At 50.6% G+C, this 69,846-nt stretch overlaps 2 protein-coding genes and 2 long non-coding RNA genes across 7 annotated transcripts in view; 2 read left to right on the top strand and 2 right to left on the bottom strand.

Moving 5' to 3' along the window:
• RAB7B (RAB7B, member RAS oncogene family) overlaps positions 1–12,494 on the top strand; it is a 25,013-nt gene extending 12,519 nt beyond the window's left edge. For both annotated transcript variants that reach the window (XM_084784985.1, XM_084784986.1), the window contains exons 5-6: positions 5,654–5,779; positions 10,072–12,494. In XM_084784985.1, coding sequence (XP_084641111.1) covers positions 5,654–5,779; positions 10,072–10,152 — 207 coding nt within the window. In that variant the 3' untranslated portion in view covers positions 10,153–12,494. The remainder of the gene's footprint in view (positions 1–5,653; positions 5,780–10,071) is intronic.
• Positions 12,495–30,453: 17,959 nt separating this feature from the next.
• On the bottom strand, positions 30,454–46,688 carry LOC311599268. The gene is made up of 3 exons (XR_014779846.1): positions 46,221–46,688; positions 36,867–36,950; positions 30,454–30,825 (listed from the first exon to the last, which is right to left on the bottom strand). It is a non-coding gene; the product is annotated as an uncharacterized lncRNA (long non-coding RNA).
• A 1,557-nt stretch (positions 46,689–48,245) lies between these two features.
• Positions 48,246–67,934, top strand: SLC26A9 (solute carrier family 26 member 9). Of its 3 annotated transcripts, XM_084784818.1 has the most exons (20): positions 48,246–48,375; positions 50,899–51,038; positions 51,234–51,344; positions 51,922–52,097; positions 53,436–53,600; positions 54,401–54,553; positions 54,843–54,925; positions 55,579–55,726; positions 56,545–56,658; positions 56,845–56,922; positions 57,522–57,617; positions 59,279–59,385; positions 60,088–60,157; positions 60,275–60,367; positions 60,506–60,619; positions 61,076–61,363; positions 62,316–62,370; positions 63,241–63,383; positions 64,473–64,544; positions 65,729–67,934. In XM_084784818.1, the coding sequence occupies exons 1-20, from the start codon at positions 48,251–48,253 to the stop codon at positions 65,774–65,776; spliced, it is 2,379 nt and encodes a 792-aa protein (XP_084640944.1). In that variant the 5' UTR covers positions 48,246–48,250; the 3' UTR covers positions 65,777–67,934. The 3 variants fall into 3 exon arrangements, with proteins under 3 accessions (XP_084640944.1, XP_084640943.1, XP_084640945.1); XM_084784817.1 differs by lacking the exons at positions 64,473–64,544; positions 65,729–67,934 and having other exon boundaries at positions 63,241–64,454; XM_084784819.1 differs by lacking the exons at positions 48,246–48,375; positions 50,899–51,038; positions 64,473–64,544; positions 65,729–67,934 and having other exon boundaries at positions 51,237–51,344; positions 51,969–52,097; positions 63,241–64,454.
• Positions 61,743–63,321, bottom strand: LOC311599261. Its single transcript, XR_014779835.1, has 3 exons — positions 63,231–63,321; positions 62,541–62,671; positions 61,743–62,034 (listed from the first exon to the last, which is right to left on the bottom strand). It is a non-coding gene; the product is annotated as an uncharacterized lncRNA (long non-coding RNA).
• Positions 67,935–69,846: the final 1,912 nt, after the last annotated feature.

The raw sequence follows: 69,846 nt of genomic DNA, 5'->3' as shown, positions 1-69,846 counted from the left end.
CTTTGAGTCGTGGCAGCCTTGTGTTGATGGAGAAAACAAGCCGGTCACGTACGTCCAGTGAATGAGGGATGCCAGGTTAGGTGAAGAGCGGGTGATGGTTCGTAAGACAGAAGTCTGAGCCAAACACCTGGGGGTGAGCGTTGCTTTAGAAAAGAGAAACAAGTAGATGAAAGAAGCAATGGGCACCAGGCACGCCAAAGCCCTGCCTCATCTGTGCAGAAACAGACATGGGAATGACCTCAATGGAATTCCCATTGAGAGGGAGACAGAGACCCAAGGAGAAGCCAGGATTGGCTGAATGGAATGGATAAAAGATGATTTGGGGAAGATAAAGAAAGCACGTCTGTCAGGAAGGTAAGCCCAGAGGAGGGTTTTGGAAGGAGATGGCCTAGTAGGAACCAAAAGTAAGAGGTACTGAGCAATAGTGAAATGAGTTCAGGGAAGCGGGGAAGAGGATGTGGGAAGAGAAAGCAGAGAGACTCAACACAAAGACTCCATATTGTTAAGGCCAAGAAAAATGGCGGTGCAGCTCCTGCCCTCAGACCTCCTTACTGTGGTGCTGACTTAGCAAAGAGATTGTCACCCCCAGTTGGGATGACGAAAGGGAAGACTAGCCAAGTGAGTATAGCTAGGGAGGCTTGCGCTCACTGGCACAGAGCTGAGGGGGCAGGCACCATTCCTTTCAGCACCTTGGCTGAGCAGGCTACCCAAGGTCTGCCATGCTCTCTGCATGCCCTAGGACTCCTCCAACCTCTGCTCTGCCAAGGAAACCAGAAGATAGTTTCCTTAGATTATTTGAGAATTAAAGGAAATGTATTTGTATCCTCCGTGGTTTTTCCAAGGGACAGGCCTGGAAAACATAGCTGTTTTTCCTTCTTAATTAAAGGAAAATAAGTATTTAAAAGTATATTGCTAGATTTGAGGAGGAAGAAATTTTGGACCCAAATAGTGATGGTGGTAGCATACCATTTTTAATGCCCTGAATTATATGCTTAAATATGACTACTAAGTTTTATGTGGTGTATATTTTACTACAATAAATATGCACATACATATGCTAGCACACAATACACCCAGAAATGTTTTAAAGAAATTATGGCTTATCTTTGTTTAAAAAAAACTGCAGCATCCAATAGTGGGAAAAACCTTAGTTCATGAAAAAGGGGGCTGTAATATTTGAGCTGCTGGGTTTGGACTTAATGCTTGGTCCATGCCCAGGGAGGTGAGTTCCGACCTACCACCAATAGGAGCTAGGATGATGTTTTCTAAAATAGTCTTTGTTTTTATTCAAGGTTTACTGACTAATATCAGATATACTAATTCTTTTAAAGTTTTATTTATCTTTATTTTATGAGTATTTAGCTTACATGCATGTAAGTGCACCACATACCTGCAGTGCCTGCAGAGACCAGAAGAGGGCATAGGATCCCATGGAACTGGAGTTACAATCAGGAACTGAGCTGCCCGGTGGGTCCTGGGGACCAAACCCAGGTCCTCTGTAAGAGCAGCAAGGGTTCTTAACTGCCGAGCCACCTCTCCAGCCCCCAGGCATGCTAGTTTTAAATCTATATAACAATAATTTTCAATATATATGATATGGAAAAGCATCAAAACTAAAATGGTGCAAACTGGAGCCAACATGAAGGTTCAGCAGTAAAGACACTTGCCACAGAGCCTGATGACATGAGTGACGCCTGGAACAGACATGATGAAATGAGAGAACTGACTTTTACAACTTGTCTCTGATGGCCATACATGTACACACACACACACACACACACACAGAGAGAGAGAGAGAGAGAGAGAGAGAGAGAGAGAGAGAGAGACAGACAGACAGACAGACAGACAGACAGACAGACAGACATGCATGCATCTTTGCAATCTGGCCTAGTTTTTGTCAAACATTGGTTTCCAATAAATAAGCAGAACCACAGTGTTAAACAGTCCATTGCAACCAAAAGGAAAAGTCATTTAAAGTAACACTATGTCTCCAGGTACGGAGCCTTGTATTTACTTTCAGAGTCCTCTGAGATTAGGCTATAAATAGCTACTATGCTTCACTAATAAAAGACAAGATGATCTTCAAAGTCATGAAATCATAAGTGAAATTAGCAGAGAAAACTAACAGCGCTGCCTGATGGCTTCTTTCCAGCCCAGCCTTCTGTAGGAGGAGGGGCTGGAGGCCCAGAAAGACATGGCTTGGAGCATATAGTCTCAACTGATGCTCTGGAGAGTCTGTTCCGTCATTTTTGAGGCAACTCAGAAGGCAAGATGAATGTGTGGCTTCCGAGGCAGACACCGCAGTCACTGTCTGCTTAGAGGAAAGGGACAGCAGAGCTACAGCTGTAACAGAGGGGCGAGCTCTCAGGAAGAGCTCAGCCTTGGACAGGGTTCTGGGCTCTGCTAGTTATGCCTTGATCTAAAAAACAGTGTCCCTAGCAGACCACAGTCTAGGGAAAGAGTCGCTTTGCACTCTCTTCACTGTGACAGTAACCGTAAGGGCTGAGTGCCAGATAACTTAGCTGTAGTTAAATTCTCAGCATCTTGGGAGCTAGGAGCTAGAGGGGGCTGGACACAGGAAGTGTAAGTCTAGACTTTGCCCTCAAACACTTTAAAAGACTCGGAGCACTTTGAGTGCTCCAAGGTGGCACCTAGGATGCCAGCAGTGTACAAGGTGTTAATATGACTATTTCAAGATGCCCTCCAGAGGTAAGGTATTGGCATCCAGTGATTATTTATCTACATGTTACTAATCCAGACATCCCAAGTGTCCCTCTAAAACCATTGGCTCTCAACCTGTGGGTCGAGACCATCAGAAAACACACATAGCCAGTGGTCTTAGGAACTGAGACACTGCTCACTAGCAAAATTACAGTTATGAAGTCTAAACAAAAATAAACATATGGTTGGGGGGGTTCCCATGAGCACTGGGACAATTGAGGATTTACCCTAAGTGAAGAAAATCTTCATGGCTTACCAGCTCTGCGTCATCTGTGTCCCACAGGAAGGAGCTTTCCTCGTCAACACTAGGTTCCCTCTTCCCAAAGTCAGGAAAATCTTAGGCATCAGAGGCCAAGACCGAGGCCTGGACATTATTGCTTAGCTGAACACAGTCTTCATTTGGAAGGCTCACAATCCCAGCGCAGTGCTGGTGAACAGGGACACTGTGAAATGGAGGAAGACACCAGCCGCTGGGCATTCTTGCCGGTCCTGAGACCAGGGGGGGGAAGAACCAGAGACACTGGAATTTATGTTTAAAAATAAGATAATAAGATATCAGGCAACAGGTATTATATGGAGAAGTTTTATTGTATGAGCATGGAGAGAGAAGGAAAGGGGGAAGAGGGGTACCCCAGAGAGACAGAGAGATAGAGAGATAGGGAGAGAGAGAGAGGAAGAAAGAGAGAGAAGAGAGAGCTAAGAGGGAGGGAGAGGAGGGGGTGAGAGAGAGAAAGGAAGTAGATAAGAGTGTAAGAGAGAGAGCCACGGGAGGATTTGGCCTTTTATAATCTTGGGCAGGGCCACGCCCCCATGGCAGGTAGGCAATGACATCACAGGTGGGCAGGCTGAAGCAGAATGCTAACAGTGGACGATGATGGTACTGGTGCATCCTAATCTCAGTGAGACAGGAGTTCTCAGAACCTGCCAGCGGTGGGGAGACAATATGAAGGGCGGTCTTTGGTTTCCCCAACCTGCCCTGTGTCCTAGGAAAATACACAAATGGCCCTTTCTCTTGGAGAAAGAGCTTGGTTTCCTTAAATAAATTTAATTTTTAAAGTATCAGCCAAAGAAAATATAATCTATATGGTAATTTACCCTCAGAATAACTAATGAGGCATCACACTCTATGGTATGAGACATGCCTCAAAGCAATTCTGAAGCATATGAGGCACACTTAGCAGCCAAACTGCGTCCAACTGTCTGCACTTGGGAGCAGCGTCTGCTCTCTTAGCTGGCTCGCATATACAGGATGAGAAGAAAAAGGCCCTGAGCCCAACCTTGAAGGAACCTATAGTCTCACAGGGTGACAGCTAAGAGGAGCAACGCTCTTATGTAGGGCACTCCAGCAGCCGCACAGATGAGGGAGTGCCGAGCTGAGCCGGCATCCACGCTCTGCTTCCCTGAGCTGTGCAACCCAGGGCCTGTTTCTGAAACTCTCTGAGCCTCCTATAAAGTTCCTGTCTATAAAGTAGAACTAATTGCATCCATCTCATGGTTAGGGCAGGTGTGTGTGAGTGTGTGTGTGTGTGTGTGTGTGTGTGTAGGGCTTAGGTGAGTTGACATGTAAAAGTGCCCAACACAAAGCCTGACTACCAGCTAACCTTATTCTCCATTCCAGGGCTCTGTCCTAGGGAAAACACTCCGGGGGGGGGGGGTTGACCAGGGGTGGGGGGTGGGGGAGATCCTGCTGGCATGGATCTGCTCAGTCAGGAGCTCTCCTTTCCCGCCTTGCCTGCCCTGTGTCTATTGGGGCATCTTCTTTCAAGGGACCGAAGAAGGAGGCAGTGTTGGGGGGAAGCTTTTAGCCAGACTTTAGGAAGCCAGATGGTGAAGGGGGGTCTAATCTGCCAGGTCCCTGCCCAAACCCTGCCCAGGCCTTACTGTCCTACACAAAGGTAACTCTCCAGAGAGCGGTCCTCAGCCTTCCTAATGCTGCGACCCTTTAACGCAGCTCCTCATGTTGTGATGACCCCAAGTTGTCGCTAGTTTGTAACTGTAATTTTGCTATGGTTATGAATTGTAATGTAAGTACCCACGGTTCCCCCGATGGTCTTAGGGTGACCCCTGTGAAAGGGTCATTCAACCCCCAAGGGGTCGAGACCCACAAGCTGAGAACCACTGCTCCAGGTCCTTATCTGTAAAATGGTGCTGGCAACACCCACCTCACAGACTCATGTTAGGAACTGAAAAGATAAAATATGACACCACAGGCACGGGGAAGTCCCTCAGTCATCAAGAGGGGCGGCGGCCACCTGCTACACTCATGGAGCTGAGGACATGGTAGGAAGCAAGGATGGTGGTGACAGGAAACGGAAGAAAAAGAGGAAAAAGTCAAAACCTGAGGGGTGGCTTTACCTTCTGACAAACGGCTCTCAGACCCACAAAAGAGAGACCTCACTCCTTTGGGTGCTGGTCCCTTTTTATCTTATTTTCTTTAAAGGTACATGTGTGTGTATGGGGGCAGGCATGTGTATGTGTGCACGTTGAGAAAGGAGTATATCCCCATGCGTGTGCAGAGGCCAAGGAGGCCGGCGACAGTCCTGCTCTGTGACGAACTTCCTTATTCCCCTGAAGCTTGCCATCTCCGTAAGGCTGACTGGCCAGTGACCTCTCAGGGTCTACCCATTCCTGGCGCACAGCACTGGGGTTTCAGGCATCTGTGGTCACACCAGCTTTTATATGGGTGCTGGGGATTTGAACTCAGGCCCTCACACTTGGGCAGCGAACACTCTTACCCACTGAGCTATCTTTCTGGTGTCATGTTAGTTCTTCCTGATCAAGTCTCCCTTTGAGGCCTCCTTTACTCAGCACAGTGGGGATCATGTTCAACATGGGTTCTGGAGGGACCAACCCATACTGAAGCCACAGCAGCGATGGCGACAGCGGCCGTGGTAACAGCGACACAGAAACAGTGATCGTTTCTCTCCCTCAGGTGCCCCAGGAGGTGGCCCGCGGATGGTGTAAGGAGAAGGACATGCCTTACTTTGAAGTTAGTGCCAAGAATGACATCAATGTGGTACAAGCCTTTGAGGTTCTGGCCTCGCGGGCTCTGATGAGGGTGAGTGATGCGGTGGGACCAGACGGAACTGTCCCAGGCTGGGTCCTCAGGGTCTGCCAAGAAGTCTCTATGGGTGGAAGTGAGAGCATGGAGGGATAGGAGCATCCATCTCCTTCACTGGTCAGTGTTTGGATGGACTTAGCAATTCTGCGACACAGATGCCAGAGGCATAAGTACCTGGGAGTTAAGTAGTTAGCTTTGCAGTCTGGCCAGCTCCCACAATCCCTTGTGGGGTATCTAAAAATGTAAATCCTGGGCCCGATGCCTGGAGATTCTAATTCAGTGAGGATTCGAGAAGCTGTCTCAAGGCCAGTCCTTGTTGTGGGATAAAAGTCTCATGAGACCAGGCGTCCATTTAGTCAAGAGGCATCTGCCTCGTATAGGAGTTGTTGACAGCCTCAGATCAAGCTTGTGTTGGGTGTGGCATGTGCTCCAGGCACTGTGCAGGCGGCAGGGGACCATCAGACTCGGAAGGAAGACGAAGATCATGAATGACTGCAACACAACTTTTGTATGGTGGTGTAGACTTGGTGGTGGAATCCAGGGAGGGGGCAGCGTGCGCACTGAAGGCTGCCTAGAAGCCATGGCGAGTTCTGCTTCTGTATGTTTTGGGTTTTTTTTTTTTTAATTTTATTTTAGACAATTCACGCTGAGCTCTGATTCACAGTCCCCCTGCCTCCACCTCCACAGTGTTACTGTCACAAGTGTATGTCACCATGCCTAGCTAATGGCAAAACTTGAACGTCCCAATGTGGAGTTTGAAAGTTTGGCACAAGTTGGGGCTCATCTGCTTACCTTGTTCTGCCACCTTGAACTAAGAGGGGTTCCTTAAGAGAAAGGGCCAGGCATAGTGGCACACTCCTTTAATACCCGCACTTGGGAAGCAGAGACAGTCAGGTCTCTATGAGTTCAAGGCCAGCCTGATCTACATGGCAAGTTCCAGGACAGTCGGGGCTACACAGAGAGACCCTGTCCCAAACAAACAAAAGATAATCATTGTCAGAGTGATGGTTTTAAAATGGGGGGAATGAAAATGGAGTGGTTAGGAGCCTGGAGGCCTAGGCAGAGATGGCTGCCATCATCCTGACCTCACTGTGGATGACTTGGTGACTTGTGTGCCCCACGTGGTCCAAAGAGAAGATCTCAAGCCCCTGCTGGTAGGATTTGCCTCCAGCGGCTGCACAGGGGGAGAGGTAGGAGCTTTCTCTGTTCACATGGTCCAGCCTCCAGTCTCTCACTGCCCCCTGAGAATAAACAGGAGAGAGCACTCATCTTACAGCGTGGTGTGTACTCGTGGTTTTGCCACACAGCCAGGAAAGCCAGCTCCCAATGTGCAGGTGAGCATGCCTGTACCATGAGGCAGGGCAGCTTATCACAACTCATCACGATTATGTGCTGTAATTGTTGCCAAAGACTCAGTCACACACACACAAAAAAAATCTTCCCCAGCCTACTGCCAGTGTGTATGTGTGGTCATCGACTGTCCTTTCAGGGAGAGCGTCCTCCCCTTCCTGTTACATTGGAGTTGAAGCATGTCCTTCCTACTATGTTGCTATCATCACATGGGGGGAGGTGATTGTCTGCTCATTCTTGTTTAAATCTTTTCTCCACAAAAGAAGAGCTCGGCAACCACATTGCAATTTCTGATACTTGTGCAGGAGACTGAGCGGAGGTCTGGAGGTCAAAGGCATGGTGTCTGCGGTCAGACTGACCCAGATCAAGTCCTGTCCTCATAGTTTCAGACGCGTACCTGTCAAAGCATATGACTGCTCTGAGCCTCAGTTTCTCCATGTTTAAAACGAACACATCCCAACCCATAATCATTTCCTGAGCTATCATTTGTGGGGGCTCGAGATAGGAGCCTCGCTGCCCTCAGGCTCAGGAGTGTGACACATGAGGGAAACAGAGGCAGCTGGCAGCAAGGGGAACAGGGTGCCATACACAAAGGCAGAGCGTTAGGAAGTGTTCGCAGGTGCATACAGCGGGTCTTCGGTAGTGTGGGGAGGAAGGAAAGAACGGCAGGGATCCAGTGACCAAGGCTTCAATTCATGGGGCTCATGCAAGAATCCGGCCAGGAAATGCAACATTGAAAAGGATGAGGGGAGGGGACGTGTGGATGACGGAGCTAAGCTATGGCCAAGGGAGCTAGGACTCAACACTGAAAAGCCAGGAGGTGACCCTGGGCTGTCCATTGCACTCAGGTGGCAGCCCGGGACACTGATGCCTTACAGAGCACATCGTTCAGCAGTGTGTGTGTGCACTCGGAGAACTAGGAGTCAGAAATTTCACATCAACACGTTACAAGCAAGATCCACATGGATGCTCACAAACAAGTTCCCATGTTTGCGAGCATATTTTGACATGTTGGAGAGGTCATGAGCTCCATGACATCAACCCTGGGCCTCAGAGGAGGAAATTAGAGAATTGCCACTGCAGGAAGGTGGAAGCCTCACACACACACACACACACACACACACACACACACACACACACATACACACACATACACACACACATCCTTTCTACATTATTGCTTCCCTAGCTGACCCGTATCAACAATCTTCTGGGATCTTTGTGAGGTTTTAGGTAGTAACACTGTACAGAGACGGCATCTGATCAAAGATGGCTGCTGTCAGCAGGCGAGCAGCATGCTGCAGAGTGGGTGGGCTCACTGGGTGACAAAGAGACTGCCCAGGGAAAGAGGACGTCAGACTGGGGTCTGGGAACACCCTTGGAGCTCCTGCGACAGCAAACTTTTGCACGTCCCCAAACATGAATTCTTCCTAGTTAAATATGCATCCTAATTTTAAATTCTACTAATTCTAAAGAATTTGCTGAGGGGTGGGCAATGCCTATCATGTGAGGTAGCTGAGGTGAGGGCAGTGGATGTCCTGCTGGCCCTGAGACCCTATAAAGGAGGACTGAGAAGCGGAAACACTTTGGGAGGAAAGACTGGCCCTTGGGTGTCTTTGGGGACCAGGTACAGCAAGTGGGACCTGATAACACCTCTTGAGGCCCATGCCCATAGCTAGCTTTGGTTGGTAATTATCAGCTGGTGGCCTGACTTGCACCTAGGTGCTGTATAGAAAATAAAAACCAGAAGCCTGGCCCTGACCCTGGAGTGTCTACTGAATAGTGACTTGAGACAGCCCACTGGGTACAGGTCTGTCTAGCAGGCAGGAGGCCTGTGTTTAAACCAGTGTAGCACAGCTGTGGACACACAGAGGCGGTGCACACTGTTCCCACATTTACTTACATACAGCACTAGCTGTGGATGGAGCACTGTGCCATAGCGATGGGACCAGCAAAACCCATAGCTGGAGAGAGCCCGGGTGCCTTTAAGAAAAAAACCTTTTTGGTATAGAGAAATGACTCCATGGTTAACTGCACCTTCTGCTGTTCCAGAGGACCCAAATTTCACTCCTAGTACCCACACCAGGTAGCTCTGACACCTCTGGCCTCTGCCCTCTTTGAGCACTATCTCTTGTGTATACAAACCCACACAGAGACTCATGACGCTATACATAATTTAAAAAATAAAAATAAATCCAGAAGCAGCAGCAGCTATCTTTCTGTCTGTGTGACCCATGACCTTGTCACCTGTCACCCCAACACCCAGGCAGAGGCAGGGGGATTGAGATTCTCAACCATGGGGAGACCCTATCTTTAAGAAAAGAAAAAAAAACTATGGCCTTGAAGAACTCCCAACCTTCCCTGGAGACAAGGGATAGAGGTTCTTAGAGAGGGAGCCAGGTGGGCACTTGCTTCTCTGGGTTTTTCTTGTGACAGGAGTTTGGATAGTTGGCGGAGAGAAAAATAAAAGGTGGCCGGAGGACACTGAACTGGTAGGGCAAGTCTCCCTACACCTGGGACAGGGACAGAGGGCCAGCTGGGCTCCTTCGGACAGCCAGCAAGAAGAGCAGGAAGGGCCCTGAGCACAGAGAATGTTGGGACATTGGAATGTTTGTGGGGACAATATCCGCCAGGGGTGAGGGGTTAGCTGACACCATCTCTGCCTGGGCCTAAAACATCACCTCAGTTGTCCCTTCTGGGGAACAGAAAGTTATGCGTCCTGGCTGGAAGTCAGGCCTGAGCTGCTCAAATCCTTCCGCTGAGATACCCAGGACTCCCGGAGAGAGGCAGGACAGAGAGGGAAAGGCAGAAGGCAGAAGGCAGGGCCTTCCCCTCTGGCCCTCAGAGAGAAGATGGACTGGGGGGCAGCAACCAGGGCCCATTGAGTATCAGGGCTCTCTAGACCTCAGGTGTGACTAACGACTTCTCTTTCCTCTCAGTACCAAGGCACCACGGAGAGTCACCTCGCAGACTCCATCAAGCTCTCGCCAGGTCAGCAGCCAAGGAGAAGCTGCTGCTGATACCCGGTAGCCTCCTTCGGACTCCCCCCATCAGCTGTGCAGGCCGCTCATGCCAAGCTCAACCTCACCAGCCCATACCCAGCTGGGAGGCCGAGCCACTGTGCAGGAGAGAACGTCACAGGCCAAATCCTGGACCCAGAGAGAAATCAACAGAGTGCGGACAGCGGCGAAAACTCTTCCGCCTCCCCTCCCCCAAGGCAGTCACTGCGGACTGAGCTGTTCCCTTGAGCCCTGCAAACTTACAGCTTTGGATGGAAACACAGCTGTTTCCCTCAGCAGCCAAGCCAAGGAGGCAGGATGAGGACCACTCCTGGCTGGCAGAAGCCTACAGACCTGAGGCTTCCCACAGCTTCTTCCGGGGAGAACTGAGGGAGCAAGACAAAAGCCATTGCTCCTGCTTCCCAGGCGCTCAAACAGCTCCCATAAGTGACCAGGCCTCAGTGTGCCTATCTGTCAAATTAGAATTCCCACGGTCCCCCATATCCCAGTGTGGTTTGAGGACCAGGAGCTCCAATGAAATCCTACTTGCTGCTGTGGACACATGTTTACTCCTTTGGCAAATGTTTTTGATGCCTTCTGTGTACATTGTGCTTGTAACACATAAAGCAGGAGTCCTGACCTCCCAGAGGCACACCTGGAGAGAGAGAGGCATCTGCCACAGAGCAGCACCTAGGCCGGCAAGGAGGTGCTGTTTTAGACAAAGGGGTCCAAGAGGGCTTTCCTGTGGGTGTGACTGTTGGGCTGACATTAACAAGAAGAGTATGTCAGGATAGACAGAAGTGAGGCCAAGACCCTGAGCATGCTGTATCCCATGCGAAAGGTCCTTATCTGAGGACTCAAAGCTGCTGTTTCAGAGAAAAAGAGGCCTGGGTACCCTGATGATTAGATGACTGACCACGAGGGGGCAGAAGTGCCTTCTGCTTCTACGATGAGCTCAGTCCTGAGGACACTTGAAAAGCTGGTGTTTCTGTCAAGATGGTTGAAGCTTCTCGTTCCCAGGCTCTAGGAAGGTTGAACCTGGGTCAATTGGGTAAGAATTCAAATGTCCTGGGTAAAAATTTCAGGACCCTTGATTCAGGCAACAAATCAAAATCAGAGACAAATCCCAGAGCAAGGTGCCTGGAAACAGATGGATTCAGTGCCCTGTACATTTCAAGGCTGCAACCTGCTTTTTCTTCTAGTGTCACACAGCACGGATAGGGTGGCTCAGTCTGAAGGAGGTGCCCAGGATGAACTCTCAGGGTCTTCAATGCTCAGGCCCATGCCTCATGCCTACCACACACATGACATTCCTGTCTCCACAGGTGTCTCCTGAGCTGAGGTGTTAGTCTCTAGGAAGTACTTGATTGCAAAGACCCACTAAGAGGCAGGCAGCCAAGGGACTTTGGGCCCATGTCTTTAACACACACACACACACACACACACACACACACACACACACCTGCTCTGAAGTATAAAGCAGTTCACCAGGGCAACTGTCACAGGAACAGAGTAAGGCTCTAGCTCACCACTGTCTGTGTCCTTCAGAGATGAGTGCTGTGCCTCTCTCTCTCTCTCTTCTCTCTCTCTCTCTCTCTCTCTCTCTCTCTCTCTCTCTCTCTCTCTTTCTCACAGTGTGTATGTGTGTCTTTCCTCAAAGGGACTGTGACGGGCTGTAGGGGGTGTGGGGGGTGTGTCTCAGAATCACAATGAACATAGGACCATATCTAAATGCACACAACAGCTAGTATGTGCTTCCTTTGTTTTCATCCTTTGTGGGACAATAGTCCCTCTTGGTCCATGGTAGCAGTCCCAGTTACTCGTGGTCAACTATGGGCCAAAAATATTAAATAGCAAATTCCAGAAACAAACAACTTACAACTTTCAAGTCACATGTCATTCAAGTAAGTGCGATGAGCCTCTTTGCCATCCTACCTGGGCCTCTATTCAGTGTATCGAACCCACCAGTCGCTTTGTAGCTGTCTCCGTTGTCATGTCAATTGTCACCATTTCAAATGCCTCTATCGGTAGCAGCCTAAAGTTATGCCACAGTGCCTATGTCACCATCTCATCTCACAGTTACGGTGTCATCTTATGTCATCACAAGGCTGTAAGGTGGAAAATAGTACAATGTTTTTGAAATATGCATTTACGTGATTTTATCATTGTGCAGTATCATGGTCATTTATTTTATTATCAGTTCTTGTTTGTCTCTTGACTGTACCTAATTTATTCCTTAAACTTGATCATAGGCATGTGTGGATAAGAAGCACAGCGCCGGGAGGGGTTGATGCTGTGTGACTTTAGGCATCTATGGAGGGTCCTGGAGGGCTTCCTTTTAAATATATATGTATATATATATATATATATATATATATATATATATATATATTATACATACATGTACATATATATCAGCATTTATAAGTCAGCATATTACAATGTGCCAATGATGTTAAAGAGCAGGCAATAAAAGCTGCATCATTTCTGGGGCCTTGTAATAAAAGGATCTTATTCAAAAATTAAGAATTTCAAAACAGCAACAACAACAGCACCCAGCACAGAGCGTGAGCCCTCCTGGAGGACAGGTCGCCTGCTCAGGAAGCGGTCCTGAGAAAATGCTGAGACTCCAGCTAGAATGAAAGAGCTCTGGCCTGGCCCTGCTGGATACTGCAGCTTAAAAAGAAGGCTCTGCCACAGCTTCACGGAGTCCATGACACACATTTTGTATTCTTTTCATTCAGAGCCCAGACTGAATATTCCAAATGGGAACAGGACCTGTGGGCCTGGAGACTCACAAATCTCCTACTACAACTGGGAGATGCGCTGACCAGTCCTGGGGGCAGAGTGGACTGAGCTGACAAGCCACAAGGGCTCCCTGTGAGCTGCCCGCAGCCCCACCATGACTCCGAGTTGGAGGCTGGCCCTTGGTGCCCATGCCAGCAGGCCCACCACAGTGGCACCCGCTGGAGGCCCAGGCTGGGCTTACGGCAACACATCCCCAGTCCTCTTCATAGCCATCTCTTTAAGAAAAAGACCTGAGTCAACAAGATCCTATTAACCCTTCCCACCACAGGCTTGCTCAGGGGAGCACCCTGCGCTGCTGCTGAAGGGTGAGAGCCCAGGCCAGGACTCCAGTGGCATGTATCCTTGGGGCTTGGGGGGGAAAAAAAAAACAAAGCCAAATCTTATCACTACACAAACCAGGCTTGGACAGCTAGGCCCCAGACTGCCCAAGGGGACTTGGGCAAATGCCCACTTTTCCTGCTGTTTGCTCCCACATTAACAGAGCTCTCCCACTGGTGCCTAGTTGGTGGTCTCTCTATCCCTCAGCCACAGGCAGGCTCTACCTGCATCAGACACCCCAGCTCCAGCACCCCAAGAGCCGCCTTGTTTATAGTCAAAGTCTAGGGGAGGCCCATAGCAGCCTCCTGCTTCTCTCTCATCGCAGTGACCAACATCAGCTCTACTGGGACAGAAGAGACACAGATAGGGACTTCTATGGCTTTTACTTACCCTCCCCTTCCTCCCCCAGTGCACAGCAATGCTCAGGAGCCATTGGCACTCCATACATAAGTTAGCTCTGGAATAAATGGCACCTGCTATTGTTACGCTTGTCTCCTTGAAGGCAGGGCTTACTTTTGGTTTCGTTTGGGGGAGAGGGGTGGTTGTTATTGTTTGAGGGGTTTTGTCTTTTGTTGTTGATGATGATGATGATGGTGGTGGTGATAATGATGATGATACATAGCTTTTAACTTGATGTTCTTCTGCCTCAGACTCTCAGTCTCTAGGGAGGCCGAGTTTTGAGTCATCATTTTAAGCCCCCGCCCTTAGCGCTCAGCTTTATACATTGGTAGACAGCAGAAGATAAATGAAGATTAGTGGAAGACAATGGATTATTACACATTTATTTTTTAAATAAATAAATACATATATAGATCTTATTAAGAACCAAACTTCATTACTCTTTTTTCACCATTTCTGTTTTACTGTTTGAGAAATTCATGAACCCATATAATGTGTTTTGATGAAACTGAATCCCATTCCCTGCCCTTCTGCTCCTCCCCATGAGCCATCCTCACTCTTCTCTCCCAATTTACTGTGCTTTCTCTTTAAAGCTCCTTGAATCCAACTAGGGCCACCTGTATGCGCATGAGTGTGGATGCATCTGTGGAGCCTGGGCAGCCTTCCAGTAACTGCATCCCTGACGAAAATGGACTCCCCCACCCCCCCCAACAGTTACCAACCTCCAGGACCCCTCAGCTAGTGAAGGGACTTCATGAGGTGTCCTCCCCCACCCCAATAGTTGCTGAGATTTTAAGCTGGCTTGATCTTGTGCATGCAGTCATAGCTACTTTTAATCCATGGTGCACTGGTCCTTGAGAATTCAGCGGCAGAATCGTGTCTATAATAGCTCATCTATTCTACCATAGAAAGTTTGCATAACAGATTTTACATAAAGAGAATTCCAGAAGGATAGGTGAGAAATTAATAAAGTGAGTCACCTTTCTTAGGAAAGCCGGGGCAAGTAGGAGCAAGCCTTTCCAAAAGTATAGTCCTTCATTTTGAATTTCCAACTCTCTAGATGGATTACTCAACCAAAATTTAAAAGGAAGGGAAAAATAAGTACTGGGGGAGGAGAGGGTGGCAAAACCTAGAGACGAGTCCGCTGGGACAGCCATGGCCTCATGCCAAGGCTGACAAACTGAATTCTAGTTAAAGAGAAGGGCATGAGTATAAACCTCTCCAAGCCCGCGTGCAGTGGCACAAACGCCAAGCTTCCCACAAGGCGAGATCACCATGGTTGTTCTCAGCTCTCCTGGGTCAGAGCAAAAGTCAAGTTACTCCGAAGGGTCGGTCAATAACAGCACATGTTGCCAAGCTCGGAGGCTCAGCTCCGAGATAAACTATCAGAAGTGTGCCGTGCTCTGCGAATTACCACGTAAGCGATATGCTTAGATAGCTGCCAAGGTCACACGCAGGACTTTGTAGTCAGTTCGCACCTTGGCACCCCCTCTGTGCCCAAGTAGCCCTTCAAAAGAATCTCCTTCCGTTTTGTTTCGTTTACTTTTGAAAGGTTTGTTCACTTCCCATGAATGAGTGTTTTGCCCGTGCACACGCGCATGCATCACATGTGTGCCTGGTGCCTGAGAAGATCAGAAGAAAGGTTCGGAGAGCCTGGAAATAGGGATCCAAATGGTCATGAGCCACCACCTGAGTGCTGGCAAATGAACCTCGGTCTTCTGCAAGAGCAACAGTACTCTTAACTGCTGAGCCATCTCTACAGCTGCTCCCACCCTTCAGCTTTAAATAGAAGGAGGCACCAACTATTTGTGTGTGTGTGTGTGTTTGTGTGTGTGTGTGTGTGTGTGTGTGTGTGTGTGTGTCTCAAACAAAATGGATCCAGAGGCACAGTAATGCCATCCCCACCCCCCACTCCCCAACCCCACACACACAACACACTCTTGCTGGGTACATCAAAGGACAGGATCAAAAGTTTGTGACATTGTAACAGGAAAAGAAAAAAAAAATGGAAATAGCCTAGATAACCTTCTGAAGAAAAGCAGGTAAATAAAGTGTGATGTAGTCCATAGTATGACATCACTCCGTGGGTCTGAGTAAAGGAAGACCACAGGCATTGGTGCAGTAACCCCCAGAGTGTCGGGAGGACCGTAGGCCAAGGGAGGAGGCACACTGCAGAATGCTGCAGTCAAGTCCAGGCCGAGCAAAACCAAATGGAGGTCTTTCTGTTTGTGAATAAAAAACATATGTGACAAAGTAAAAACCTAAACATAAAACCCAGGCAGCTGCCGGACATGGTGGCGCATGCCTTTCATCCCAGCACTGGGGAGGCAGAGACAGACGGATCTCTGTGAGTTCAAGGCCAGCCTGGTCTACAAAAGAGTCCAGGACAAGCAAGATAACACAGAGAAATTCTGTCTCAAAAAACTAAAAAAAGAACCTCTCCCCCCAACACACACACAAAAAAATCTAGGCAGCTATGTAACCAAAACATGAGTGGGGCTCAGGAGGAGGGAGAGCGGGGCAATGTGACTGGAGAGACACAGGAGGTGACTAGGCTGAGCGGAGATGTTGTATCCTTCCAGATGGTGGTGAGGTCATTTTATCAAGAAGCATTGAGTCTTAGGTGGGTGTTAGCACATAGAGCTTTTCCATGACTCAAATATTCCAATTTCAAAACCTTCGCCGCACCCTGAGCACAGGAGTCACACAGCTGTGTGTGTGACATGCCTAGCACATGCTAGGTGCTCAACAAATGGTTGTGATAAACAGTTATGGGACATGTAATTTTGTTTTGTTTTATGAGACAGAGTCTCTGCACGTAGATCCAACTGTCCCGGAACTTGCTATGTAGATCAAGGTGTCCTTGAACACCTTGCCTCCCAAGTGCTGGAATTAAAGGAGTACACCCCTTACACCCTGGCTTGGTGGGGCCCTTGTTTTAAGTCTATGCGTGAGGAATAATACATTGTGTTTAGGGTGGAAGGTCTTAGCTATTTGGGTTTGACTACAGAAACTAACACTCTCTAATGAAAAAAAATAAATGTTTGTAACTTCAGCCATAGCCTGGGATCTCCACAGTCCAGTAAGGGAAGGAGAAATAAAGGATGAATGAATGAATGAACAAACAAATGAACAGGTTCATGGATTTTTTTTCCCTACCTTCACACCTTCTTCCCCATATAATCCTGTGATTTAAATTCTCTGGTGATCAAGGTGATAACTTGAAATTTGAGTATGATTCAATACTCACAGAATCTGGAATCACAAATTTGAGAACCGCAGCCCAGAGAAGATACAGCCTCCCTCTTCCAAACTAGACCACAGACCCCTGGATGAAAGACTCTGCTTCTCTCCTCTCTCCCTGTGACACCTGCCGCAGACCTGGGTCCTTGACAGCTGCTCATGAAAACAGCTGTTTATTGAGCAGAGAGGCCATCGGTCAGCTGCGGGGGAACTCCAGTGGGCCGGCTGGAATCTGTAGTTTTCCTCCACGCTGAATCGCCAGGAGCCTTGGTCTCGCCTAAATGAACAGTCCATGGTCAGAGAAGAGTAAATGGATTTGCAAACCTGGAAAAGGCTGATAAACATATCCTATTTCAGAGTAGACACAAGCAGGGACCTACCTTGGGAGTCACGAGCAAAGCAACCACCTGCTAAATCACAATTGTGTGACCTTGAATAGACTCTTCACTCCCAGATTCAGTTTTCCGCTCTGTGAAAGGGTAGTGACTGTGGCTTGCTGATTTCACAAGGCTCTATAAAGGTTATATAAGTGTGTGCGTATATGTCCGGGATATCTGGTCAGAACAGGTCCTGATTCAGTTTAAGTATGAAATACAGTTTGCTCTTTACAATAATGGTTACCACTTGATTATATATTTATATATAAAATCTTGGACACATGCTGGTGATTAAGAAGCCATGAGCTTTCATACCACAGTTAATGGAAAAAGAACAGCAGGTTTGGGATTAAGGTAGTAATTTGGGAATCAAATGAACGCTGAGGCTTACAATATGCACCAGGCACAGTTCTGAGCAAGCCTCGAAAATACCATAAACTAGGTATATCATCGTTCTGATAAGCTGGGGGCGGGGGTGGGGGGTGGGGAAGTGGGGCACAGAGAAGCTAAGTAACTTCCAGGACTTGCATAGTGAGTGGCAAGGCTGAACCCCTCCCTGGCTAATTTACCACCTGATTGAGAGGCTCAAAGCCCAGCTCTGCAACACATCACTTCTCTTCGTCAAATTTCATTTGTTTTTCCACAGAGGCTAATAGAGGATTTAGCCCATAAGGCACTGAGCGGGGAAGCAAGCACAAAGCAGAGTGCCCTGGCGCCAGTGTTCTAGAAACCGCATAGGGCCCCACATACTCCAGTGCTAGGGAAGAGGAATCAGGCATAACAGGGGAGAAGTGCCACCCTGTGCCACCTTGTCAGCCTCTGCCGAAACCTGTCCTGCTGACCTCAACAGCTCCGGAGGTGATGAAGAGAGCCAGAGGTAGAATGCTCCAGAAGCTGTAAAGTGCTGAGCCAGCGGCCAGATTCTAGAGTTTGCTTGTCTTTCCATGTTATTCTTGTCGCATTTGGTCATATACACTCATGGTGACTTCTTCATGGCTTGAAGATCTCTGTCATTTGACAAACTGTATATCTGGGGCAGAGCAGATCCTGGCACAGTTTAAGTAGGAACTATGGTGTGCTTAGTACATGAATGACCACCACTTGATGAACCTCCCACTAGTGCCAGACACTGGCGGACACAAACATGGTGCTAGGGTTAATTTTCAATATGGAAGTTATTACTGCCCCTGTCCAGAGAGGAACAGAGGCTGAGAGGAGGTGAAAGGCTTGTGGGTCGCTGTCCATCAGTGAATGACAGAGCCACCACTAGAACTCTCTGACTGCAAAATCTATGATCTGTCACCTATCCTACCCGTTCACACTTTTTCATTCATTCAACGAGAGCTTCTCAGATGAGTGTAGTAGTGCATGCCAATTGTCCAGTAATGGAAGGAGGAGGCAGGAGGATGCTACTTCCAAGGCCGGCTTGGGTTAAATAACAAGACACTGTCTCAAAAAGGGCTGCTAGGGGCCCTACCTAGGCCGGGAGCTAGAGGAGGATTCTGGGAGCAGAGAATATTGCTGCCAACCCTGGACCAGGTGAGGAGACACTGGCCTTTACTGTCTGGAATCCCTGGAGAAAAAGCAAACACGAGCAAAGGAACTGAGGTGTGAAGTTGTTGGGCAGGCTCCCAGGTAAGAGGGAGGAGCCCAGTGGATAGGAACAGAAATAATAGAGACAGGGACAGCTGAGAGGTGATGTCCTAGTCAGGGTCTCTATTGCTGTGACTAAACATCATGACCAAAAAAGCAAGTTGGGGAGGAACAGTTTTATTTGGGTTACACTTCCACATTGCTGCCCATCATTGGAGGAAGTCAGGACAGGAACTAAAACAGGACAGGAACCTGGAGGCAGGAGCTGGTGCAGAGGCCACGGAGGGGTGCTGCTTACTGGCTTACTCCTTGGGGCTTGCTCAGCCTACTTTTTTTTTTTATCTTTCCAAGATAGGGTTTCTCTGTGTAGCCCTGGCTGTCCTGGACTCACTTTGTAGACCAGGCTGACCTTGAACTCAACAGCAATCCGCCTGCCTCTGCCTCCCTAATGCTGGGATTAAAAGTGTGCACCACCCACGCCTGGCTCTCAGCCTGCTTTCTTATCGAACCCAGGACCACCAGCCCAGGGATGGCCCCACCCACAATGGGCTGGACCCTCCTCCATCAATCACTAATTAAGAAAATGCCCTACCGCTGGACCTTATGGAGGCATTTTCTCAAATGAGGCTCCTTCCTCTCTGATGACTCTAGTTAGTGTCAAGCTGACATAAAACCAAGCAGTTGAGGTGAAAAGGACGGTTGCACCCACACCACAGAGGGCCTGGCACACTGGGGAAGGAGGCTCTCCAGACCATAGGGCAATGTGGCCTGATTTTAGGAGGATGTTATTGCTTTGGTGGGGTAAATTCATGATGGCTTTAATAGTATGGAAGTTTACAAATAACAATTACGACAATATAATATTTTTTTTAACTGGAAAACAAGAAAGAAGGAAGGAGAAGGCTTGAGATGCTCTCATGAAATCAGGAGGCAGAGATGGTTGGAGGTGGAACAAGTCCTTCAGCCAGCAAGGACTCGCTAGCAGGTGTTTCTCTTCAACTGAAACAAGCCTCGTTTGTCTTCTATACAATGATCATTGGCCGTAAGTAGAAAAACCAGATCAATTTCCATGCTTTTCTTGTGAGAGGCCAGAGTTCTTCTCATCCCCGACCCCAACCCCGGGGAGAGCGTCCTTGCGGAGGCCACAGGCACGGGTCTTGTGGTGTGGTTAGAGTTTGCACGTAAAGCCAGCCCCTTCTCTCTGAAGCTGGGGTTCAAGATATAACCCAGTCTCTGTCGTGTCAGTTGAGTTCTGAGGGTTCTTGCTGGGTGGCTGCCTCTTGGAAAAAGAAAGGCATCCTGGGAACATCCCTCGTGCCTCGGATTCTTGCATATCCTAGAACTGGAAGGAATTCCCAAGGTTGGCCAGAGAGCTATCCTGCCCTTCTCCAACTCAGGCATCTACATTCCTTCCCTTCCCGTTTCCTTCATCATGTCTCCACTGTCCTTTTGTTCCTACAGAGGCAGAGGTACATGACATCTGAGGAAGCTACCCAGACTTAGAAGGCGTCTGGCAGGGTGGTACATCCCTGTAATCTCAGAACTTGGGAGGCTAACGTGTCATGAGCTCAAAGACAGCCTGAGCTAAGACCTTGTCTTATAATAAAAATAAACTAAATTTGTTTAAGTCCAATCGAAAGTTAGAACGAGGAGGAACTTATAGGAAGGAAACCATTGCATTGGGAAAATTCCAGAAAAACGAAATAATCCTACCTAAGCAAATTATACCATATTATGCAAATTTATGTGAACCAGCTGCAGTTCTTTCTCTTTATTTACAACCCTCAAATTTTGAGCCCCTGGAAGAGTCTAGAGAAGAGGCAATTCCAGCACGAGCCCCCATGGCTAACGCAAATAAAAGCTTGAGAAATGGAGGTCTCCAATCTTCCTTTGGTCTGTTCCTTTCTCGCTATAAACCACCCTTGGGAAGGACTTAGGGAAACCCCTCTACCGATTACCTCCAGCAAAGAGTCGGTCCTTGTGACTGAACAGAACGTTTATGTGTCAGATGAGACGAGTGGGCAGATTTGAAGGAGGGAAGAGCTTAGAATCGACTCCTGCAATACAAGCTCTTTATGCTAATTAGCATACAAGCACAACTGTTGTCCATCTTCTTGGTCCCCAGATATAAAGGAGATGAGCAAAGAGAAAAGAGCGGGAGGGAAGCAGAGGGGAGAGAGGCCTACGAGGACTGGCTGACCTTCATTCTCATTTGCATATCCAGACACAAGTGACCCCCAGCAAAGGACAGCTGACAAGGCAATCCACATTCCATAGAGAGAGAGCTGCCAATCCAGGCACGGGGCCTGGGGGACCTGGGAGCACAGGGAATGTTGCCTGTGTCTCTGGGCTTGCCAGGCAGGTGTTATCCCTTTCCTCTGGCCCCCTACCTCCCAGGGGATGCCTCTCACCGCCTCTCTCTCTCTGTATGGTTTGTCTCACTTCTACACCATTATCTGTCACAATTGCTGGCACACCGCCACACCCCCAGTGTCCTCCAAGCTCTTGCCTCCTCTTTGGTCAGCTCACAATGCTCCTCCACATCCTTTGTTGTCTCTGTTTGCATCAAATATTGAAGCTCTCTCCTGAAACTCATTAGCAGGCCGTCAGGACAAAGGCTTTCCCTGGTCTCCAGGACAGACCCAGCGCCAGGATGTGGCTCACGGCTTCACCTGCCGCCTCTTCTCCAGTTACCTACCGCCCAAGGGAATGAGCCACAGAGAGGACGGGGCAGTGAGCAGAGCAGCTGCAGAGGTGCCCACACCTGGGGCTGCCCACTAAAGAGGAAATGGGTGCTGAGCACCCTGGGGATGAGCCCGCACCACCCCAAGTGCTTCCAACACAAAAGGGTCAAAGGTCAGAGCGTAGGATGGCACTGGGCACGCAGTAGCAGAATGCTGCGTTACTTTGGCATCACTCCACTGCCCACTTGGAACATCCCTGGCCCCATCATCCTCAGGCTACTTTGCAGGGCCTTTTTACCATGCCCTAAATCTCAGCCTAGACCTCATCTCAAGACCTCCTTAAGGGACATCCTTGCCTCCAAATTTTAAATACCCTTCAGTCCTCATATCTATTATTGTAACTGCCACTCGGTTCCTGCTTCCTGCTCCTGGCCAATGCGCTGGCCTCTGAGCTCTCATGTGCAGTTCAGGCCTGTGTCTGCACAGCTAGCACAGATCTTCAGCATGGCAGAAAAACATGGCTGAACTGATGAGTAAGTGATTGAATGAAGGAGTGAGCAGATAAATGAATGAGTTAATGAGTGACTGTGTGTGTGTGAGTGAGTGAATGAGTGAGTGAGTGAGTGAGTGTGTGAGTGTGTAAGTGAGTGTGTGAGTGAGTGTGTGAGTGACTGAGTGAGTGTGTGAGTGTGTGAGTGACTGAGTGAGTGTGTGAGTGAGTGTGTGAGTGAGTGTGTGAGTGACCAAGTGAGTGTGTAAGTGAGTGTGTGAGTGACTGAGTGAGTGTGTGAGTGAGTGTGTGAGTGTGTGAGTGACTGAGTGAGCCATGCCCCATTCCTGAGTCCTCAGAATTCTGAGTCCAATGGCGTTAGGTTATGCATGGCCCAAGGAAAAGGACCTGGCCTTCCATAGACATCTCAGTTGATGGACACAATGCTGTCCTGAACTTCCCCAAGTACAGGGTCCTCTGTGAGTCTCAGAATCGAGCCACGCCTCCATTCCTTCATGTGGCAAAGGCAGGAGCAGCGTTGGGAAGATGACTTAAGCAGGTCTCTGAAGGGGCAAAGACGGTGGATGTGTGGAGCTGAGCAGGCGTGTAATGCAGAGGGCGCAGCATGGCAGCAAGGGTGAGCAACATCATGAGAAGAAACAGAAGCGTTCTTCAGTCACCCAGCTGCCATCTTGTCACAAGCACTGTGTGAGAGGGGACATGGGACCAGTCTCCAGGATCCTAGGCTCGAAGCTTGAGAGTCTGAGAGCCACTGTCAGGCCATGCTGCCCCTACTTGCATTGTCACTCTCCCAACGACTAAAAGGAGAGTCTTTGCCAGGCTGTTGGCTAAGTGTAACCCCGACTGGAAAGTTACTCAGTTCTCTTCCTTTAAGCGTCTTCCTGTGTGACATCACAGGCTAGGAGGCTCAGACGAGGCAAAGAACATTAAGCACCTTCGTTCGCCACTGTCACATTTGGGGGGGCACAGGTCATCTCTCCATCTGGAATAAGGAGGCCCCAGTGGTTCCGGAACTTATGTGAGGTTATTTGCGTCTTGGAACCCTTGAGCACAGACCTGGAATGCCCGAGTTTCTGCTCCTGTCTCCTTGTGACTGGGTTTGATTCTTTCTTTCACAGGCACTGGAAGTACTGGTTTATAGCTACACTGAGAAGAGGGGTCCTCATGGGCTCCTCAAAGAGCCTGAGTTTATGTAGCACCTGAGAGGTCAGGGTTCGAGTGGGGACCAAAGTGACCATAGGAGGCACAGGGCTAAAGGGAAGCACCACATAGGCCTGGCCAATTGGACTGGACCAGCTCTTGTGAGTCAGGGGCTCCCCCTTATAAGCCTGTAAGAGCTCCAGTGATACCTGGGTTGCTCATCCTGGCCATATTACAGGCCTTTGACTCATGTGGGAGGCTCCTGTGAAAATGTGGTGGCATACTAGAAAGCTGGCAGCGGGTCAGCTTTCTAGGTGTGTGTGTGTGTGTGTGTGTGTGTGTGTGTGTGTGTGTGTGTGTGTACCAGTTGACACATGCAGGGACCTCAAGGGGGAAGGAAGGGAATTCCACAGAAGGGCTTTCCAGCCTGCCGGTCACTGCCTTCCACTCCCACCTGATCCCAAACACAGCCTCTCCTCCTCTCCCAGCTCTCCTTGGGGCCCAAGTCAGCCTTGGGCAAGAGCTGCACCTGTACGTGCCAGCTGGGTAGCTAGCCCCGGATAGGGACAAGGAGGCTGGCCAGGCAGGCGAGAGATGACCTTCTGCGTGACCTTCAGCACATGAAGGAAGGATCCAGGGTCCCTCGTTTGTAGTTCTCAAGCCTAAACTGACCAAGTGCCAGGCATGTAGTAGACCCTAAAGCATGTCAAGTAACAACTGAATAAACTACCCACCAAAAACCAAAGAATAGAAATCTTCTATAGTCTTCTTCCTCAACCAGGGCCAGTGCCTCACAAGTTATTCCTCATAGAACCGCCTTCCTTTCAGCTGTCCTTCAGTCTCCAGTTATTTGGTCAGAAGTCTAATATGGCTCCCTAAGTTCCTGTATGGTGAGGAAATGCTCCCCTCGCTCTTTTCTGGGCTTAGTAACCCTTAAAAAAAAAAGGATCTTCCCTTGTTTCCTCACTCTCCTTTGGCCTTCATCCAAGCCCTTCCTTGGCTTTCCTCTTTAGACAAGAGCCTTGCCTTCCTGGTTGGCTTGTGATAGGAGAGGGCACGGGAGAAGTGGGCTGGGAAACACAGCCGACCCAGAGGTGAGGAAGCAGTTTTCTGCTCCAAGGGCATTCAGCCAGGGAATTGCCTCCCAGCTGGGTTTCTGCTCACTCAGCCAGTCTTATCGCACGGCCACCCACCGGACTCCTTCCTGGCATCCGAGGGGACAGATCCTCTCTAGAGAGGAACAGTGTCACGATCTCAGGCAGGGGCTGGAAACCGTGATTGTCCCTAAGAACTGGGAGGAACTTACTAGAATGCAGGTACCTAAGCTTCACACCCCACGTTGATTGCGTGTGATGCTCGCATGAGGATTGCCTGGCGCATCCTAATCAAACCCCCAGAGAAGGCTGGCAAGTCAAAGGGTCTGGCGAGAGCTAGGCCACCCACCCATAAGAGGCAAACAGAGGTGGGGACAGTATGGAGCCAAAACCTTGGCAATGGCCACCAGAGAAAAGTGAAAGCCTTTTCCGGCATCTCCAACCTAGGGCCCAGAGGTGCAAACAGCCAGCGGGAGGAAGGGAGAAAAGACTCAGAGAAGAGACGAAAAGACAGCTTGACAAAGCTGACCTGTTTCCACAGTGACAGAGGGTCCACTCAACCCCGGAACACCAAACAGAGGCTGGGTGTCTAGTTCATAAAGATATCTGATTTCAGGACGAAGCAGGCCAAAGGCAGGGTAATAATGGCTGCCTTCCACCCCAAGAGAGGGCCCTTAGTGACCGATAGGGTCCTCCCTGTGTACCACAAGCTCTGCCTCCCAGTGTCTCAGGAAGCCCCTGGGGCCCCCCTTCACCTCAAGTACCCCATCGAGCCTTAGGCTGAGCAGCAATACCACTCCAACCCATTAGCTCTACAGTCCAGATGCCTAGATTCAGTCAGCTTCTACATAGACGTGGGCCAGCGCATCCCCACCTCACCGTAGCTCTGAGGTAGGTAGGCAACCTGTATCCAGAAGCCTGGCTGTGCTGCCAACCAACCTCATCCATCAAGTGGACTCCTACCTCCTTGTGAGGTCTGAGTGAAACCACTAGCCACTGACTTCCAGTTAAACACGTCGCTGATCAGTCTTCCTCCGGAGCGGTATCCGGGAGCCCTGCACTGTCTGCTGAGTACCCCTGGGGATCACAGCAATGAATAGCATAGCCCAGCAAAGCCCAGGGTCTGTGGCTCCCAATGGGGTCTACCCTGGACCTCACCACTGAGCCAATGATCTGCGCTCTAATGGGAAGCAGACACAAAACCAAGGAATTGATCACTCATTGCACAAGATGCTATAATAAGGCTCGGCAGAGGCTGGGGGCGGGGCCAACCAGGGAGAGGTCCCCAGTCAAGGCTGGGGGCGGGGCTAGCAACATGAGATGCACCTCATTCAGAAGACTGTGCAGAAGCAGAAAAGAGAACATTCTAGGTAGCAGAGCGGACGTTAAGGGCAAAGGTGTAAAATCAGAAGTATGGCTCACATAGCTGTTTTTGCCTGCGGAGGCCAGCTACCTCAGGGAAGTTACACATTTTTTGTTACTTTCCTATCAGCACATTACCATTTTGTTTGAATGTTTATAGTGAACACAAATTAGTTTCAGAATAGAAAAAAAATACATTTAATTAGTAAAGAAAGAGAATTATGTGCCTGGTGGAACTCTGAGAAGCGTGGGGCCATAAAATCAGGGAGGAGCATGAGCTCCTGTGTAGTAGAGGAGAAAAGGCGGGGAAGCTGACACAGGCCTGGAGAAGTAACATCTGACCTTAGCCCAGGCAGAGCCAGGCTGCTCACTCCTCCCAGGGGGGAGAACCCCCTCAGCTGAGCCATGATGCTCCCACCTCCACCCCCAACCTCCCACCTCTTGCCCCGCCCCCCCAGCTCCCACAGCTCCAGGGAGTGAGCTGCCATAGCCAGGCCAGCCAGGCCAAGGTAAGACTAAGAGGCTTTTCTGACCAGCTGCCTGGGGACTTCCAGGCTCCTTGGAGAGGGAATTTTTTGTTGTTGTTGTTTATTGGCCTGTGAGTTTCTTACACTCTCATGCCCCTCGGCTAGATCTGAGCTAGTCTGGAGGAGAATGCGAGGCCTGAGCTCTTAGAAGGAGGTCACCGGCAAGAGAGAGAAGTAATCGGCGAGAAAGTCTCCTCGGCTTTTCAAATGAGTTCCGTACAGACTCCAGCCATTTTTCTACAGAAAACCCTTTATTTGTCCTCCGTCAAAGAAGGAGGAAATAGCTAGCAAGCTATAACTCAGGAGTGTCACTCAAACATGCACACATGTTTTCTCTGTCCAGAGTGAGCCAGCCTTCAGACATAGATGTAATTTGAAAAATGTCCCTAATCCAGACCAACCTCTTCTTCAACTTTCACTGAGGTTGGAATTTTAGTCTGGGGTTAGGGGTTAGGTCTTTCTCAACCTCTTCCTCTCTCTCTCTCTCTCTCTCTCTCTCTCTCTCTCTCTCTCTCTCTCTCTAACACACACACACACACACACACACACACACACACACACACACACACACACACCCCACAGAGATGTCCTGGTCAGGCTAAGCAGGGTTTGCTGGTGCAGTAGTTTCCTCTGTGGAGGGACAGGACAAAATGGCGTTATTCCTTCTCACAGGCTTAGTAAGGGAACAGCTCAAGACCAGGGTGAGCTGGGGTGGTGTATAGTAACAGTACCTTCTCCTCAGCTTGAAGACTAAAAGAGTTTAAAAATAAAAAAGTTGGCATGGTTGAGAGGGAAAGCTTGGTTGGGCCTGAGACTGGGGTCCTATAAGGAGCCAGTCCCCAACTTGCCCGTTCCTTCTTGGTTGGAAAGATGTAGATCACACCCACCCAAAACTGTTTGACTTTCTAAGGCCTCTGTCAATTAGGAGCAGCAAGGTCACAGGGACGTGATTTACACAGTGACACTACTGGTCAAGATGCTGGGTCTCAGTAACCAGGCAGAAGAGCTAAGAGACAGCGGGAGGTTTCCAAGCCGATCAGATTCTAAAACCACTGATGTGAAAAGCCACCAGCTGCCAATCAACAGCTGGCCATTTTTGCTGCAGATGCATACTGGGAGGAAGAGGGCAGAGAAAACCAGACAGAGGCGAGGCCGGGCTTTGCTGTCCCTGAGTCACCTGAGGAGCGGGCAGGAAAGAGTGACAGGTCTCTTGTGTCATCTGGATCAGAAAAGCTAGGCACATAGCCCAGGGGTCTGTATGCCTATTCTTAAATCTTCTAGATGGTTCGCAGGTGGAAGCAAGTTGAAGAAAACTAACTGTTCATATGAGGATGGATCTGGGTGAAGAAACAGGGGGTGAGGGCAGCAGGGCGTGGGAGCCCAGGTTTGAAAAGGGAAGGGCTGAGTGCAGGCAGCTCGGAGCCCGTTTGCAGTGACCCCTGTTGCTGACCAGCAGCCAAGAAAAATGCAGACTCCTTCACTCTGAGCTATTCCAAAAGCAAGCTTTCCACAGCTCAGTGGTCTCCCTGGGAGCAGGGCACCCTGTCATGAGAGAACTGTCAGAAATGGAGATGTCGTGTCTTTCCACAGTGTCAGAATTTGCTCAGTGATAACAAATCCACATTATGTCAATTCCCTCAGGGTTAGGGTTAGGCGTTAATTCACCAACACTTCTCACCTTGCTCCGTATTTATGGCTGCTGCAACCACAGGCTCTGTTATTCCGATCTTAATGACTACTAGCAGCTCTCGGGGCACATGCTACATGAGGTACATGTGGTTACATATGACACTTGTGATACATATGACACTAGGGACAATGAATGATGTCAGAGGGTGTTTCAGAAAGGGTTAAAGCATGGCAGGCCTTACTGTAGGCAGGACAGGGAGCTGACTCGGGAGCAGAGAGATCACCACCGTGGTGACGAACTTGGGCAAGCCATATTGCTGCACAGAAGCGGACTGCAAGGTTGCTCTGAGGCACACTGGGTCCAGCCTAATGGAAGTTTCGGGCAACTTAAGTGGGCCTCATCAAGCAAGACCGTGACTGTTGGGTGGGACTGAAGCTCCAGGAGTTTGCCACCTGCCAATCACTGGGATTGAACGGATCCTATGACATGTGCACCAGAGGCAAGTGGGTGCTATTACACCAGGATTAGATATCTTGTTTTTACGTGATCCAAGTGAGGAGTGTCCTGTATACCTGATGGCCTCGGCTAGCTTCCTGGCACGGCTGTGATGCATCCATGCACTCATGTGCCCCTGACTTAACTTGTAAAGCTGTCAGGTGGAAATATTTTATTTAAATAAATACATTATTATCAGTCTGGGCCTTGTGACCTACACTGGCCTGATAGCCGCTGTTTACTTGGCATAAACAAAATCTAGGGTCATTCCGCCTTGACATAAGCACTCAAAATGGAGCAAACTACTCTTTTATAAAACGGAGTCGTGCAGGGCAGAACACAGCCTGAAAGCTCGGTGCACGGTGAGAACGCTTGGAACAGCACCCAGCCTGGCGGCCAGACTCTCTCCCACCCTCCCACCATCCCAGCTCCAACTGGAGCCAACTCCTCTTCCCGTTAGAGATGTCCTGAAAGTGATATTCCGGGCCTCTGAAACCATTTCTCACTTTCTGCCAGCAACTAAAAGGACTAGAAAAAGCTATGCCTCTCAGCTTAGACAGGAGGTATATAGTCCAAAGAACCCAAGCCCAGAAAATAGTGCCCCCTAGAAACTGGAAACGGGGAGACGATGGTGGGAGCAAAGTGTGCAGAAGAGGGAAGGTATGGGGAGAGGGGGAGGGGAGTGGACAGAAAGGAAAGAGGGAGGAAGGGGAGGTCATGGGAGGTCGGGAAAGGTCAGGGAAGGTCAGGGCTTTCCACAGATAAACCTGGGTGGGCGTGGAGTGGACACGTCTTGCGAAGGCATCCCTGAATAATACACAACAATGACAATGACATGGCTCCTTGAAGCGGCACGCCCTCCCCTCTCCCAAGCCTTGCTATTTGGGGTAGGGAGGTCTTCTAGTAGCTTCCTTTGGGTCCTCCAACATGTTCACCCCTGCATGTTCTTGCTTGGTTGTTTACTATTCCAACGCGACCACTCTACTATTGTCACCTCCCGGGTGACCTCTATGGCATCACAGCATGAAGCCTTCGCTACTTCCAGGGATTAAAATCTGTGACATCTCTTAAAAAGACCTGTGTCCACTGAGAGTGGTGACCTGTGGGGACTGTTCACACTCCCTCTCCTGAGGGGGTGTTGGTGGAGTCTGTGAGGCCACAGAGCCTGTCAGCTGGCTGGGAGATAAAGGCAGAAGGAGTCAACACCTGCAGAGGAACACCTGGGGTGCGGGGAGAGGCCTCCAATTACAGTGTACCGTGACTATCAATTATCCAGTGTAAATGGCTGCTTATCAGACCCCCATGCTTCTGTCAAGGAGGCAGGAGGACTCCAGCTCAAAGTATTTGGAATTAGAGGAATCCTGGGGTCTGGGGGAGGGGGTTGGTGCCCCACGAGGACATTTACCAGCAGTGAAAGCTGGGCACTGAACATCTGGCCCATCTCACAGGTATCTCTACCCTCAACCCTGCCGACCTTGAGTGGACCAAGGGCAAACTAGTGGGCACGCAGACATTAGCCTCACCCTTTCCTTATTTAAGGGAAAGTATGTTGGGGGATGCATTGCTTGGCGGTTAGGAAAAATGTCCAGGGCTAGGGAGAGAGTAGCTCAGTGGTGGAGCACTTATATGAGGCCCTGGGTCCCATTCTTGGTTTTGTTTTTGTTGTTGTTGTTGTTGTTTGGGGTTTTGGGGGTTTGTTTGGTTTTTATTGGTTTTTCAAGACAGGGTTACTCTGTGTAGCTTTGACTGTCCTGGACTCGCTTTGTAGACCAGGCTGACCTCGAACTCACAGTGATCCGGAGTTCTGGGATTAAAGACGTGCGCCACCACCGCCCAACTGGGTTCCATTCTTAATAACTTAAAAAACAAAACAGCAACAACAAAGCCCCCTTTGATTATTTAAAGAGTTGAACAAGAAAAATGTCTGACTTCACATAGCAAATTCTTTCTCAGAGACAGAACCCCATATGCTAAGGGGAAACCTTTGGGGCGGGGGGGGGGGGGGTAGAGGTGGGGGTGGGGAACCCACACACGCTGTCAAATTTGGGTTGTGTGAATGAAGTCACAGAACGGCCAAACTAAATCAGAGAGAGGAAAACGTCAGAACGGTTCTGATGTAAGAGTGGATAATGATTTATTGGAATTGGGCTCCCAGGGAACTTCAAGTTCATAGTCTGTGTGGATTGATAGGAGCCTGAGTTAGCCTAGGGTAGGCGTGCAACAGCACTGGATAGGTACGTCCTGCACAGTAGACCGGTGTGTTTCATTACGAATAAAATTTACCTCAAAGAAGCTGTGAAAAAGAAATGCAGACCACCGGTCATTCATTGGAGCTGAAGATGGAGATGAACGGCTTCACTTTGCTTTGAAGTTCACCCAGACATGAGGGCTGGTGGGCAGCCAGGGTGTGGGCCGTGGGAGGCGTGTCTAAGAGATGATGCAAGATTCTAGGCGACCGGCCCATGGCACCAGCTGCAGAAGTCTGGCATTTTTTGGTATGTTTATCATTTCTCCTAATAAAACATTGAGAGAATTAAAAGCAAAAAAACAAAAAACAAAGAACTTACTTCCTAAGATCACCCCAGCCCCCCAGGGCTCTGAGGGTCCCTGCAGAGTGACCAGGGCTAGCCACCATCCTCTGGCCCCAAGGTCACCAGGGTGTCTGTACCTTACAGCCCTCCGGTAGGTCACAGCCAGACAAGCATTGCTCCCCTCCAGGTCAGGGTGTTTGCATTGTTCTCCCTTTGTTCTCCTGCCTAGGCTTCAAGGCTTGAGGACCAATGACTTCATACCTCATTCATCCACTTGGAAAGTCCCTTGATTCCATTCCTACCCCCACTACCAGAAAGAAAAGCAGCTCCTTCCATGTTTAGAAACTATCACACATCCTTCTGAAGACCCACACTGACTAGTATGCTCTGAAAGCCTCACCCTGAGAAGCATTTCTCTCTGTCTCACTGAAATCCTACATTCGCTGCTTTTCTACAGATGTGACTGGGGCCTGTGGCGATTAGTACATGTGTGTGTTTGCATCCGTGCACTGGGCTGTGTCTAAGCAATCAGTGGGGCAGAAAAATTAGGGGCCTTGCGGTCAGACTGAGCTTTTTTCCTTGACGGCCCTTTGCCCTGCACTCCACCCAGTCACCTGGTGTGGCCAGACCACTGTAGGTAAAAGAGCAAGTGTTCAGTCATCCAGTCTGCTTGAGCTGCAGACTGCTCTCAAATGGTGTATCGCTACCCAGAGGCCACCCCAAATGGTTCTATCTGCGAATGGCCCTCTGGTTACAGAGGAAACAGAGACCTGAGTCAACACAGTGCCCTCTTCTTAGGGCCAACCTCATGGTTCACACTTTCCAAACATAAGCCAAACACGTTGCTGTCCGGCCTGGAAGTAAACAGAAGTCTAAGCCTGAGCATGCTCTGTTGTAGATGACAAACAGGAAAAATGGAGGTGGAGGTGTGCCACGTTACAAGGCCACGGCACAGCTGGATGAGACCACACTCACAGATGCTCTCTGCGAACTGCTAGGTCTTGACAACTGCAAGGCTTTTACTCACAAGCCCAGGTGCATTGCCGAAGCGCTGGGGTCTTTGTGGTTTCTTTATGTGTCTTTGGGTTATGGAGACAGAGTTTTACTATACAGGCCAGGTTGGTCTTGAGTCACTGAGACCCACCTGCCTCGGTCTCCCGAGTGATGAGATCAAAAATGTGTGCCACCACACACAACTGGCTGTTTGCTTGCTTGTTTTGAGATGATAGCTCATATAGCCCAGGCTAGCCCCAGACTCATATAACCATGAGCTTCTGATCCTCTGGCCTCAGCCTCCAGAGCACTGGGATTACAGGTGTCTGTCTCAACACCTGGCCAAAGCACCATTTGTTTTTAGTCTCTGTGAGTGGCACCACCTCTGCCATCATCTGCTTAGTATTTCCAGGAAGAGAATAAGAGTGACCTAGAAGCCACCAAGCCACAGGATTCTTTTCTAATCCCAAGGACCCTCAGTGCTCACCCTGAAGACAGAAGCAAGGCCAACAGCAGGGCTGAGCTCTCTGCCAACCTTACTCACTCTCCATCTAAGAAACAGCAAGGCTGCTTCCTGCTGAAAGCGCTGTGCTGGGATCCCGACTCACCTTGGCTAAGAGCAGAGTCTGGTATGTCCAAATCAGAGGTCTAGAGTGGAAAGCAAGCATCTGAGAGGAGACCCCCTTATGGCCTTTCTCTCTAGCTACCCTCTTGGGTTCCAGCCAACCACTGGAGAAAGGTATTGAGCTCCAAGAAGTAGTGAGGGCTCTTATTATCTGGGTCTAAGTGAAATGTGCAACAAGCTGTGTTTTAGAGACCCAGTTCCCACTGTGAAGGGAACAGCATCGCAGTGGATTATAATACAAGAAAGAACTCTGCAGGCCCACCCCAAGACAGTAAGTCAGGGCTGGCAGGGACCTTGCCTTCAAAAGGTCATTTCAGGCCAGGGTTCCTTCTCCTTTGCCGGATCACTGCTGGCAGGAATGATGGAGCTAATAAGTCATGGAGAAAACATATAAGAATCAACGCCTATAACTTAAGCCAGGATACCAAAGTGGCTTATCACCTCCATTGGTGGGGACACAGTCATGTAGGGATGGGAGGTTGGGCCTAACACCCTCACCATGATGTTGCTTCTGATAATAACAGCTCTAAGTGTACACCACAGAAACCACCACACATGCTTCTGTTGTACACAATGTGGCTCTTGGCCACCACTTCCGAGAGACATCTGTCCGTCGTGGGCTGGAGCTCCAGGACACACCAGAAAGGCAGAATTTTCCAAATGGCCTTGCTCTGTGATTCATGAACAAAAAGCCTTGCAAGAACACAGTTTGGGTTGGGGAGGGCTGGACGTGTCAGTCTTGGATTCAACCCCAGATTCAAAACAAAATAAGCTTGAAGTCCTAAGTCCAAGGGAGATATAACCCGGCAAGAAGATGAGGTCCCCAGCCAGTGGGGGTGGGTGATGGTGGGGCATGCCACAGCCCATTTTCCTCTTTGGAACACTTGGCCCTCCAAATCGTGTAACTGAATTAATGATGCTACTTCTAACCGCTCTGAGGCAGGACCCAGGTTGACCACAGTTAATGAAATCAGTAGGTATTATAGCTTGCATCCAAAATGTCCCCAAGACCCATATGCCAAGGACTGGTTCTGCAACTGATGGTGGATGCTATTTGAACAGTGGTTCTCAACCTGTGGGTCGAAACGCCTTTGGGGTCACATATCAGATATATACGCTATGATTCATAACAGTAGCGAAATTACAGTTATGAAGCAGCAACAAGATAATTTTATGGTTTAGGGGTCAGCACAACATGAGTAGCTGTATAAACGGGTCACAGCGTTAGGAAGGTGGAGACCCCGTGCATTAGAAAATAATAGAAACTGCTGGGGTATAACCTGCCTGGAAGAAGATAGTCATTGGGGGAACCCCTTTTTTTCTCTCTTTTTGCTTCCTGCTGGCTTTGTTCCACCACGCGGTGCCAGCCAGGAGTCTCCATTTCACACAGACCCAGAGACAATGGAGTCAACTGACCATGTCCTGAAACCTTTGGAACTGTGAGCTAAAAATAAATGTCTCCTCCTTTCAGTGACTTCTCCTGTATCTTATCAGGGCCACAGAGAGCTGACTAGCATGCCAAAGCACCACCCCAACATGCTTAGTACATTTGGTCCAGCAAGGAAACAGCTCCTGCGTGCAAGGGGTGAAGGGATGAACTCAAGGAGCAGTGTGACCATTCGAGCCAAATCCCTGATCGCCCCTGGCCAAGTATCAACCAGAGTCACCACCTGGGCTGAGAGCGTACACCAGCCTGAGCAAACACACAGGCTGAGTAGAGAGATGGCTGAGCAGTCTTAGAAAACAGAGAAAGGACAGCCTTCCTAGGTGCTTGGGGAGAGGGCTTCACACAAAAGGCGGTGTCAGCGAGTGGGGCCCTCTTGGGTGGAGGAAGTGATTCGAGCTGTGTGCTTTCCGGGAACAACCATGTTTAATCTTCCCTGCATTCCTCTGAGGTAAGTGCTCTTGTTAACCCACGTTGTGCAGATGAGGAAACAGCTCAGAAAATTTCAGTAACTTGCTCAAGCTGAGTGTGGCAGCACATGCTGGGAATCTAATCCAGCACTTAAGAGACTGAGCCAGGAGAGCTATGAGTTTCAAGCTCGCCTGAGCTACACTTAGAAACACTGTCTCAAAAATATGAACAACAAATGTCACGTGGCTCATTCCGTGGGGAAAGCCAGAGCCAACCTTCAAGTGTTCCGGTTTCAGGGGTCTGACAAGCTCAGCTCCCTGCCAGGGCCAGAGGTGGCGTCATGTATTCTAGGAGATGTGTGCCCATCCTAGGAGATGCGCTCTTGCCTTTGGCAAATGGCCCCACCCGTCACATCCCAGTCTGACAGGAGCACTGGCTGCTTGCTTCTCAGCTCCTTGCTCAGTGGGGCAGTCCAGATCCCACCCACAAACTTGGCATCCTGCCTGCAGCTTGCCTGCACGCTGAAGATGTCTTTGACTGAAACCACAGCCAACAAATGCACCAGTAGGATGAGGCAAACTAAACGCTGTGAGCACACCTGGATGAAGCCCGCTCCTGAAGGAATGGTGTGGCCTGGCCCACGGGGTAGGAAGCCTCCACGAGGACTCCCAAAGCTGATCCCATTGGGCCTGTCCCTACACTTTGGAGGTGGAGCTATATCTGAAACGTTGGACCCCAACAAGACACAGCTAACCTTTGTCCCACCCACCCAGGGCCTGCCTGCTGGCTGAGGGGACCCAGAGAGGTACCTTTCCCAAATCCACCTCACTAGGGAACTCCACACACATCGCATGACCTCTGGCTCCAGGAAAGCAAGTAGAGTTTAGGCTGGTCAGGGAGAGCCAAGCAGTCTGAGGATCCCTGACTTATGTTTACCTTGATGGGGGTGTGGGAAAACTGACAAATCTGTGTTCCCTAAGCACAGCCCCTGAGGGGACCTCAGAAGGCTGAAGGGCAAGTTGGTTGTGGTGGGGGCACAGCTGCAAGATTTCTCACGAAGACACCCTAAAGAGTCTGGTTTATTCCAGGCAGGAGGGGAGCACCCGGCATCTAGAGGTCTAGGAGCTCACTCCAGCCCAATAGGTGGCCAGATGGTATGTGGTCACTTTGGAGCAGGGGTCTGTGCTCAAAGAAAAGGAATGTGCCTTTGCTGCAGCATCTACTTCTGCCATGAGTTCCTTTTCACAGATGGGCAAACTGTGGCCTAACACTGCTCCTGAGGTCGCACGACTAGTAAACTTCAGAGTCAGGACGGTAGCCTGAAGTCAGCCTGTTGCCTCCTGGGCCTGTCCTTAAGAAGCTGAGGGGAGGGTGCACACCTCAGAAAGCCCACCATCTCCCTTTGGCAGAGGTCTGTGGCTAGCGTCACCGGGACCCTCGGAGGATGGTGTGTTATAAGTGTCTCCTAGGCTTGGGCTGGGCGTGGTAGTGCACGCCTTTAATCCTAGCACTCAGGAGGCAGAGGCAGGTGGATCGTTGTGAGTTTGAGGCCAGCCTGGTCTACAAAGCAAGTCCAGGACAGCCAAGGCTAACACAGAGAGACCCTGTCTCAAAAAAACAAAAACACAAAACAAAACAAAAAAGTGTCTCCCAGGCTTACATTTTTTTTTCCTAGAGGGTGCAGACTGGGAAAGGAAAGACAGACATATGCCGTCTCCTCCCAACTGACCACAAACCACAAACACTGTTTCTGTCTAATTCCCACACTGCCCAAACCAGATGTGCAGACAGGATGCAGCTCTGGAACCCACAATGGACAATTTTGTGTTTCTCCAGCTATTTCAATTTTCCCCAAACTGCAAGTTTGGCCTCCCTGCACCCTGCCCTTTAACATACCCCCTATACCTAGCTCCTAAGATATGGGGCCCCAGAGTCAGATCAGGGAGATATAGCCACCAACAGTCTAGAACTTGTCCCCACCAGACCTGCCCTCAGGCCTGGTCTCAGCATTTCCAGACTGGCTTAAACTGCCTTGAACACTCCCACCGAGGCCACCAATTTCTGGTTCAGAGCAATGCCGCTCCCTCCTTCCCTTCATTTTATTTACTTATCTACTTATCTGTATATGTGGGTACACACACACACACACACACACACACACACACACACACACACACACACACGTCAGTGGGAGTCTGTTCTTTCATTCAATCAAGTAGGTCCCAAGGATCAAACTCAGGTCAACAGACCTTGCGGCAAGCACCCTTCCCAGCTTCTGGGCTGCCTCACAAAGCCTCCTCCTTCTAGAAGCTGTCCCAGTTAGGACCTCAGCCCCTAAGTTTCCAAGTCCAATAGACCTGCTCCCCTCCCAACAGTCAGTGGGGAGACCAGAGGCATCACCACCACCACCACCACCACCACCACCACCACCACCCCGGGGAGAGCAAAATGGCCTGAGTGGTGCTGAACACGAGGGGGTGGGGTGGAAGAATAGGTTGGCCTGTGTTCCAAGACAGATGAGAGTCCTAAGAGAATAAACTGCCTCCTTACCCTCGTGGGTAAGACCTCAGGTGACCTCCGGAAGGCTGCTGACCTTGGCTTGGCTTGACCTTGGCTGTGGACTTGGCGTCTCATCTGTAAAATGAGGGCGGTGCATCAGACAAACCCTAAGGCCCTCCTCATATCCCACAGCAGGGCTCTATGACAGCTTTTTCCTCTGGGTGACAGACTCTAGGGCCTGCTGTCTACTCTGGTCTTACTCTCTAGTCAGGTCCTAACCAGACCATCCCACCTCAAAAGCCACTTTTAAGCAGCTCACTTTTGGCCTACTAGCCCCCAGCTCTATCAGGTGTATCCTCCACGCCTCTTCTGTCTGCTCCTGTCAGGGTCTTAACCTCTTGGGACTGGTTCTTGCTGGGTCTTGGGTCCCACATGTCTATCACAGTGCCATGCTCAGGTTCCCTGTGTGGGAAGACTGGGCCCCAGCTAGCATCACCCTGCTTGCCCTACTGCCTTTCCCCCACATTCAGACCAGACCCTGTTGCTCCAGCTGGGGTGCTAAGCCCCTGAGCTCTTTTCTCCCTGGGGAGAGAGGTGAGGATTTGGCTTCCTATGGGAAACGCTACACCCTGTCAGTTCCTATATGCTCCCGAAGCTGGCAGCCTTAGGCTCAGATCTGATCCAGCATTTCAGGGCAAGAGTGAAGACTTTTCTGTCTTTGGCCTTGAGGTGTTTGTTTAAGTCACTGGGCTACTCTGCCCAAAACATGATCCTGCCCACACCCTTGGCACAGACTCCAACACAGGCACTCATGCGAGAAGCCGCAATGCCAAGAGGCCCAAGGATGGACAGTCAGTGCGAGAAGACCTGGTGTCTGTCTTTCAGGTCTAGCTGCAGCTTACTCATCTGAAAAGTCATTGTTCCTTAGCAGGAACAGCTCAAAGATGAGGTGTGTCAAGAGGGTGCTTGAACACGGTGGCTTTACCTGACTAACTCAGAAAATCCCCACACCTGTTTCATGTGAGAATGGCATGTATGCAAAGTGTTTGTGTGTTTGTGTGTGTGTGTGTGTGTGTGTGAGAGAGAGAGAGAGAGAGAGAGAGAGAGAGAGAGAGAGAGAGAGAGAGAGAGAGAGAACTGAGGAAGCTTGGGTCAGTAGGGAACCCAAGGACAAACTTAAAACATAGACTCCCGGAAAAGCCCTCTAGAAACAGTGCTTCCAGGAGCATCACCCATCCAACTGTTTGAAAACAACCACTGTGGATTATGGTTCAGCTTTCCTCTCGGGCACGGCTGAGAGGTCTAACAAACTGGATGTGTCTTTTAGATTAATTTTTTTCATTTTTTTTTATTTATTATAATTTATTCACATCACAACCCTATTGTTATCCCCTCACTTGTCAGACTGGATATTTCTATGACAGGAATTCTGTCTTAATTATCTTAGTATTCAAAAGACATGTTCCTGGCACTAGAGAAGACGTTTTGAATGAATGAATGAATGAATGAATGAATGAATGAACGAACGGACCAATACAGCTTCCAGCCCTAAGGTGAGAGTAAAACAGGTGCTTCCAAAGAAGACTCTACACCGCCCTAGAGGCAGTGAGGGACTGCTCTTGGCTTTGCTTTTATCATGAAGACGGTGAGCTAACGAAACCCAAGGCTGAAACGCTCTGGATGTGAGCGGTCCTGCTGCTTCCTGTTTCAAAGACTTAGTCTCTTTCTTCTTCTCTGTGTTTCTAGTTCCGCTCCACGTCTGTCTCCCTAATATTTTTGTGTCCCTACTCAGCCCTAACTGTCTCATAGCTTATTCCATCTAAATATGTCCCCAAGATGCCCTTTCAGCCCTCAGGGCTGCTTGCCCTCTGGTACCACTTCCGACTCCCCATTTTGGGTCAAGGTTCCTCCATCCTGGGCCTTTCCATCTATGACTCAACTTCAAAGGACCCTCTGAGTTCATTTGTCCTGAAATCTCCCTGCCTAGAAGTTTTCTGAAACTGGAAAATTTAAAAAGAAGAGCCAATTAGCTCCTAAGTTGTTCTATAGGCCCCGGCTATGAGCATCCGGATCACCTTAGGACACAATCAAAAACCCTGGCTGATTGTATCGGGAAGGTGGGAGTAGCTTAGCACATAATCCTAGCTTCTACAGGTCCAAAGGCAAAGTGACATAGCCAGCTCCACTTCCCTTCTGTCCCCATGAAGATCTTTGTGATCTGGGGCAAGTTATTTCACTTCAGTCAACCTCTGCTTACTCATTCACACACGAAGGTAGCATGTGTATACTACATGGCTGGCTCTAGAATTAAGTCTGATCCCCTGTATGAAAGCTGAAAAATATTACAGGAAGCCAGATTGGGGCACAGCGAGAATTAACTCAGGTAATAACACTCACACTAGACCTGCTGGTAGCCCAGAATTGGCCGCGGGTCATTTAAAAGAGAAGAGATACTTGCAGATAACCCTGGTTGCCCCAGTCAACTGGGCAGGACACTCTGCCCAAAAGAAGTACAGCCAAAAATTCCTTGATAAACATGGTTGCCTCAACAAAGAGACCTACTGTTTGATCTTGATGGCCACTGTCACTTGGCTACAGTCGGAGTCTGATGACTCATCTGCTTTCTAGGAATTTCCTGGCCAAAATGCATATCAAGCCACAGTGCCCACTCTCCTGGACTGTGCTGGATGCCAGTGGACAGATTTTTGTTTTTAGGTTTCGATTTGTTCAAATTCTCCATCACATTATCATTTGCCGGTATCACAGACTCACAGTGAAGTCTTGATGAGCACTGGGACAGGGGGTTAGGCTGCCACAACGCAAAAGTAAACAAGCCTGGAACTGCTCACTGCTCACTAACATCTTCATATGGTGAGTGAGTTTAAAAGACTGACAACTGAGCAGATCACGCACACTGGCCACGCTCCATGTTATGACACGGAGGCAGGAAACGCCGCAGGAACGAGGCCCGCTGTCTATGCAGGACCATCGGGGAGGACAGACAGTGTTCTTTCTCCCACATGTCCTCTCCTCAGTCGAGCAGCAGGCATACTTGGGTCCCTTGCATTCTAACTTTCTTCAGCAAGTTGTCTGGCTACACCTTGGCATCTCTGAGTGACCTCGGGTGTTTCCTTAAGTCCTCACAAGCAGTGCATCTACAAACTATCCCTTGGGTTGGGCTCGCAGACAATTCATTCATTCAACAAATATTTGTTGAGTCCCTGTTATGTACCAAAGCAAGTTCATGTCACCTTCCCAGGGGCACTTCCAACAGTGCTTTACTGAGTCGCCCCTATATTGGCTCCATCACAGTTCAGAGCTTCTGTTTTATCTTACAGAGACGGAAGGACACCTTGGGGGCTAGGACAGTCTAGCACAAGATGTCTTGAAAAAAGGCCACCGGGCATCAGGGAGGTCTTCTGACATGGTGGAGTCCCACACTTCTGTCAGAGGCTTCCTATGGCATCTGTAGCCATGGGGCCCACAGCTCTGCCCCAAAGACAGCTGGGAGCCTACGCACTGCCCTTGGCTCTACAACATTAGTTCCTGGAAGGGGGGGGCCTGTGGTCTAGAGAGCTGCTGGCTTCCAGAACACCATGCCTGGATTTGCTATAGGTCCAAGCTTCTTTACCGTGGTGATGCCAAGCATCCCAGAGTAGCTGACAATTCTGAGCATACTGCACCCGCTGCCGAGAGACGGATTTCACAATGATTTAAGGTCGGGGACAGAGCTAGAAAACCAAGTCTCAGTCTTCGGCTACAAGTATTTCAAAGCCCTCGGGGCCTCCGGACATCATTCATGCCCTTTCCCAGGGTGCTCAGAGGTCCAGTGTTGCCCACCTCCAGAATCCCCAACCTTCAAAGCAAGAGCCACAGAGCCCCACCCCTTAGGTGGCGTCAATGGTGTCCATTGTCCAAGAGGCAGCGTGGCTTGACCCCCAGCCCCATAAGAAGCAGGACAGGAGGCTCCGAGAGGAATCTGCCTGGTGCCCCTCCTCTGCTGGCTACCTTGGGGGAGTCCGGGGGTGGGTAGTGGCCCCACTGAATGTGACCTATTGTCTTCAGGGTGGATTTAGGAAGTGCCAAGCTCCCATCAAACAGCCCTGCTCCCCAGGTAAAACAAAAAAAGGGCTGTTCATTTGGGACCTTTTCCCCCCTTATCTCCTTTTCCTATCTCCTTAGGCTTAGCTCTGGTGTAGTGTTCAAAACCACTTCCCCTCCGAGCCAATCAGAAGCCGGGGCTCACCCGTGGCCCTGAGGTGAAGTTATTTATAAACGCCTCCCTGGATTATTTGAGCAGAGCCCTTTCACACACCTCAGGAACACCTCTCTGCCTGCTGCCCGCTGCCCAGACACACCTGCAGCCCTGCCCAGCCGGCTCTGCTCACCCAGAGGTAAGCCCCACCCTACTCAACCCACCCAAGGGCTGGGGGTTATCCGGAGAAGAAGGCAGGCCCCAGGGGTACCTCCAGAAGAGAGATGACAGAGTGGGGGGGGGGGCTTGCCAGCCCGAGCACAAATAGGAAGGACACTCTGGATTGGAGCCTATGAGCAACCCTCCAGCCCAGCCCTCCCTGCGAGGCTGAGGTCAGCTGGAGACATTCCGCTGTATTGAGGGAGGTCAGTGATATCCAGAGTGGGGCAAAGCAAAGCCTTCCAGGATAGAGCTACCTGGGCCTCTTAAGCAGCTCCCTGCACCCTCCACTTCTCAAGTCCTGGAAGCAGAGAGCTCTCAGTGCATTGCTGTGTCCCTGTCCTTCTGTCCTCCTCCTTCTCTCACTCACTGTCCTGACCTCAGGGTGAGCTCTGCGGACTCCTCTTTGGTCCCCGCTGCTTCTGTGAAGCTGGAAGAGGAAGATGGGGAGGAAGGTAGGGAACAGAAGGCAAGCGAGGGACAGGCTCCATCAGGCACGTAGAACATTTGGTGGTGCGGCACGGGAGGGTCTGGGCCATCGCAGTGAGAGAGGAGCCAGACTCACCGGCGCCCAGCTTCTGGACGCCCCACCCCACCCTTCTTAGGAGTCCCAAGGCATCCTTGGAGAGTGTCGCTACTGGAAATTAGTCCAAAGGCTCCCCCAGGCTAGGCCAAGCAAACCTTTTATTGTCACTGCACCAATTATTCAATTGAACCTGGGCCTGTTAGGTGCCAGTGCCTGGAGGAGAACCGCCTCAAGAATGTGCGCCTTGGAGTGACAAAGCCTTCCCCACCCTGAAATAGGGTCGTCTGAGAGAGGAATTTCTCGCTATGTGTTTTCACTCAAAGATAAGCTTCTCCAGAGACCCTAGCCCAAATGAACAGAGAGCCTGACCAGAGCCTGCCTGGGCTGCAGGAAGACCAGCACATGCCAGAACCAGATCTGCTGTTATGCCAACTTTTCTGGCACCTCCTGGGGATCTGGCCTGACCTGAGGCTCACTGGAGGAAATCTTGAAGCAAAACTCAGACCCTTTATCTCTGAGTACTTGGGGGGCGGGGGGGGGGCTGCCAGCAGAGTGACAGCTAATCTATATTTAGTGAGAGTGTATCAAACTATACAAAAATAACCAGAGGACGTGTGCTTAAAGGAATGGAGACCAGCTGGACATGAGCTAAATTATAGAGGGTGATGTGGTGATGACTTGAAAGGTAGAATCTTCTAGGGAGTCAGCCTTCCCGAGGTGCCACCCGGGGTTTTGACCTATCTTCTTGGATTCACTGGTCTCTTGAGGAGTTTCTAAGAATCTAACCCTGAGTGTCCTTACAGGGACCTTGTGACCTTGTGCGGGTCTGACTGTTGGAGGTACCGTTCAGCACCTCACTTAGTCCCTCTGTTGGAACTTAGTCCCAGTTCATCTCTTCCCAATGGGGAGAGCAGATGAGCAAGAGTACTTGGAGATAAGGAGTGGAGACTTGAGTGTCCCAGCAATGCGTCTCCCTCAAAGGGCACAGTCCCAGAACAGCGGGGGGGGGGGGGTGTCAACATTTAGATGGGGACATCAGCCTGGGCCTAGGAGGGGACGGCAGACTTGCTCAAGAAAGTTGGTGACAATCGAAAGAAAGAGTATTTCAAAATACCTTAGGGGCACACTCCATCCTTCTGCCAGGCACACAGTCTCCCCCCCAGCGTTCTGTCCTGTCACCAGCTTATATCCCTACTCTGGTCAGACAGAGGCTGCCCTTTCTTGGGAGACTCACCCCAGATGAAGAAGACAAGGGACCAGCCCTTGGAGCAAAGGGGACCTCAAGGTGACCTTTCCTCTCTCCAGCACAACAGCCAGAGACCTGTTCTAAGGACATCTGCAATCTGCCAAGCCAGGGCTGCTCCAGTGTCTGGCACAGGTGTGTCAAGGGACAACTTCCCCCCAAAGCACCCTCCCCCCAGCGAGGGCTCAGGCAGGAAGTCATTCTGTGCTACAGCGACAGGGTCACCTCCAGACAGGACAGAAATCCACGGCCAGGCCCTTGTCTTTCGGCTCCTCAATGCCTTCCTCCATGCACTAGTCCTAGACACACACGGAGTGTGAGAGCCTGTGACACACCTGGGGGAGTGTAGGGGCCTGAGACGCACCCGGAGTCTGAGGGCCTGTGACACACCCAGAGTGTGGGGGCCTGTGACACACCCAGAGTGTGAGGGCCTGTGACACACCCGGAGTGTGAGGGTCTGTGACTGAAGCATAGGAACAGGTAGGAAAGGGAGGTAGAGGAAGGCCAAGGTGGATGGCGATGGTGGCAGAGCTGGAGAGGGAGGCTTCCAGAGAGACCGTAATCAAAATCATGAGCGGCGTGGATTGCTCTTCCCAGGCACCCTGGCACTCCCTTCCTTCCTTGGGCATGGCGCTGAGCCCACCCCTCGACAAGCACTCTAAGGGGATCCACAGACCTAGGGGGCACAAGATAAGGAGGAGGTCCAGCTCACTGGAGGGGTCCGTTTGTCACTTCTCTCTTTCTGCAGCTGCTCAGCTGCACACCATCCCCGGATTCCTCCAGCCCTAGGCTGACCTGGTTCCTGCCCTGGCTCAGGCTTAGGAATTGTCTGTGCAGCCATCACATCCTCCCCCCCTCTCTCTCTGTCTCTCTGCCCCCCTCTCCTGTCCTGTAGAGCCTGCCTTGCTTTCAAGATGCCCTGCCCTCCCCGCTTTCTCCACAGTTAGAGTCACCTTTGTGTTTCCCAATGCTGTCACATGCCACCTGCAATCTATCAAAGTGGAGAAGCTGACACTGTGTGGGAGGGTGGGGCTCTATACACAACGATGGCCACACAACACTGGACCCACAGCGCTATGTGTTGAACTAGGGATCAAATCATCTTGTTCCTGAGACCGCTCTCACCATCTTGCCCTTTGTCGCTGTTGTTCTAGAGTTTTCAGGTTTGCTTTATGTGTATGAATGTCTTGCCTGTATGTGTGTATGTGTTTATGTATGTGTATGTATGTGTGTATGTATATATGTATGTATGTGTGTATGTGTGTATGTGTGTACGTGTGTATATGTGTGTATGTATGTGTGTATATTTATGTATGTATGTGTGTATGTGTGTATGTATGTGTGTATATATGTATGTGTGTACGTGTGTATATGTGTGTATGTATGTGTGTATGCATGTGTGTGTATTATGTGTATTATATGTATGTGTGTATGTATGTGTGTATATGTATGTGTGTATGTATGTATGTGTGTATGTGTGTATGTATTGTGTATGCATGTGTGTATGTGTGTGTGTGTGTGTGGATGCATGCATGCATGCCATGTACGTGTCTGGTGCCTGTGGAAGCAGAAGAGGCTTCAGATTCCCTGGCACTGGAGTTAGGGGTGGTTGTAAGCCACCATGTGGGTTCTGGGAAGTAAGCCTCAGTCTTCTGCAAGAGCAATAAAAGTTCTTAGCCCTGAAGCCATCTCTCCAGCCTTCTCGTTCCTCTTTCACCTCCCCACCTAAGCCAACATCATAAGGCTAGAACCCCGAAAGCCCATCTACAAAGAGTTGAGACCCCCCACACCATGACAACTCACCCTTTTCCATTCTCACATTCCCCTCCACTTCTCCAAGGCCTGAATTGTTGACCAGGAATGAAATGCCCATGCCTGCTATGCCCACCCCATGCCAGCCCCCCCTTCCTGAAAACAGAATGAGGTAGGTGTCCCCTCTTTAGGAGCCAGGGCTGCCCCTGAGCTACCCTAGTGACTCCTTTTGTCTTCATGCTGGACAAGCTGAGGCCAGGGCAGGAGGCGGAACCCAGGTAGCGTCCTCAAGAGGAGAAACAGAACCCAGACGTCTGATCAGAGGTCATCAGAGAGCACGGGTCAGTGTTGTTCCTGGGAGTGCTAGAGTCCCTTTCACCATAATAAGCCTTTGAGTAATTGTCAGGGCCTAGGTCACACACATCTGTTGTTGCCCATGACTCAGTTTCCTTATGCACAAAAGAAGAGAATTGGGCCCAAACAGTCCTCAAGTGTCCTTCTAGACAAAACTCCCTGACCTGAACCAACTGCCAGCATCTCTTTGCCGGCATAAGCAAATTTGTGAAATGTCCTGGTCCCTTGCAACTCTCTAGCCTGGAATAAAAGAGGGAGAGTGTAGGAAAGCGGCAGACCGGGCTTACCAAAAAACAAAAGGGACTTTTTCCTTCTGTTAGCCTGTGTCACTGGGGACTCCCAGAGTTAACGCTGCAGGGCAGCCTTGCCCAGAGAGACAGAGACCACGCTGAGTCATCCATCTATTACTGTCTAGAAGGCTCACAATCCTCCCTGCCCTTCCTGGACAGGCAGGCAGGAATGGCTGAAGCCCACCACAGTACCTAGGCCAGACCAGCCATGAGGAAGATCTGAGGGGAAAGAGAAGCCACTCTAGGCCAGGGTAGTAGGAAAGGTTTCTGGGTGGGGGGTGGGGAGCGGGGGAAGAATTCAAGTGCTATGTCTCCTCTCCGGGACAGGCAGGTCTAGAAAGACAGCAATGAGTCAGAGCACCTGGGTGAGGAGGAACTTCAGAGAGAGACCCAAGCCTGTTTGGGGTGAACAACCTGCCTGCATGGGGCAGTGGGACCAGCCGACTGGATCGTCTACCAACCCAAGGCCAAAACGAGGAGCCTGGGCTCGGTCCTTCTGTAAATGATGACAAGCGTTTCCGAGCAGGACGTATGTGCTGAGTGGAAAAGCAGGCCAAGGAATTGGTTAAGAGTGGTGCTTGAGTGGAGTCAGACCTGGAGGGTGGGGGCAGGGTGAAGTCAAAGCACAGGAGAGGGAGAGGGAGAGGGAGGGAGACAGACCACCTTGAAAAATAGCCTGGGACAGTCCTTCAGACCCCCGCCCTCCACCCCCCACCCCCCAACCCCCAACCCCCAACCCCCAACCCCCACCCCTTGGCTGGCACAAGAATCAGGCTTCCCTCTCCCTTACTCTTCCAAGTGGCTCTGCTTTCGTCAGTCAGCTCACCTTGAAATGTCTGGCCAGTTCTTTTGGTCTGTTCAGTGGCCTGGGACACACTCCCCCACACTGCAAGCATCCCTGAAGCCAGGCCTGGCACTACGGGTTCCTCTGGGGCATCAGATTCCTCACTCACTGCTCCCCGTGAGCCTGCCAAGCGAGCGAGCTAGCTAGAAAGCCAGTCCCGGCGGAGCCCGAGGACATTGGGAGGAAGAATGAAACCATGCTGCTCCGTGGAGCATGAAGACTGGACGCTGGAGAGGCATCACAAGGAAGAAGGCACCCTCCCATCTTAATAATAATAATAATCAGTGTCACTTGCTGGGAACCTAGGGAACACACGAGCTCACCACAACTGCGGGGACTGTTATTATCCCCACTTACGGGATGAGGAAACTGCGCCTTCGAACCCAGCTCTGCCTCTAAAGCCTGGGCTGTCTTCTTGGAGCCTCTTCTGGTTTCTCCCACTACGTGCCTCACATAGCACGGCCCTTACTCACTTCTACCCATGTCTCCTCCAAAAGCTCATTGGTTGAGTCACTCAACAAGCATTTGCTAGGTATTAAATACCAGGCAAGGAGCTGGGCAGGGGCTCTGTGAGAAGGATCATCCACCCATTTTACCCTCAGGGGGGAGGAGGGATACCATCACGGGGTTTCACTAACAGTTGAACCCACCATTTCCAAAGGAAGGGCTAGACCAAAGGAAGGGATGCGCCAACCAGTGGGAACACAACTTCCTTAACCAAGACCCCACGCTGCTGTCTTTCTTCTTGTTTTACTTTATTCCTTCTCAGCTGGCACATTTACATCCCTATGGAGTGGGGAGCCCACCCCGCTTTGCTGATGAGGGGTTGGAGGCTCAGAGAAGCGGTATTACCCTTTTCCTTCTTTCCAACATAGCCAGAGCCAGTTTCGAGTCTCTGGGCTCTCAGCTCTTGCCAGTGGCCTCTTCTAAAAAGGCACATGCTAACCCGCTCCCTGGGGCCTTCACCCGGGAGGTCTTGGGGGGTGGGGGCGGAGGGTAGGTCCCTCTGTGGGAGGGTAGGTCCCTCTGTGGTTGCACATCTTCAGCTCTCTCTCAAACCTGTTGTGGTTCCAGCCACCCCAGATTCCCTGGGGGCCTCTCAAATGCAAGTCCTCCCTGGAATCACCCCATCTGTCTCCTCCCCTGAGAGCCTCAACACAGCACTTGCCAGCTGGGATTGAGGGACAGGGAAGGGGTCAAAATCAGAGGAGGGTGGAGGCTCTCACAGGGAACTCCTCTGGCCTCCAAGGGCCCTGACACCGAGCACTGCCCTGCTCAGCTCCCGGAACGTCAGCGGGGTTGCGCAAAGTGTGAGGAGGAGAAGGACACCAGTACACAAGGGTGGGGGAAAAGCCAGGCACAGGAAGCTGTGGGAGAGAAGCAGGAGTTGACCGTCCAGACTTCCCCATGCACACCATCATCCTTCCTGGGGAAACCTGTTGGTGAACTCATAGGCAGGGACTCTTATCCAACAGAGGTCCTCCTGAGGTCAAGTTGGCCATCCCCCTGCCTCTCGGCAGCCTGCTTTTCCATTTGTTCCAAGCTAACTGGCTGAATGATAGGAGCCCTTCTGTCAGGGAAACAGAGGCCTGGGGCGAGAGAGGCAGTCTGTGGAGCCATCCTGGCCTAAGGGGAATAGGATTAATGTCCGGAAACCAGCTGGGACTCTTGCTTGTCCTTGTACTCCCCACCTTCTCTTTGCCTGGTGTTCAGCAGGAGTGACAGTGATGTCACAGGTGTGGAGTGCCAGCCACGTGCTAGGCGCCAAGCAAAACAGCCAGGGCGAGTGTGTGTATCATCAGTGCCTGAGAAGGAAGGCCACCAAAAGAAGTGAGTCTGGCGGAAAGACTTGACTGAGGAAGGGAGGCACCTCACTGGATGGGGGCGGGAAGACTGGGATAAATCTCTGTTGCAGTGAGGACCAGAGAGAGAAGGCCCCAGCTGTCTCTGAGAAGGGATGCCCCTTACCTTTCCACACTCTGCTTCTCCCAAAGCTTGTCAATGTCCCAGACATGAGCCAGCCCCGGCCCCGCTACGTGGTAGACAGAGCTGCTTACTCTCTCTCCCTCTTCGATGACGAGTTCGAGAAAAAGGACCGCACCTACCCGGTGGGAGAGAAACTTCGCAACACTTTCAGGTAATGTGGCCCGGAGCCCAGACTCCCCTTTCTTCTGTTCCTCACCAAAACCCAGCCTGCTCAGGCCAGGGCTCCTGGACCAAGGAGTTAGGGAAGCCCAGGGGGAAAGGAGGTTCTGAACCCTGAAGGCAAGAGCCTGCAAGCTCAAGTACTCTGAGACCCTTTGGGAGCATGGGGAGGAAGATCAAGAACCGCTAGCTGTTTTAGAGGCCAGTAGGGTCCTTCTGCTCCCTACCCTGGGTCTCCTCCCACACCTCTCTTGGGTCCTCAAATGACCTGTAGATGGGTGTGCTACAACACCGAGGGGGGGCCATGTGAGCCCCTCCTCCATGCCCCATTCCTTGTGTGCCAAAGGGCACCTGAGGCACCATCCCCTGAGCCCCCCATCCATTCTTAGATAGTCCTTTTTTTTTTTTCATCTGGTTCAAAGAATTCCTAGAGGAGGCCCTAAATTCCTAGGCTGTACTGAAGAGGACCTCACCAGCCTTCCGGTTCTTCCCACTCTCGGGTCCCTGGACCGTGGTGGTGGGTGGAGCAACACTGCCTAAAAGGAAGGGGCTGTATACAGTGGCCCATACCCACACCCCAGAGGCCTGAGGCCGCGGGCTTCCCCCTCCCCCTACCTCCCCAGCCGTCTTTCTGGCAGTCCTCACATCCCCTGGCTCCCTTGGGGAAACAAACAGCTGATTCAGTCACCTGGATTGAGGTCACCGGCAGTAACTAAAGTGGAGGCACAGGTGGAACTGGTTGAGGCCGCGGGAATCACCCACTAGAGTCTTTACTAAAAATCCTGGTCCAGCCCTGCCTCTGCTGGGAGGCTCCATCGCATGCTCAGTGACACTCAAGAGCTGCGTGCCCAGTGTCTGAGACCTGACCCCTGCAGCTCTGTGCTCCTCCTCAGACCGATGGGCTCAGCCAGTCTTTGTCTCCAGGGAGATTACATTCGGGTTGTTTGCTTGCTGGAGGGATGGAGGATCTGACATTTTTCCTGAAGGGTAGGGATGATTTGAATTATAAAGAGAGGCAGAAAACTAACAGTTCCCATGTCGCTGGCACAAGAGCCTGGAACAGTGCCTCGCACACAGGCGGTGCTCCAATAAATACTGGCTGGGTGGATGAATGAATGAATGAATGAATGAACGAACGAATGGGTGTTTGGAGAGCTGATCCGACCTCCACTCCTGTCCTGGCCTCTGAGGCTTTGCTATAAGTTGTCCGGGACCTCTTTCCAGCACTTCTATCAGACTTCAGGTGGCTTTGCCTGACATATGGCAGAGGTTCGAGAAGGCTGGGTATTCCTTGCCCAGCCAGCTGCTTACTGGTGAGTCCAGTTTTCTCTGCCACAGGCAAGCCTGCAGGACTGCTGCCTCCCAGCACAAGGCTTTCAGTATGCACTAAGCTGTTCACCGCATCCCGGGTGCAAGAAGCACCTCAAACCCCGGAAGAGGCTGAGCTGACAGAGGCTGCCGCAGATGCTGTTCTACAGAATATTTAATCAGAACAGGGAAAAAAAAACCTGCCTAAACTTTCCAGGACACAAAGCATTGTCTGTGTTAGTTTCAGTCTTGGGTGACATCCAGGGGCCCCAGTGTCAGGGAGACTATTGTTGAGCAACAGCAAAGAGTCAAGATTGGTGCGGGGCAGGAAAGGAAGCCTAATCAGACCCATGAGTCACCAGAGGGACCCAGAACATTTGACTTCCCCCACTTGGGAGAAGAAAAGCGGCCCCCACCCCCAAGTCATCAATCCACTGGCTGTCACCCTTGGGTGTGTAAGCCCTTGTTCAAGCTTACTCCTGAGTTTCCATGAAAGGATCTCAGGGTGTTCCACAAACAGAGAAGAGATCGATACTCCTTACCCTGTCGGTCAAGGAACGGCTCTCCCATCTCTCTTTTCACTCTGATGCTTTGCCAGGTGTGAACACCCATGCTAAACTCGCTGTAGTCAGAGGACAGCAGGTTGGCAGAGCGCACCTCACAGGGACAACAGAGCTTACCTTTCTGAGAAGTTTAAAAAGAAAAAGACTTGGGGCTGGAGAGATGGCTTAGAGGTTAAGAGCACTGGCTGATCTTCCAGAGGTCCTGAGTTCAATTCCCAGCAGCCACATGGTGGCTCAGAACCATCTATAACGAGATCTGGTGCTCTCTTCTGGCAGGCAGGCTCACATGCAGACAGAACAGTGTATAAATAATAAATAAATCTTTTTTTTAAAATTCAGACAGAACAATATATAAATAATAAATAAACCTTTAGAAAAAGAAAGGAAGGGAGGAATGAAGGAAGGCACTTGACACTTCAAGAAGGCTGAGCTGGCATAAAGTCAAGAGCTTGCTGCCAAGCCCCATAGATTCCCAAGTGCAGAACCAACAGTGATGTCCAGGCTTCGTGGCTGGGCTCTTCTGTTTAAAGCACAACTTCCTCTCTCCAACACCCTGTGAGGCAGGGCTAGGCCTCTGGATACTGAGTGCTCCGAGAGTGAATGAGCCAAACGGTTTCTCTGCAACCTGCCCTCTCCTCCTACAGGTGCTCCTCCACCAAGCTCAAAGCCATCGTGTTCGGGCTGCTGCCTGTGCTCTCGTGGCTCCCCAAGTACAAGATCAAAGACTATATTATCCCTGACTTGCTGGGTGGACTCAGCGGGGGATGCATCCAGGTGCCACAAGGTGAGAGAGAGAGAGAGAGAGAGAGAGAGAGAGAGAGAGAGAGAGAGAGAGAGAGAGAGAGAGTAACCTCAGCCAGGCCTAGCTGGCCACTCCTTCCTTCCTGCTCTTTCCCCATCTCTACCCCCCCCCCATTCTGGGACCCCTGGGAACCAGATGCTCTCCTGAGCTGAGCCTTGTTCTCTTTGTGTCCTGCAGGCATGGCATTTGCACTGCTGGCTAATCTTCCTGCCGTCAACGGCCTCTACTCATCCTTCTTCCCCCTCCTGACCTACTTCTTCCTAGGGGGTATACACCAGATGGTGCCAGGTAAGGTCTCTCCCCTCTGGCAGGCAGGCACAATGATTTGGACCTCCAACACTCAGGGAATGGCGGAGGAGGCTCAGTTTCCACCTTCATTCCCCTGGAGTTGATGCTGATCCAAGTGGAAAGGATGGTTGCCTCGACGACCTTGGCGAAACCATCAGCATAGCCTGTCGCACCCCGCTCCCAGGAAGGAGAGTAAAGTGTTGAGGCAGAACAAGACGTACCCTATGCTCCGCAGACCAAACAGATTCGAGCAGGCCACTGCGGGGATATTTGGAGTTGTCTGCTGTCACATGGGGAAAAAGTAAAAGAACCTGGACACAGGGGCTGGTTTCTGGTCCAGGCTCTGTTTGCACTTCTGAGTTGGTGTCCAGTGAGATACTGTTAACAAGGATGTATACAATCTGGGGGGAAGAGTCTGTGGCAGCTTAGCTATGGCTGCTGTTAGTTGCACTGGCAGAGACCAACATAGGGAGCCATCCAAATGGGCTGGTACAGTGTCCTTGGGCTGGACCCTTTGGTCATTTCTATGGGCATGCTGCAAATTTCTGACTTTTGCTGGCTGGGTGGGGCACCGCAGGTACCTTTGCCGTTATCAGCATCCTGGTGGGTAACATCTGTCTGCAGCTGGCCCCAGAGTCGAAATTCCAGATCTTCAACAATGCCACCAACGAGAGCTACGTGGACACAGCGGCCATGGAGGCAGAGAGGCTGCATGTGTCAGCGACACTTGCCTGCCTGACTGCTGTCATCCAGGTAAGAAGCGTGACCGCCCCCAACCCTACCAGTTGACCCCACCTCAGAAGATGGCAGACCACCTTACCTCTACCTCAACCCCGCCCCCAGCATAGAGTCTCCACCACATCGTGCCACTGAGAGAACTGCCTTGGGCATAAAATCTGCCCGGTGGCTTTCAGATACCCCTTGGGGAACCCCTAATCTCTGCCAGCACCCGCACCCCCGCCCCTCCAGCCTCTTCTGCCACAGCCCCAGCCCCAGCCCCAGCCCCAGGTGCATTACATAAGCTGAGCATCTATCTGACCCGCAGTGCAAAGGGTTCCTGGGATATTGATGAAAGAGACGTTGTGTGGCAGAATGCAAGTTCGCCAGCCACTTTAGAGAGTCCCTGTCACTCAGTCATCACTCACCCAATGTTTCCTGGCTGCTTTGCTCTGCCAGGAAGGAATTGAGCCTAAGTCCTGAGGATACAAAGATAAGTTGTTGTTTTTTTTTTTTTAAGCCCAGTTCACAAGTGCCTCCAAACGGGACAGAGGAAGTAGGCTTGTCAACAGATAAATTTGTGTGCCATGGTGAGATAAGGGGCACAGTAGAGCCATGGACAAGTGGCTACAGGAACCTAGAAATATCAGGAAGGTCCTCAGAGTGGAGGGGACATTTGACTTGAGGAGGCAAAGATGGGCAAAGTTTGCCAGTGCCTAAATGAACAGATGCGAGGGCTACTCCAGGCAGAACCAGCACCCAAGAGCTCTGAGGCCCAAGACAGTGCAGCGTGACAGGAAGAGGACAGCGAGGAGGGAGTTTGGTGTGGTTCAAGGGCAGAGGGTCAGAGGAAGGTAGAAAGGCAGGCAGGAGCCCAATAATAAAGTCTGCAGTTTGTCCCCTTGGAGGCAACTTGGGTCCTAGGCGCTACAGGAAGATGGTTTGCAGGTCGAGTGAAGGGGGTGGGGAAGGGGAGAGGGCACAGAAGGAGAACGGGGGTGAGAGGATGAAACACTTTGCCAAGAGCATTAACAGCTCCTGGTGGTGGACTGCACGTGGGAGGAAAAAATCAGTGTGACACTTGAGTCTTCAGCCGGGCAACAGGTGGCAGTGGAGGTGGACCACGCACGCTTATTTTAAGATACAGGAACTGAAGCCAGCAGTGGTGAGGTGACAGAGAGACTGGGTACTGAGGGAACTAAGGTCTGGTGGCAGGCACCCAGGTCACAGTGGGAGGCAGGGGACGGTTGCAGGGATCTCTTTTCCTTGAGTCCCTGCTGTCTCTGAGCTGCATGAGCCTCCAGGCCGAGCTGCGTGTCAGGCAAGCGCTGAATCAGATGACCCACCGTGGATTGTCCACTCTCTTCCTTCCAGATGGCCTTAGGATTCATGCAGTTTGGTTTTGTCGCCATCTACCTCTCGGAATCCTTCATCCGGGGCTTCATGACGGCCGCTGGCTTACAGATCCTGATCTCCGTGCTCAAGTACATCTTTGGTCTCACCATCCCCTCCTATACCGGGCCAGGCTCCATCGTCTTTGTGAGTCCAGAGATGCCCTTCAGGGAGGGGCGGGATGGGAGCGGAGTTAACATCCTGGGGAGGTTGTGATCTATTCATTCTGATAAGCGCCTTGGTCACTGGGCAGAGAGGATCCCAGGGGGTTCTCACTGTGGGAAGGGGGGTGGGTCTAACACTGATTCTTGTGCACTCACTGGGATTCTCCGCAGTCAACCCCTGCAGAAAAGGAGACCACCGTTCCTGGGCCCCAACTCCTTTACCTGAGAAGCCTCTCTCTCTCTCTCTCTCTCTCTCTCTTAGTTTAAACATTTTTTATTATTATTTATTTTTCTTATATACATTGGTGTTTTGCCTGCATGTAGGTCTGTATGAGGGTGTCATATGACCTGGAACTGGAGTCACAGACAGTTGTGAGCTGCCATGTGGGTGCTGGGATTTGAACCCGGGTCCCCTGAAAGAGCAGTGTGTGCTCTGAATCTCTGAGCCATCTCTCCAGCCCCTAGTTTAAACTCTTGAGAAGAAAAGGAAAAATATGCCATCTTAAAGTCCCCAGCTCCACATCAGGTGGATCACTACACACATATGTGGCATATAATTACACAGACACACACGCATGAATAAGTATAAGAAAGTATGCCGGCTTAGCATTTGCTCCCGGTGCACCCTGTGGGAGAGGGTAGCTGCAGATGGGATGACATTCACAACCAGGGCTCTGTTCTGCCTTTGTATGTCTCCAGCGGCATCTCTCCCCTGAGCCAGGCACCCAAGGGCAGGGCATTATGGGAAGAAAGGATGGGAGCCTGTGATGCTCTCTCCCTTAGACCTTCATTGACATTTGCAAAAACCTCCCCCACACCAACATCGCCTCACTCGTCTTCGCCCTGGTCAGCGGTGTCGTCCTGGTACTGGTGAAGGAACTCAACGCCCGCTACATGCACAAGATTCGCTTCCCCATTCCTACGGAGATGATTGTGGTGAGGACCCTGCCTGTCCAGGGATGGGGTTCTGAGGATCAGGAGAGGGGAGGGGGGCTGTGAGCAGAGGAGCCCCTGTCCATCCCGCTACCCACCCCACTGGCAGCCAGCGGGACCAGAAGTCGCATGTGAATATGTCCTATGGCCACTGTGTGAGTCCTCAGGTGTCTCATCCACATGCTGACCTAAGGAGGCAAGGCAGTGGGATCCGGGAAAAGATACAGGAAAGACCCCCTGGCCTAGACCACCACTAAGCTCTAATACCCATTCTTCACTCTGGCATTTGCAGGTGGTAGTGGCAACAGCTATCTCTGGGAGCTGCAAGATGCCAAAAAAATATCACATGCAGATTGTGGGAGAGATCCAACAAGGGTAAGTCCAGATCACTCAGCCACGCCATCCTCCACCAGAACCAGAGCCCTGAGGGAGGCGAGAGGCTCTAGGCGGAAGCTCATTAGAAACTATATGATCCTGACTCAGAAAAGCCATCACGGCCCCGATAATGGCCGCTTCACGGAAAGTGAGTCTTAAATGCGGCTACCCTCCCAGGCCCCATAAGTTTCATGTACTGAATACAAAAAAAAAAAAGTCTCTCTCTCATCCACTCATCTCTGGTTTTCCGCTTCGCCATAATACACGCTCTTTATCCACGCGAAAAGGAAGAGACTAAGCTCACCCAAATTCTTTAAGCTTCTATGCTATGCCAGGCGGCACGCTGGACCCAGGAAGCCCAGCGCAAAGCTTGTGCCAGAGTTGGAACAGGGAAGGGAGGAGGCAAGGCCTCACCGCATTGGAGGTCTGTGGGTCTAAAAATTGGTGTATACAAAGAGTTCAGAATCTGGGCACAAACAAATGAAGTCCTCCTGTTTACACACTCATGGACTTGGGAAAGTTAGGCCTCTTAAGCCCTGGCTTCCTCTAAAAATCAAGAGTGACAGGGGGATCATGTGGGACAAGCCATACTGTGGGAGCGAGCTCCGTTCCTTCCCACACCCCGGGCCATGCCTCTTTTGGCCCCTTGGCAGGTTTCCCACTCCAGTGGCACCAGTGGTTTCGCAGTGGAAGGACATGGTGGGAACAGCCTTCTCCCTGGCGATCGTGGGCTACGTTATCAATCTGGCTATGGGCCGGACGCTGGCCAGCAAGCACGGCTATGACGTGGATTCGAACCAGGTACCTCCAGCTGCCCCTGACAGGGCTTGGGGGGTAGGAGCCCACAGAAGCCTATTTCTGGCGGCTTGGGGGTAGGAGGGGTGGGGGTGTAACAGGGCGGTAGAGTCCCTGCCGAGCACACAAGAGGCCCTTCAGCACTTCAGAGGCGGAGAGAAGGAAGCCTTGGTACTATTGGTGCTGATATGAAGCAATAAGGAAACTAGACCTAGGAGGCTGGTCTCTTATTTTTAACTTTCTTTTTTCTTTTCTTTTTCCTTTTTCTTTTCTTTCTTTCCTTTTTTTTTTCTTTTTTCTTTTCTTTCTTTTTTTTTTGTGGGTGTGTGAGGGTCTTAGGGGACAGTTTACATGTTCATACACATGTATATGCAAGATCATGCTACACATAGAGGCCAGACGTTAACGTCTCATGTCTTCCTCCATCATGTCTCAACCTGATTGATTGATTGATTGAGATAGAGTCTCTCATTGAAACCGGAGCTCCCTGACTAGCTACATTGTCTAACCAGTAAGCTCTGAGAATCCTCCTATCTCCGCACTGGCAATGCATGTTTACTTTTTTATTTTATTTTATTTTATTTTATTTTATTTATTTATTTATTTATTTTGCATGGGGGCTGGGGATCTGAATCCAGGCCCTCATGCCCACACAGCAAGTGTTTTACCTGCTGAGCCATCTCCTCAGCCCCGAGGCTAGCCTTTAGAGTCCATGGTTGTATGGCATCACGGTCACTCTTAAGCCATAGGCCTCTGACCCTCCTCACACAGATGCCTGGCTGCACCTGGTCCCTATGCTCACCAGCCCTGCCCTCTCTCCACAGGAGATGATCGCCCTGGGCTGTAGCAACTTCTTCGGCTCCTTTTTCAAGATCCATGTTATCTGCTGTGCCCTCTCTGTCACGCTGGCTGTGGATGGGGCTGGAGGAAAATCCCAGGTGAGCCTTGTCTCTGAGGGCTGGGGTAGGGAATGTACCACAGAGCAATTGTCCCAGAGAAGCCCAGGTGCTGCAGACGTGCCATCCTTACCGAGGTAGCTTCCGGTCCACCAAAAGATTGGCTGGGGAGACGGGTGAGTCTGGAGACCTCTGTACCCACTCACCCCGAGTTCTTTCTCTGACTAGGTGGCAAGTTTGTGTGTGTCCCTGGTGGTGATGATCACCATGCTGGTCCTGGGGTCCTATCTGTACCCTCTCCCCAAGGTAAGCGCACAGCTGAGAGCAGGGAATAATTACAGCCTCCAGCAAAAAACAAAAAAACAAAAAACAAAAACAAAACAAAAAACAAAATCCCTAGAGTGGGAGTAACACTAGACGGATTGCAAAGGGCCACCACTATCACATTTGGTGTCAATTGCCCCATGAGCAGTAAGCAATACTGATTTTTTTTTTTTCCTCCGTTGTGTGGATGAGGGAGACTGAGGCTGACGTCTGACTCATCATCGGTGAAGACAGCTTACCCTGTAGGATGGATTTCAGCGGTGTAGAGCTGATTTTAACCTTTGGCTTTCTGGGAGTTTAATCCTTAGGCCGGAGGATAGAGGGCAGGGCACTCACAGAGCCTCTCACAAGGATATATAAGATGTGAGCCATTCAGGGATGCAGGGAGAAGGGACATGTTATGCTGGGCCCGGAATGAATTGTAGGGCTCAAGAAGCTACGCTTTCCCATCCTAAGGTTGAGGGAGTTTGGGGAAAGAGTCCTCGAAGAGTTCCTGCCGGGCTCCGGGGTCAGGTACGCGTAGGAAAGCCAGGGTAACAGGGGTACCCCGAATGACCGGAAGCAATGCTCTGCTTCCCCAGGCTGTGCTTGGAGCCCTGATAGCTGTCAATCTCAAGAACTCCCTCAAGCAACTCAGTGACCCCTACTACCTCTGGAGGAAGAGTAAGCTGGACTGTGTAAGTGTGCGGTGGCTTCCGGGGACCCACAGATGGCCCTGCCCCCCCTGTAACTGGTGCACAATCCTCTTGTCTGCCGCTCCCTAGTTCCTGGGAGTTGGGAAAGCCTTGGAGAGAGCCGCTCTTTTGTTCAAGCCTACCTCAACCATTCACTTCCTGGCTCTGTAGCCAATAGCAAATTCTTTCCCTTCTCTAAATCTCAGCTTCCGCGTCTCTGAAATAGATACGTAACATTGCGTTCTCTCAGCTTCGGGATGGCTTGTGAAGGAGATGGGCTCATGCTACCAAACTACACGTGGTCTGGGTTGCATGTGTCCTCAACAAAGCCTAGTATCTGTTATTTTTGTAATTCTCTGTGCCCCTCCTCCATCAAAGGAGAGCGTTCTGGAAAACAAAACAAAGCAAAAAGCCTTAGAACATGAAAGTAGAAGACCAGGGTCCTGCGCATGCGTCTAGGCTTCTCTGGGGGTTCTGCGGTGTTCCGTGTCATACACTGGCTCAGAGGGTTAGCTGAAGCACGATGGGAAAGCACCATGTTACGTAAACATCCTGCACGTGTGATTTCACACTGCAGCTGTGCCTTCGCAGGCAGTACTGATAAAAAGCGCCAGCGTTGTTGACAATGCTGACTTATTTCCACTTAAGCCCACCCACCATACCCCTGAGACAAGACTTACCAAACTCTTCTGAGGATGACAAAATGTGAGGCTCAAAAATAGTCAAGTAAATCAACCATCAGAGGCAACAACGGAGGAAGCAAGTGCCTCCGTCTGGCTGGAAACGCCCTCCTGGGCTCCAGACCTCTGGGCTCCAAAGCATATCAGATGTTTACATTACAATCCGCATCAGTTATGAAGTAGCAATGAAAATAATTGTATGGTTGGGGGTCACCACTACATGAGGGACTGTATTAAAGGGTCGCGGCATTAGGAAGGCTGAGAACCACTGCTTTGGAACCATCTAGAAGCTCCTGAGGGCCGTTGGGGGATAATATGCACACAACCAGGACCCCTGCCCCGTACTTTCCGTTCAGGAGCTGAGTTCCCATCAAAGCCTGGACACCGCAGTGTCGGGCAGGAAGAGAGCTCACGTTTGCTTGATAACACACTACAAGCCAAGGACTGATGGCTCTCTGACCATCCGGGCTTCTTGCAGAGTGGACTTCATTCTCCCTCGTGTGGACTAGGAAACTGGCTCCCCCAGCCACATAGCTCAGAACCCAGCTTTGCACCTGGGTGCACCTGAACCAAGGGCTCGCGCCCTTCTTACTCAGCTCACGCCACCTCTCTGTGGACACTTTTAGATTCTGCTGAAATAGAAGGCTGGCTTTCTATTTTTAAAACTAAGCCAACCACTGGAATGAGTTAGGGGGTGGAGTTCGATGGTAGAGTGCTTGTCTGGTATATGAGGCCCCTGCATCCAATCCAAGCTCTTAAAAAATAAAAAAAATAAAAAATAAATCATAGGTTGCACTCAGTGTAAGAGAAACAGGCAAGCAAACCAGTGGACCAGCACATGACTCATTGCAAAAGTGAAGCAATAACAGAAGGAGAGATCTGAGTTGGGCAGGCTGACGAGGGCCTTCACTAGCCCAGAAGACTTCCAGAAAGAGGCAGGTTTTCTCCCCAGGCTCCCTTTGACACCTCTCTCCTCACTCACAGTGCATCTGGGTGGTGAGCTTCCTGTCTTCTTTCTTCCTGAGTCTGCCCTACGGCGTAGCAGTGGGTGTCGCCTTCTCCATCCTGGTTGTGGTCTTCCAGACCCAGTTGTAAGTGACAACCTCATCCCTCCCTGGCACAGCATGGGGTCGCTGGACCAGTCTGCAAGGAGACTCTCATGCCAAGGCCTAACATGGCGCCTGTGCCTTTTGCCTTCTGGGCCCAGCAGGGGGACATGCTACCAGGCCTCAGAAGTACGTAGCCCAGCCAAGAGGGTGGGCATAGACTAAAGCCATCTGACTTCTGTACCCCCAGAGCAACCCGTCATGGTTTTATAGGGCTGGGGATGAGGGGTGGGCAGACGAGGAAGAATAAGTGAGACTCAGCACCCTTCCAGAAGAGCTGTGAGACCCTACCCCGGAGAACCAGTCAGAGGACTGGCTCTGTGCTCTTCCTCTAAAAGAAGCCAGCAGCGCAGGCGAGGACACCACAGAGGAGGTCACGGTGGTGTGGACAGTGACAGTGCTGAGTGCTGGGGAAACTTGGTCTTCCTTCTTATAAACTCAGAACCAGGAAGTGCTAGCTTATCATCTGTGTGCTCTTTCTTTCTCCTCCCTTGAACCTCAGTCTGGGGGTGCTACATCAAGATATGCCTAGTTGTAGACTAGCCCCAGACCACCAGGCCCAGGTCCCCAGGGAAGAAACACTAACAAGGCTGCATAGGGACAGGAGTCCTGGCTGAGTTCTCCTGTCCAGCATCACTCCAAGCGGTTAGCATCCTTACTCCTCACTCTCTTCTTCTTCTTCTCTAGCCGAAATGGCTCCACGCTGGCTCAAGTCATAGACACGGACATCTACGTGAACCCCAAGACCTACAACAGGGTACGCGATCCAAGTTTAGAACCTACATACCTACCTCCGTCCCTCCCTCCCTCCCTCCCTCCTTCTGCCCCCTCCCTAAGACCTATCTGTGACCTGAGCTCAGTGTCCCTGTCACAGGTCCAGGAAATTGAGGGAGTTAAGATTGTCACTTACTGCTCCCCTCTCTACTTTGCCAACTCAGAGATCTTCAGGCAAAAAGTCATTGCCAAGGTAAGGCTCCGTCCTTGCTGACCAGAAGGGCTGAAGAGAGAGTGGCCAGAAGATGGAACCAGAAAGGGGCTAGGAGCCAAGGGCAGGCCGTCCCACAAAGGTACAGGTCAAGCCTGCTGTTGGCCCTTTCCCCCACAGACAGGTATAGACCCCCAGAAAGTATTACTCGCCAAGCAGAAATATCTCCGGAAGCAGGAGAAGAGGACGGTGATGCCCACACAGCAGAGGAAATCTCTCTTCATGAAAACCAAGGTGAAGTGAAGCCAGGGCCACCTCCATGCCTAGTCCCATCTTGACCCTGGCTCCCAACCTACGGCACCTTGAGAGGGAGGCAGGAAGTCTCTGAGGGCACTGCTTGGCACTAGGGGAAGGAAGGCTGCCAGCTCCCCGGGGTATACCCCTGCGCCCTGTCTCCAGTGGGAATGTCCTAGGTGCTCAAGTTGTGTGAGGAGAGGGTGTGGGAAAAGCAGGCAGGCATGGGCGAGTACACAAGGAAACCTGCACTCTCAAGGGTTTCCTCTCACTCAGAGTGGCCAAGACTTAAGGCTTCTCTGAAAGGTTCTTCCCACTTGGGTTGGGAGAAACATGCCTCCCATAGAAAGGGGCTCTAGGAGAAGCCTATATTCACAACCAAACTGGGATGTTCCCCTCCTGCCTCTGCTTGAAGTTCAAGGCCAAGTCCCTGACGTGCCCCCCTTCCACCCACAGACGGTCTCCCTACAGGAACTCCAGCAGGACTTTGAAAGCACCCCCTCTACTGACCCCAACAACAACCGAGCTCCTGCGGCCGCCGCTGATGGCAACATATCCTATATCACCTTCAGCCCAGATACCTCAGCAGCTCCCTCAAGTGAGCTGCCCAACTCTGCTCAGTCCCCCAGGGAGACAAGTGACGCTCTAGCCAGCGTCCCACCCTTCGTCACCTTCCACACTCTCATCCTTGACATGAGTGGAGTCAGCTTCGTGGACTTGATGGGCATCAAAGCTCTAGCCAAGGTGAGGCTTCATGGGGCCGGAGAAGGGTTGTGACAAACCCCCCTCCCCCTCCCCCTCCCCCTCCCCCTCCCCCCTCCCCCACTCCTCCTCGCTTCCCCCCCCCCCCCCAGGCCCTCATTTGGATTAGCTGAAGGAGGTGCCAGACTTAAGGGACTCCTTGCCCCAGATGCAAACAGGGTGGACACAGTCTTCAGGGCACGTGGAGGGCAGCAAAGTGTTGGGGTGAGCTCCCAGATCTCCAGCCCACCTAGCAAGGCCATCCTGAGTCATCAGTCCCTAGAACACACCGTGGGTCCTGAGGGAGGCCAGTTGGGTCCCTGGTTCTGCTGCCCCCTCCCACACTCATCAATAAAGCCAGGAGAGAGAAGGCAGCACAGCCTCAGTGTTCAAACACTCGGGCCAAACACCTGGGGATGTCATGAATTCAGGGACCCATCGGACCGCTTTTCAGTGGCCCTGTACATGTCATATTGACAACATGCCTCAGAGTGGCTCAGATGGAGGCGATCCAGGAGAGCAGAGGGGCATGTACTGGCTGATGTCACTACCAGCCAGGGACAGCGAAGGCCCCTTTCTGCTGTGGAACTCAGCTGGCTTCTCCAGGCTGGACCCTGATTCCAGACCTTCACCGAACACTTGCCTTCCTGAGCCCTGAAAGTAGAGAACTGGCCCTTAAAATAGGCCACGGTAACTTTAAGTGTCTGCCACGCTGGCAGAGCCCCATTTCCGCCCCCACTTTTCAGAGAGGCCTTGGGCCAACACTCCAAAGAGTCGTGGGGTGTTCTCTGCCTCTCATGCCTGTGTGACTGCCAGGGCCCTGCGGATTGCATGTCTGTTTGGCTTCCCATCTGAAGTGTGTTTTGTGAGTCACTTTTAAGACCCACTCAGGACATTCCTTTCCTTTCTTTTCTCCCTGTTTCCTTCCCCTCCCCTCCCCTCCCTAACCCTCTAGCTAAGTTCCACCTATGGGAAGATTGGAGTCCAGATCTTCCTGGTGAACATCCATGGTAAGGAAAGTGGTGGGGGTTGGGTGGGCACTTAGGGCATCCGAGGCTGGAGAAGGGATAGGTTGGTGCGCATCCTGGGGGCGGGGCGCGCATCCTGGGGGCGGGGCGCGCACCCTGGGGGCGGGGCATGTTCATGTAGTTAAGAGTAAATAGAACCGTAATCTGCTCACCGCCAATCTGTGTGTGTCCAGTCAAGGCAACCAAGTCACTTTATCTATCTGGGGGTTCCTTCCCAGCCATGTAGATTGGGGGCTGACTGGATGAATTTGGGGTTCCTTTCCGAATCAGAAAGTCCGTGGATCTGTATAAGCACAGAAAACCTATGTACCCTAACTTCCTAGGAACTTGTCTCCTAAGGGTGTTGTTTTAAGCAGCCTCAAGGACATACCTCAGAGCAAAGGACACTGGCTACACTTGCACAGATGCAAAGTTCAGATGGCACACACAGACCCAAGAAAAATACGAAGGGGATATATGTGTATATATCCAGACGCCACTGGGCAGGGCTCCGCAAAGGCCCCATAATGAGCATGTTCGTTACTCTTACCCCGGTGAACATTCTCAGAAAACCATCTTCAGACTGAGATAATGGTAAAAGCTCTGCCACATGTTGGAAGTCTGAGGGAAGAAGAAGACTGAGCCTCGAGGGCTGGAATTGGCAACCATCTCCTTGTGGATGTATTAACCTTTTCTTAGGCGACAACGTCTCAAAACCGAGTTGAGGCCTCAGCATTTCCAAGCGCATACTGCCCTCTGCTGGCCGAAGCTGATATTGCAGCACCAATTGCCCTCAGCTTCCCCACCAGCCCCTCCCACCAGCTCCAAACCACTAAGGTTTATCTTTTCCTCACATTACCTACCTCCTTCCAGCCCAGGTGTACAATGACATCAGCCACGGAGGTGTCTTTGAAGATGGGTGTGTACAGCGCAATCACGTGTTCCCCAGCATCCACGATGCAGTCCTCTTTGCCCAGGCGGATGCTAGAGAAAACCCAGCCCGCAGCTTCCAAGAGGTAAGGTCTGCACACCTAAGGAATCCTAGGTTCCAACTCTCACAGACAGGAGGACCAACGAGCGTTAGAAAGAGCAGGATGTGGTTTGAGTTCCAGCACCAATGCCTCCATCTCACTCTTTTGAATCCCAGAAGCCCTGTCCGTAGAATGGACACCATCACACTCGGCTTTGCATTGTTTCTGTCTAGGGTTAACTGATAATTTTAATGATTGTTACTTATATAGGCTGTCTTGCCAGCCACTGCCTTCATTTATTTTTTGTAGTGGCTGTGGGTGTCCTGGCTTGGCAACGTTGGGGTAAGACAGATGGCGAGGCTGAGCTTTGTCTGAGCCTCTCCGCGTGTAATTTACTAGCTCAGTGAGTGGAAGGAGAGAAAGACACATAAGAACTCTGTCTAAAGCTTCAGAAAGCTGAAGAGCCTGACCCAGCCACCCATCACCTGCAGGTCCTGGGAGACTAGGGAGGTGTCTGATCATGAGCCTTGTCCACAGGGACTCTCGGAGAGTCCTTCTTATTTGCCATATCACCGATAATATCCAGTTATTGCAGGTTAAATGCAATGTATAGTTTTGATTTTTTAACGTTTATTTAATGTGTGTGTGTGTGTGTGTGTGTGTGTGTGTGTGTGCATGTGCATAGACAAACACATCGTGTCATGTCTGTGAAGGCCAGAGGACAACCTGTCCTTGTCCTTCTACCCTGTGGGTCCTGGGCATTGACCTTGGGTCCTTCAGCTTGATGACAAGTGTCTTGACCCACTGAGCCATCTCTCCCACTATTCTTTCAATATAGAAATAATTTATATTGCATACATGCTCTACTTACCTAGTATAAATCACACACACTCAATGCATACAATGCCCCTTACAACACCTCCGTGGTGGAGAAGGTCAGAAAAGGGAGTCAGATTATCCCACCTTTACAGAAGTCCGGAGGAAAGGAAGCCTGCAGGAGGCAGGAAGGAGACACAGGGTCCCCTAGAGCCTGCAGGAGGGAGGAGGGAGACACAGGGTCCCCTAGGGCCTGCAGGGATCCTTCCTGCTGCTCTGATACCCGAGCTCATCCTGTGCCCACTTCCTCCCTGTCAGGCTCCCGGGGACACCGAGTTCTCCTTGTATGATTCCGAAGAGGAAGGCCCCTGCTACTGGGACTTAGAGCAGGTGAGTAGGGGAACAAAAGGTGAGGGCGAGAAGGAATGGGGCCTGCTCCTATCTAAGGCGTTTCGCTGGCTGTCTCCTCCAGCTTGGAACTGTAATCTTGAAGGTAGCAAGGCTTCACCTTTCTTTTAATAATAATGGATCATGGCTCTTCTCGGCATCAACACATACACACACACACACACATACACACACATGTGCACACACGTAAAGACACATACACACACACACACAAAGGCATCCTGCATAATGAGAACACCTCTGGAGAATCTTTTTTTTTTTTTTTTTTGAAACAAGGTTTCACTGTATAACCCTGGCTGTCATGAAACTTAGTTTGTAGACCAGGCTGGCTTTAACCTCATAGAGATCTGCCTGCCTCTGCTTCCCCAGTGCTGGGATTAAAGGCTTGTTCCATCACATCCAACTAAGAATTGCTAGTCCTACCTCTCCAATATATCAACCCTGTGATTGTGGGAAGATCAGGTCCAATTTAGGGGCAGAGATTAATTATTACCACAACTGGATATGCATTTAAACCCAAAAGCTCAGCAATCAGAGCTGTCAGTGCCCGTGTAGAGCCTGGGAAATTTATCACCCTTCTAGTGCTCTGAATTAAAGGAAAATGTGACTGAATTTAGAGAAATTTGGCTTTGGGCCTGTTAAATATAGCATCTTTCTTCCCATTCCTTCTGAGTTTGAGTCTCGTGGTCCTCTGAGTAGGTCATTCAGAGAGCTGATGGCAAGTGAGCGACACCTCAAATCTAACAGGGTGATTTCTGTGCCATCTTGGAATCTCCAACACATTTTTTAAAAAACATAATTAAAAACATGGGACAGAAATAATAAAGCTTCTCTCATCTTGATGCTGGTGTTTAATAACAACAATTATTATTATTATTATTATTATTATTATTATTATTATTATTATTATTATTATTGGAGCTGACACTGTTAAAAGAGCACATAGCACAGGCAGGAAGGACACAATTCACAATGCCACCACCCAGGACCAGTTCACATCTTCCGCTCGCCCGCCTCTCCCCTGCTCACTTGCACACACAGTCTTACTCCGGGTGCTTCGTTCTGGCCTGTGGTACATAGTCACCTCTTGGTTGCAGTCTCTCTAGGTCCGGCAGATCTAATGCTCTCCCTTCCTCTCCCCCTTCTTTACTGTGTGGTCTCTGCAGGAGATGTTCGGGAGCATGTTTGACACAGAGACCCTGACTGCCCTGTGAGGGCCCATTTGGTTCCCACACTGCCTCCTGAGCGCCCAGCACCTGGGATTTCCATGGACAATAAGCTCAGGACGAGGGGAGCGATAGAGAGAAGAGTATGTCCACCAAGACACTAGATCCATCTCTCAGCTCCTCATCCTCTCTCTCCCACCTTCCCCTCCCTCCCTGAGTCCCTGGGAGACAGCCATCTCAGCTTGCCCTGACGAGATGACAGTCTGATGAACCCACCTGGTCCCCTTCCTACTTCCCACTCAAGCCTGGCCCGGCAATTAGCTCGTTCCACCGCGCAAGCCCCACCCATGGCAGCTGATGGACGCCTTGACCTCTGGCCTGGAGAATGAGCCAAGAACAGACTGAGAAAAGCGACTGTGCTGAGCTGGGGTGCAGTTGAAATGGGTCTGTGTCCTGCATGGTTTAGCCTCAGAGGGTTCCGGGCTGCCGTAGGGCACAGGGATGGACTGGGTTAGAATGTTGACGTTTGTCTCCCCCCCCCCCCCAGCTGTCATCTCTGTGCCTCAAAGACATGACAGTATCCACAATCCAGGAGTCTCTGTCTTTGTGCCCCTTTCTCTCACCTGTCCTGTGTACGCTGAGGCCTCCATTTCTGTCCAGCACTTCAGACTCTAGTGTGGGTAGTGGGCAGGACTCACAAGATTAGCAGCACTACCTCTCCAGGGCCCTGTCGCCTCTTGGATCCTCCCCACCAGGAGGCTGCCCCCTTCTGGGGAACAGGTGACCTGCAGAATCTTCTGACGATATGGCAGCAACGATTTTTCACAACGCCTTTTGAGAAACCCTGTCTGTACCTGAGGCATGGAAAGAGAAGTAGGTTACTAATGCAAACTCAGGGCCAACTGGTGGGTCCTGGGCCCTGACAGCCCACCTGACCGCAGAGCCCATATTGGCTACGCCTTGGGAAATCTGCCATGTCTGTCCTCGCTTGGAAAGAGCCAGTCATTAGAACTCCCCCTTCTCAGCCTATACCTCAGAGCTGTGACATGACATCCTGAGGAAGGAAGTCCTGAGGAACCAGCTTCAGAGCACTACTGGGTACAGATGTGAAGGACTGTTCCAGACTGGTTAACAATCTCAGGACCATTTTACCCTAGGAAAAAGGACAATGGGAATGCAGTTCTCACGTAAACAGGGAGATAACTAGGGACACACACACACACACACACACACACACACACACACACACACACACACACACACACACACCTTGGAAAACTACCATGCAAGTGCACAGAAAACCTGGCCTGTCCTTACCATTCTCCAAGTTCCTTCAAGTGTAATGACCCCTGTACCAATAGGCTGGGCTGGTCCAACCTGAGAAAATGGCCTAGTTACTAACTTCAGCCTGACCTTCATTATGTGTCCGTGTGTTAAGAACTAGCAAGTCTTCATAGAGTTAAAGAACAGGGCTCTGACAAAGAGCCAGCACATTCTTGGCTGCAGCTGTTGCTTCTCAGTGAATTTGTTATGCCATCTGGCTGCTAATGAAGCCTCAAACTCGGAAGGCGAAGGCGGTAGAAAGACAATGTTATCTGGGATTCTCTGTGCCCAGCACTCAAAGTGCCAAATTCCAGGAGAGAGAGAGAACCCCAGCCAATGACGATTTGCCTTCCCCTACTCCACCTCCTCCAAAGTCCAGGAAGTAAAGAAAAAGTCACGGAGTCCCAGGGCACTATAAGTCCCCTTTGAACCGAGTGTCTATATCCCATTAACCTGCAGGCCCCCCCTGGACTGAAAGGAATTGCTGACTCACAGTGGCCTGGGGTTGGGGTTTGGGGGTAGGGGCGGGGCATCTGCACTGTTTGAGTCTATACACACTCTAGGAACCCATGGTGAAGGTGTGATTAGAAACACAGGTGGGGGAGGGGGTACAAAAAGGTTCCAAAGAAAACCCCACAGTTGCAACTCTTGGGGCAGAAGGCAGACTGCTGCTGCCTGGACATGACTGAGGCGGGAAGGGAGGGTGCAAGGAAATAGAATGTTCCAGATTTTCAATACCTATGGATGTTCTTACAGACACTGACCTGTGACATAGATTCCCCAGGAAGGCTGCGAACCTTACCTCTTCAAGATATTTGTATAATTTATTTAAATGCCAGTCTCCTTTGTTTGTTTTGGTAATAAAGAGGTCTTGAAATGTGAATGCCTGTGTGTGAGCTGAAATGGTTTGTTTGTTTTTTTTTTAAAGAGTGCCGAGAGGGTCCCTCCAAGACAGCTGGCTTTTGCTCTGCAGTCACCCTGAGACTGTGGGATATGAGGTTCTTCATGAGTCTCCTAGCAAGTGTCCTGAGCCAGGCAAAGAGCAGATGGGCGAGAGGAGCGTGAGCTGCAGGGCCACTTCCTCAGGGCCAGTTCTGAGAGCCAAATTGTACTTCTGTCCCTCCAAAGGAAGTTAGCAGTTAAGGGTAGTGGTACGCACCTGAGAGATGGAGGCAGGAGGGTAGAGAGTTCTAGGCCATCCTTGGCTACATAATGACTTTGAGGCCAGCCTGGGCTACATGAGACACTATCTCAACACACACACACACACACAGAGAGAGAGAGAGAGAGAGAGAGAGAGAGAGACAGACAGACAGACAGACAGACAGACAGACAGAGACAGAGACAGAGACAGAGAGGTGTCAAACTCTCCTCATATCTTCTATAGACCCGCCCCTCACTGATCCGTTTGCAAAATGTCTATTAAAGATAATTTCTACCGCTACCCAGAAAAGCCTTCATGGGAGATGTGATCCCATCCTGCCTTTCCCTCCCAAATGTGAGATATTACACAGGTAACAGGTCTCGGGTCCAAAAAGCTAGACTGATAAGAGGATGAGAAAAACAGAACGATGGTGTCGAGGAAGTAGAAAGAGGAGACGTGGGAAGGGACAAAGGAACCGGAGAGATAACAAAGCAAAGAGAACAGACAAATAATGAGCAAAGTATAGACATGAGGGGAGGAAGAGATAGGGGTGAACAAAAGTAAGGAGAAATGGGTGAAGGAGCTTTCTGGGTTCTGTGTCCACTGGTTTTGTCTTTGGTGTCTTCGCCACCACCAGCCACTGACCACTAGCTACCGCTGACACTGTGGCTGCTTCAGTGGCCAGGACTCGGAATGTCTAACCTCTGGGCTTTCAGGTCACTGTATTCAGTTTAGCAGGACTCAAATCTTTTCTGGGTTGAGCCAGGCGTGGTGGTGCATGCCTGAAATCCCAGAGCTCGGAAAGGAGGAAGGGGGTGGGTCTCTGTGAGTTCGAGGCCAGCCTGGTCTACAAAGTGAGTCCAGGACAGCCAAGGCTACATAAAGAAAGTGTCTTTTGGGTGTGGATAATATTAACGTTGTCTTGTGTTGTTCTACTTCATTGAAAAGCTGGCTCTGGGGTTGGGTTACGGGTCTCCCTTCTCTAGACCCAAGCATGGTTATTTAAAGATTCCCTCTCTGTTTTGTGCCAGGTGAGGCACCTGATTTTGTGACAGGGAAAAGACAGCCAGGCAAAACAGCCAAAAATAATTAGATTATTGGTTTCATTTAACTGTCTAAAACTTTTGCTAAGATATAAACTTTATCTCAAGATTTGTAAGACTATTATGTGAACTTTCTATACCTCAAGATGTGTAAGTTGAATGGGTATCGTTAAAAATCTGTAACAAGGGGCTGGAGAGATGGCTCAGAAGTTAAGAGCACTGTCTGTTCTTCCAGAGGTCCTGAGTTCAATTCCCAGCAACCACATGGTGGCTCCCAAGCATCTGTAATGAGAGATCTGGTGCTCTCTTCTGGTGGGCAGGTACACATTCAGGCAGAGCACTGTATACATAAATAAATAAATCTTTTTTCTTTTTTAATCTGTAACAAAGCTGGGTGTGGTGGCGCACGCCTTTAATCCCAGCACTTGGGAGGCAGAGGCAGGCGAATCGCTGTGAGTTCGAGGCCAGCCTGGTCTACAAAGTGAGTCCAGGATAGCCAAGGCTACACAGAGAAACCTTGTCTCAAAAAATAAAACAAAACAAAACAAAACAAAATAATCTGTAGAAAAAAAAAGTTAGCATAACACTCATAACACAGGGGTTGATAG

Source organism: Acomys minous (genome assembly GCF_964271855.1).
Source record: "Acomys minous genome assembly, chromosome: 1".
NCBI lineage: Eukaryota > Metazoa > Chordata > Mammalia > Rodentia > Muridae > Acomys > Acomys minous.
The sequence above is the reverse complement of the archived record's forward strand: the minus strand, read 5'-3'. Positions and strand labels throughout refer to the sequence as shown.

Excerpts from the sequence above, each read along its gene's own strand:
- SLC26A9 (XM_084784817.1), top strand. The coding sequence starts at position 48,251 with ATGAGCCAGCCCCGGCCCCGCTACGTGGTAGACAGAGCTGCTTACTCT. Across the intron at positions 57,618-59,278 it reads GGAAGAGTAAGCTGGACTGT|TGCATCTGGGTGGTGAGCTT; the intron begins GTAAGTGTGCGG and ends CCTCACTCACAG. Across the intron at positions 60,620-61,075 it reads CTCTCTTCATGAAAACCAAG|ACGGTCTCCCTACAGGAACT; the intron begins GTGAAGTGAAGC and ends TTCCACCCACAG.